Here is a 72,089-nt window from a genome sequence, read left to right as displayed (position 1 = left end):
CAAGGTACCACCAACCTTATCCTGAAAATTTTGCCCAGCAAGCCAAAATCGTGTCACGTTTTCCCAATATCGTGTCATGATTGGACGCCCTGAAAACAGCTCTCGACATTACCAAAATCGTGACACGCTTGCCAAATCGTGTCACGATTTCTCTGCTTCCCAACTTTGCAATTTGAAAACATACACAACAGAATAAAATAATTTTATAATAGTACCTCTAAGGCTTTGATCATTTCCAACGGCCTCAAACCCGTCCTTTTACTTTTGTGGTTTTGGATTGGAGGATGGGTAAAATCAGGCTCTGGCTTTGCGCTAAAGATTTTATTCTTCTAAATATGATTTCCTAAGATTGATGTTAACAGATATCAATAGCCGAAAAAAATTGATATTCAGAAATATCATATATATAAAAAATTTTGGAGATTGAACTTAAATTATTACCTCAAAAATGGGAGCACATCCGTTAAAGTAGTGTTGCTTACCCAACTCATCCTTCATAGCCTTAACTGTAGCAAAAGAGTCATGGAGATTATCAAAAATGATTTTCGGCCAATTAACCTTTTCTAAGGCATCCAAGTTTTCTACCATTCCCCAAGACGCTACACGCGGTCCCTTAGGATCCGGGGAGCCTATCAAAATGAGCTCAATCAGAAGAAAAATAAAATAAAGAAGTTTCTTGAAGTTTGATTGACTTTGCTCGTCATCTATGACCATTTTTTCTAAAATCATCTTAACATCTTATGTTTTTATTTTTATTTTTTGTTTTGGTTTTATTTTTTTTGCTTTAGGCAAATTGAATTTTCTTTTCAAGTCAAAAAGAAGCTAAGGGAATTTCGCTGCAGGAGAGTATGCTAAAGTAGTCCCAATATTTTCAATACTAAGGACATGTGCGACCTCTTTGACACAAGAGTAAAAGGATACATCATTGAACACAAAACCTTTATTTGTTGGTTGATAATTGTTACAGAAAAGGGAAACTAATAAGACAAAACTCCCTCTTCCATCTCCAATTTCTAACAAACCATTGAAAATGAAGTTTCTCATTAGAGCCTTTTTTTCAAAACTTAAGTTTTTTGTCAGGGCCACAAGAGTTTGTAAGCTTGAAAAAAGCTTAAGAGGCTGCCATGTTTTTGTATCATAGAAAACATAAAGTATTTATTACTTTTCTCAAGGTTTGTCTATATTTGGCTAGTCATTACAACTAGATGAAAATAGGGGGTGGGAGATCATATATGTCATGTTTTAAAGGAGCTTAGGTGTTGACAAGATTGGCAGACTGTTTCACGAGTGCAAGAGCAATGCAGTTATATATTGTATACTTCATATACTCCTTGCATTTGGTGTGAACTCGCTAAAAAATAGTTAACTTGTAAACTCTTAATTTAAGACACCATTGAAACATACAAAGCCATCCAATTAAACCTGAACTAAAAATTTAAATTCAAAGAGAATTGCGTTTCTTACCATTTTTATTAACAAGCGTTTGTATTGAGTATCTTGATTGGAATTCATGGATAAATAACATAACATAATATAATATGTACTAGCTATTACCACACATTATATAAACTTTTTTCATAACTCAATACGGACACAGTTATATTGTTAGAATTACTATGCAACTTTTGAGCGTTTCTAAAAAGATATTTAAGGAAATCAACGTATGTAACTGCTGAGTCCATGGAAAATATGAAAACTATTATTCAAACATCTATGATTCCTCATTCAAAAAACCTATAAACAGAAAGTACTATTAAAAAAAGTATTCCATATGAGTAAGTCCTATCTTTGGAATCCTATATTTATTATTTTGAATCACCTATTCTCTTTCCAACAAATCTTGTGCCCCAAACAGGTTCTTCATCACTGCACTCCATCTTTCCCAATTGCGTGCTTCAAGAATTGGAAGATGAGTGTTGAAACTATTGTTACCATTCATGGTTAATCCTTCAATGTTTCTACCTTGATAATTGCGTGATTGAAGATCTCTTTCACCCTTAGAACGAAACTAAGGCTCCTGATGCCAATTTGTTAGCGCAACTTCGAGAAAACCCTAACATTATCATAACAAGTCATCTCCAAAACCCTAATAACCTAATGCTAAAATCTAACAAAAAATGTAACTAACTTCATAACAAACAAAACTAACTTGATTACTATGTGATCTCACTCTATTGCCCTAAAAAATTTATCTCACTATTTTTATTTATTAATAATAATTATTATTATTAATTATTCGTTGACCTTTTTTTTTCCCTTTTCTTATCATATATATTATTTTTAGAAACTCGGTATCCGATTAGTAATATTTACTAAACTGAGGGATTAATTGCAAAATTTTCTAGCAGAATCTTTAATTAAAGTTAGAGCAAAATCATGGAGCAAACATGAGGAATGATCCATATACATAAGCTACTTTCAATATATATATATATAGGTCGGGTTTGCCCTCCATGAGGATCATGCATATAAAATCAATTGGAGGGAAAAAATTTATTAAAAAATATTTCCTTAATTGGTCATTTTATAATTGTCCTTAAGGGTATTGAAACTCAACACCTTGAGATTACAAGCTTAAACACTTCAACTGTGGAAACAATTCTTCACTTAATCGGAACTATTTTGAAGAAATCTTATTGAATAGTAAACAAGTTTGACTAGCTTTCTTTGAAATGTTTTTGATCAAGTGATGATATCATTTCTCCTATGGTGTGATTATTGCCCTTAAAAGATGTTTCTAGTATTTTAATGCTAGAACTTATTCTCATTGACATTGGTAGAAACACTAACTAGAGGCATAATAATTTACTTAATTTCTATGATTTGGTAAAAAATATCTTAAATTTAAGGACAAAGGTAGTACTTTTGAATTGGTTCAATAAAATTTGATTCAAAAAATCTACTTTTAAAGTCAGTTTTACGGTAAAAAGTTATTTGAAAAGTGTCTTAGAAGGACTACAAATGTGTTTTAACTCCACTTTTTAGTCGGTTACAAGACAATCGATTTTAAAAATTACTTTTTAAGTTGATAAATTTTTTACTGATTTAAAAGGTCACACATGCTAAGTCTTGATAAATAGAATCATCTGCAGAACCAACTTAAAAAGTCTTCTAGAACTGACTGTATAATTAATCACTTATACATCAATTAGACATTATTTTAATCATCATATAAAACTTCACCTTACTAAAAAAATAATAGTCCAATGAAAAAAAAATTGACTAATAATAGTCCTATGAAATGTTCTCTTTCTTTCATTAAAACTTCTTATCTGCAAGCTTACACTATAAATGACTATAGCTTAAAAGAAATATTTTCATCGTAGATAAATGTTATCATCACTTGAGAGTGAGACTTCATTAGGTACCTCTCCTGCCAACACAACAATTGAAATGATTGTCATGTTCTATTTTAATCATTGTTTTAATTAAATTTGTCCTCTCAAAAAAGATAATTAAATTCTATGATCCATAAAAAACAACAGAGAGAATGACGTTGGCAAAAATAATTAATTTGTTCCTTTTTAACCGTCCTTGAGGTGTTGGTGGTGCTTATGGTGTTAGTCTTTTGTAATTGAATAGTGTTTAAATTTCACTATGGTTTTGTAGCTGTGTAATACTTGTATTTTTGAAGGGAATACTTTTTATTGTATATATTTTATGTGATTTTTTTTCATTTTCTTGTGTTGATAGTTAAAAAAAGATTATTTTTCATCCGTTGTTGTTGTATTACTGTTTAAAAAACATGTTTTTAATTTAATATCGTTTCGATAAAATGACACGCGTCTATTCTAACTTAACTAACATTTTAGTTTCGAATCCAACATAATTCTAATATATGTTGACCACCGTACGATCCCTAAAAAATCTAAAAAGCAATTTCAAGCTCATGTGAATAGTCAACAATGACAATGATATCGTGAAATACTCGAAACTAAAAATAAGAAAGAAACCTTTAGAATGGATGAGAGGTGAAGAATGAATGATGCAAAGCTATTTATATCCATAAAACAGTGCTAGAATATATCTACAATGAAAGAAAACATTTAGAAAGTGTAAACCGACCAACAAAAAAATACACGCACAACAAACCGTCCAAACCTTAGGTTGTAATGCCACCATCTATAGTCCGAGATGCTTCAGATTATATAATTTAAAATCTTCAAAAATAGTTTGGATTATATAATCTCAACCATCCCATAATGTGTTAAAAATAGAGGTTTAAAGAGTTTTATATGGTTCATAACACAGAAAAAAATTAAACGACATAATTCAACAGTGTAAAACAACATAATAAAATGAGTGATGATGTAAAACAACATAATAAGATGAGTGATGATACAAAAGAACATAATATCATATGATCCATGATGAAAGGGAAAATGAAGGTGTTTCAAGATGTTTTTTTGAACTTGATCCTTCTGACATGCCAGCTGACATATTTCTATTAGGAGGGCAGTAGGATTAAATTCACCACCACCTCTTGGTGTTTAGATCTACTAGATAATTTTTGATAACTTTGTGTTGTGTTTTACAGCAAATGAACCAAACACATTTATTTATAAAAGTTTTTGTGTATTGTAAACTACAGAAACTGTTAATGCAATCTGGACCATCGAAATATCATGTACTTGTCAGGTTTCGATTATAAAATCTTGAGTGTCCTTCACCCTACAAAATACGAGTTTTAACATATGTAATTTAATATCAACAACATACATTAAATATAACAATTTCAAATACTTTAAAATATAAACGACATAATACACTATCATAAAACAACATAATGAAGCGCAAACATAAAAGGTCATACATCGACCAAGCTTATTTCTTCATCTGGTATATCCACAACAGTCCTAATTTCTTGAGTTAGATCAAACCTTTCCAAATATTGTAAAAATCTTTGACCAATGAAGCATCCAACTCGATTGGTCTGTTGGTACTGTTGTACTAACCAAATATCTAGGACATGGTTTTGACATCTTCTTCATCCCTTAGCTTCATTTGGATGAAGACGTTCCAGTTGAGTAGGTCGTGGACCGCAGAAAATTATGTACTTGGCTGGTTTGGATTATATAATTTAAATTCTACATCACCCAAGAAAATACGAGTTTTAACATAGTATAGAGCCAGTTCAGATTATATAATTCGAACAATTATGTGTATATTCAGAATTATATGATCTAAACCACCACATAAACTAGACGGTGGCTTGGTTAGCAAGAATGACTCATTTTTCACATTTTTTGGGTTCGACAGCAAGAATTGATCGGTTAACAAGACTTGAAAATGTTTTTTGTAACGTCCCGGATTTAGATCCAAAGACATTACGTATAATTCTTTCTTTTTATAAAAATAAGACTATTTTTCTTTTGTTTAACAATAATGGTCGTTAATAATAAAATTCATATAAGGAACTTAGACAAAATTCTCAAAAGACTTAGTTAGAAACCTAACATCTCATGTAAGGTTAACTATGTAAACTAATAAACTTCAAAAAGTATTTAAATTACAATTCAGAAAAAGAAAAAAAAAACCAAATTTGTTTCCCCGCGAACACACTTCAAGCACAACATCAAGCACACATCATATCTTCTTTGGTACCTAAAATGTTGGTTATTAGGGTTAGTCTTCAACACCCATGAAATAAAATCAACAATAAATTATAACATCAAATAAGAATATACAACCATCATCAAGGAATTGTGCTAAAACATTTCTTTTTAGTTCAAAATATATATCACTCTAAAATATACTATAATAACAAACACAAGACCAAGACTCAATGTTGATGCAAATGCATGAAATGCAAACAGACCATGATCCGGATATCATCCCAATTGGCATAATAGTTTTAATCGCCCCATTTGGCATATAATAAAGAATCGCCCCTTTTAGCATATAATAATAATCGCCCCATTTGGCACTTAAAAATCCATTGAATCGCCTCATTTGGCATATAATAATATTCGCCTCATTTGGCACTTATAAATCCATTGAAATAATAATAATCGCCCCATTTGACACTTATAAATCCATTGAAATAATAATAATCGTCCCATTTGACACTTATAAATTCATTGAAATAATAATAATCGCCCCATCGCCCCATTTGGCACTTAAAGATCCATCAAATGCAATGATATGCATGCTATGCACTTTTCTATAAATTACAACTTTTCCGACTCTTGAACCACATAATTATGAATTTCACTCATCACTAAACTTCAAAATCAGTAAACTTTAACACAACCTCAAATATAACGAAAGTCACTCTAACTCAACAACATTTCTCATTGCACAAATAAGAAATCATATTCATCAAATCACATGTTCTAACAAAATTGCAACTCACCAATTCTTATAATTAGCAACTACAACAAAAATAATAAAATACAATAAATCTTTTCACTCATCCATTAAATCAAGGAGCATATCAAATTCAACATCATAATCTATCATTTTCATTTAAACATGGTCAAGACTAGAGCCTTACTTGTAAGCTTCCATTCCTAATCGTATAAACAAAGGAATTTACGATAGAATAGGAAAAGTGCTACCTCTAGGTGTTCCACGAAAATGAAGCTAAATGAAGAGGTTGGTTTGAGTGTCGTAAGGAATGAAGTAACTCTTTATGAAAAATAGTTTTCAATTAGGGCCTTGATTGAAATGACAAAATGGAAGAATAAGATACGATCTTGCCTTTCACAAAAGGATGGTATGAATGGATGAACAAAAGGTTATGACAAAGATGGTGGTATGAGTATGATGCTTATAATGGTTGAAGAAAAGAGAGGACGTGCTTGTATCCAAAATGAGAAGGTTGATTTTTCTATTCAAGTTATAGTATGGAATCAAGGCAATCAATTGATTTTAAGGGACTTAAAATCATATTAAGAGTGAGGTATTAGAGTGAAAAGAAATAAAAGTGAGGTATGCACAACCGCTAATGGCTTCTTGTGATTTATTGAGAATAAAGTTAACATGACCTCCATTGGAAATTCAAAGGATATAACGTGGGGCAAATAATGCATACATATGATTTGGCAACTCAAATCCCTAGTTAATAGTATTATAACTGAAATAAGAGGAACATGGGTTGTTATCTACGGTTTCTCTCCAGCAACACCACTAATGCCAACTAATTAGGAGGTAATGTGGAACATGTTTGACTGAGCAATTGGACACCAAAAACGTGTAGCTTAACTAATATGACCATGTCAAAATAAAATAAAATAAACTAATTAATATAATACCAAAAAGGAACTTTAAAATAAATTACTACTACTATAATTTAAATACATAACTAAATGATTATAATTAGAATAAAATAAAGAATGATTATTTATTTTGTCACGCTGATTAATAAACATAAATGGTTGGAATAAAGTTCTAGATGGTTTAACCAAAGTAGAAAATGTTACGATTTTTCTTAAATTTTTCAGACATAAAATAAATTGTTGAGCAACCAAATAACAAATCAAAATATCTATTTAAAAATATATACATAAAATATCGGGTGTTACATTTTTTGACCATGCATTGATGGCTGTAACATTTTATTGATAAATCATATCTCTTTTCTTCTACAATGTGCTTCCACTGTTGACCTTTAAATAAAAAAGGTTACTGTAATATTTTAACCATTGTAGGAATGGTTAAAAGGCAAGGTGTCAATTTGTAAATTTTCACCATATGTCTAGAGGTAAGGTTGATCTGTCCAGGTGTAAGGTTGACCATCAAAATCTCATTATCCTTAGAGAGGAAACAAACCTTACTCGATCGAGCCTTCTTCCCCATCCATCTTTTTGTACCACAAATTTAGCATTATGTGTTCATTAATTTAGCATTAGGTGTTTAACAATTCTGTGAAATAAGCTTCAATGTTAATGTAAACGTAATACGAAAGATATGATTTATCAATAAAATGAGAATTTGATTCATTTTTGTCTCTTTAAACAAATTTTACTTTTGCACATTTTCAGTTATGTCATTTTAATATTATATTTCAATATTGTTCTAAAAATTTGGGCAATACAAGATTTCAGATTGTATAATATAAATATACCGATTATGCCCGTTTGTTACAGATTAAATAAAAGTGATTTTGACATAAAATAATTTAGAGATTTTATGAAAAATCAGAATCTATTTTGCGTTTGTTTACCGTAATAAAAATCACTTTTTTTAAACAAATAATCTTGTTTGTTTGGATACAACTATATAAAAAGGATTTTTTGTTACAAAATTAGTTCAATCTTTTAAATCATATTTTCTCTCTCCTCTACAAAAATCTATTTTTTGAGAAGGTGTTCTTAACAGCTTCTCATTTGAAGTTGTTTTTAGATTATTTTTAGATTCAGATTTTTTTAAAAAGTTGTAAGAAACAGATGCAAAACTCTTAAAAGTGATTTTTTTCTTAAAAAGAAACTATAACAAATGGGCTCATAATCGGAACAAATTATATTTTGAAGAAAAAAAAATAGAACACGTAAGAAACTTATAAAGTAAAAAAAAATAATAGTCATTTTATTCTTGTCGTGAATTGTATACCAAATTAATTGACATGAATTAACATAGGAAACTTCTCAAAAAAGGATAAGAGATTCCATTTTGTATCTAGCCTTTTCTCTTTGGTCCGAAAAGGAGAAACCATGCGCCTTCCTGTTACAATGATATGTATCCTAGCATAGCTTCAAAATTTTACTATTGAATTAGTAAAAAATGATAATTTTATAAAAATCTTGAATCCATTAAGATATCCTTCAAAGCTTTTCTCTCTTGCATAAAGTAGAGAGGGCTTTCCATGTGTTCATAGACACGCCACATACACAACTATATAATAAATAAAAATAAATATAAACTAGAACATTAAAGTTTAATCCAATGTGTTTTAACAATCATAGGCTTACTACTTTTACCGGTTATCATATGCCATTCACGGAGCTACCGTAAAAAATACATTATTTGAAGATGTTGATGGCACAAATACATTCGGTGTTTTTAACACAACTCAAGCAGAAAAACTCATTCAATAGTCATTGTTAACCGCTTTTGGTCACAAATCTTTGCGGTTGCTTTTCCAATAAATGTTAGTTACATTTCTCTATGTAAGTAACTGGTTTACGGATGAGTGCTCTTGGAGTAGTCGGTCTATGACTTCGTTTCTTCATAAATTCGTGCGGTGGATGATCCTAAATTTGAGACTTCCTACATCAAAAATATTCTCCTAAATAAGGGTATTTCTGCGTGGATGGCAACTCAAGATCAACCTCATGAAAGCTTTATACTCCATGAGGAGGTTCTACCATGTGGAAACACTCTTTAATGGAGCTTTAGCTGGTCGTGACCAAAAAAACTACCGTTTTTGCTTGGTGGCTGGGAATGCCCGACTTCTCAATTTATCTAGTAAACTATACATTAAAATTAGTTAGTACTTTTTAATTAACTAAGAATTTATCTCGTTACTTTCAATGATTTTTTTCAATAAGTAATGTGAGATATTGTATGTGTTGGTAAAAAAGAAGAGGGATTATATTTGTCTAAGAAAAATGTGCGATAAAAAAAAAAGGAAGAAGACGTGGAGTTATTAAAAACAATAAAGAAATAAGGGAGTTGAAAGACATAGAAGTATGTTATATTATCTATATGTTCAACATTAAATTATAGTCATCCGGTACAATCCAAGCGGAACAAAAAAAAATCTCGACGAGAAATTATTTTCTATCAAAACAAAACTTGTTACGAGCAGATTAAATGTCACGAGAATGAGTCTCGAGTATTTTGATTATGTCTCCATGATATTCAAATGGATCCATCTTCCATCTTGAAAAAACATGATCCAAGAGGGCAGGGGCGAATTTACTGCCTAGCTAGCCTAGGCATGCGCCCGGACTCTACCCATACTCGGGGGCGGATCTCTCTAGGAACTCATGGAGCCATGGCATCCATCACGTTTGCTATATATATAATACTGGGCAAAATTAAGTCAGAAGTTTCCCTCAATTTCGGTGGAAAGGTGTCTGTTCTTTCAGCATAATGTCTCTAGTTTGAATCTCATTGCTCCCCATTTTTTTATAGCCTCTGATTTTTAATATTATTCATATTTTATTCAAAAAAGTGTTCATGTGGAGACTTGAACCGGCTTCCCCCACATTATAAACAAAATGACCTTACCACTTCATCTACTAATAACTTCTTGATACATACTGAAACGGTTCAATATAGCTCGGCCACCGCAAGAGGGGGCAAAGAAAAAACCACAAAATCATAGCAAATCAAATCACGTGCTATCAGACTCATTATCACATGACTTTTTACTTCACAAAGTAGTAAAATGTATAAGGTGCTTACACATATGATAGAAAGAAGTTGTAACCATTTCCAGCCATTAGTCAACTTGACGAAAAAATCAAATCCAGCGTTTTTTTTTCTCCCTTCTTTTAGTCCAAACTTCTAGTCAAATCCTAGTTGTTGAATTAAATCTTTGTATTGATTCAATTTAACGACTGAGGTTTGACTACGGAGGGATAAATGTTCTATTTATCACGGGAGTTGTTGTAAGGTGACTGAATTGCCGCCAATTTTTGTTGCAAGTTAAGATTCTTATAAAACTTTTTAATAAATTCTTCAGCCGCAACATCAACATGACTATGATCATCATCACCTTCTTCTTCCTTTAGAGGAAATGGAGAATCAGTGACTCTAAATTTTTTTCCAACGGGACTTTTTCCAAACCCAGGAAATGTCACTAAAGGAGAAGGAGAAGAGAAAGAAGAAGCATCAACTTTATTGAGAATTTCTAAAACCTTTTGAATGGTGGAAACATCATCGTGGTGGCAGCCGCGGTGATGGTTTTTATTTTTGTTAAGGAATTTAATGACGGCGGGGCTGTTGCTGCAGCTGAACTCGTAGTCGTTGGGAGAGATGAAGGAGGCGAACAGGTGGTGGCGGAGGGTGAGAGGGTTGGCTATGGCTTTGATAGCGGCGAGCTTGCTACGTTTTAGCAAGAGATTTAATTGTGCTACCTTTTTGCTTTTGGCTATGTTTTTTTTTAACATTAACAAAATTAGACGTAGTGTGTTCCATACTTTCTTTGTTACTATCATTGGTTGGGTTGTTTCAATTTCCATTGTTGTAACGGTTTGATGAGTTTGCGTGTGTTTTTTTTGTTTTGTTGAGAGGGAGAGAGAATGAGAATGTGTGTGATTGGATTGTGATATGGTTTGTGTTTGTGATAGGAGAGTTGGGGTTAGGTGGTATATAAAGGGGTTCCAATTACAAATTATAACTATTCATTAAGAAATAGATTATTATAAATTTATAATAATTAAGCGTCTCTAAAAAGATAACAACACTACCTGTCAAAAAAAAACAAAATATAACAACACTAACTTAAAGTTTCAACTTTTCCAATGTATGAGCATTGACTGCTATAGCTATACAAATTCAGTTGTATTGCGGTTGCCAAATTATAACTGTTGAAAATTGTACAAAACAATGGCACACTGCTTTTTACCTCGTTAGAAAAATGGTACACTGCTCTTTCTTCATGAGCAAAAATACGCAAGTTTACTTTTTTTTTTTATGATTAACTTTGTGTTTTGTTGTGAATTCAAACAAAATTCACACCTGTAAACTTAGATGCGTGGAGCAAAGGAAGTAGTAGTCAATGAGCAACGTGGCATCAAACCTAGATCCAAGTGTGACGCAAAATCGCAAGTATATTCAAAGAAACAAAGATAAAAAAGAAAACGACACACCAATATTATTTACCCAGTTCGATTCAAAATTACCTAGTGTGGAAGAGAGAACAACTCTCTGATCCACAATGATAAGAGTGATACAAAGAGGTTACAAGAAATTATCTTAAAAGCTCACAAAAAACAAACCCTAATTTCTACCCATTTTTCAAGTCACACACACTCATAATAAATTCGAAGAGAAAACACTAAAGGATGCTTTTTGATCCTTCCTCTAATAAAATCTTACTTACCAAGGTGTTTTCAAATGTTTTCCAACCCTAGAAATAAAATCTCACCAAAACACTCAACACTAAAGTTCCTTCCTTTGGTTTCCCAAAGTTTCTCTCTCTTGAATATCTCTCAAAAACATGAGAAATGAAGCTTTATACAGTGTTGAGATCCCAAGAGAATTGTGCCACACATTAGACACCCATCGTGCCATGATTGCAGTTAGTACGCAGTACAATACTACATTCTATCTATTAGTTTTGAAGAAACTTTTTTGTTTTGAGGATGTTTGAAGGTGAAATTTTATTTTTTTTAAGGAATGCTTGGAGGTGATTTGTTTTCTGATTGAAAGGGATTTTCAGTGCATACTAGATACTATAAATTACGCTGAAGTAAATCCAAACAATTGATTCTTTTCTATTAAATTATTATTCCGGGCTCCCTATATATGATTGGACATTCATTCTAAGTACAAACAAAAACTTGTGTGCATTTTGGTAGGAGCTTTACATTAAAAGAATACAACAAGAAAAGTAGCAATTTAACAAAAGGAAAAGCAAAAAGAAAACACTAACTAGTGGATAAAATTAATCTAATAAAAAAAGTTGTTGAGAATTGAGATATGGTTGCTCTATAATTGAAGACAATCACTATAAGTGACTCTTTTCTTCCTCTCAAGTCTCAATGTTTTCATTGATTTATTAGTTACAAACCCGTGCTTCGCACGGGTTCAATAATGTATTCGATAAAAAAAAATCTTCGAAAGAAGAGATGTTAAAACGACAGAACATTGTGATTCATCATAAAATATGTATGAGCTGATTAAGAGAGCATATAATTAGTTTATGAGATTAGGAATTGACATAATATTTATGATGAAAACAATTGGAACCAATAAAGGAAACAATAATGTGTGAATTATGATTACATATTATCCAAAATTATAAAAAAGAGCGTTTTTGTTATAGAGTTACCAAAAAAGGATTGATACCCATATTTAAAACAGATGAAATCAAGCAAAGAAGTAGCACCAGTGAGTGAAGATAATCTAGTATAGGATTAGAATTAAGGTGATCGGTTGAAAGTGCGGATCATGAACACCAAATCTTTATTTGGGAATGACTTGAACATGCATATTTTTAGGTGGCTTCTCTAGGTCAAAAATTAGCTTATCACCTACCTCTAACATATGTTCTCGGCAAAAGTTGAACCATTGGCCGCCTAAGTATTTTTCGTAACTTGCTCTCTTTGCCGACACTTATACCTTTTTTGAGTTTGTTTGTCGATGAGTGTGATTGTTTTCCGTGTTCCTTTTAGAAATGTCCTTGATATCTCATTTGAAAAGTGCTAGGTACAAAACAAATTGTAGTGTTAATTATATATATATATATATATATATATATATATATATATATATATATATATATATATATATATATATATTTATATTTTTTTTTTTTGACGGAATATATATATATATACACACATTTTTAAAACATTTACCAAAACATTATAAAGATTTGCTGTAGGAAAAGAGCATGTTCTATTTTGTTCAAGAGATTGGAAAAACAACATTATAATTACATGATACTAATTGGAACCAATGAAGGAACCAACAATGTGCAGATTAACATTACATAATAGTTAGGTTTATAAAAGAGACTGCAAGTGTCATAGACTAACCAAAAAGGGATTTTTGCCAATATTTACATTAGAAAAAATGAAAAGAACAAATCGCATCCCAAAGTCAATATAGTTTACGATTACAGTCCAAAGCGGTACGTCAAAATAGTAGAAGTTCAAATAGTTCAGCAGCAAAGATCTACTTTCAAACAACTCGAACATGCAAGTTCTTTGAAAAGAAGCTTGCTCTTTCGGTGGTAATGAGTATATTACATGAACTCGATCACCCTAAATTCAAGAAAGAAACCAAAAAATATAAATAAATTAAAATGTACACTATAAGTAACATTGATAAATCATAAAGGAAATTACAACAAATCTTAACTAACTCATCTAACCTTTGCATCACAAATAATGAGTTTCATATGTTGATTCACATTACTATCAGTCACAATCCAAGAATCCAGCACTCCAAATCCTATTTTCAAATGTCCAAATCATTTTTGAGATCCTTAATGTAGTCATAATCGCTTAACATTGAAAGTCCTATATAGAAATACAATAATACATCATTTCATTTTATTTCCTTTGTTCATTCTAATATCGAAAGAACCTAACATATTTCTATGTGATCAGTTTTGTATCATCAAATCAACCTGATCTTAAATGCACAAATTTCGGTATCATTAACTTTCTGGACCTCGCTGATATGACCAAAACAAATTTATACCAATCAACTTTTGTACGGCTCAATGATATAGGAAAGAATAAACCAAATATAAAAACGATTACAACTTTAGGATTACTCACAAAAACTAAAATAACCCACATGCATAAAAAAAAAAAAAAAAAAAAAAAAAAAAAAAAAAACAAATCAACTACAGTACCAGAACCTAAAATAACAAATGCGTCAAAACCTTACCATAAGAAAGGAAGATTTTTCACTAACAATTGAAAGAAAAAAAAACCCTTAAAATGCAGAATCATGAAAAAATGAAGAAAATCACATACGATGAAGCAAAAACTAAAACAATGTCGAAAAATGAACCCCTCAAGCCATAAAAATCATTCAACTCAAGTCATGCATGGTCTCAGAACCATGAAAAAGGAAGAAAATGACCTCTTATGAAGAAGAATGTGAAACAGTGTTCCCAGCTGAACTTAGATACCGTTTGACAAAGGTTTTTTACGGTCTAAAAGTTATTTCAAAACAAAGTTAAAATAAAGGTCTTTAAGAATGAAGCTAAAGTTGTTTGTTTTCTTTGTTTTTTTAGTTTTAAAGCTACTTTTAAGTTAAATATTGTTTGACAAAATATTGTACAAACTTTGAATTTTTTTTTTATGGTGTCCGGGGTTCGAACCCCGGACTTGACATATATTTATGAATTGTTCCTATCATCTGAGCTAAACTCACGAGGACAAAACTTTGAATTTATTATGAATTAAAATAATAAATAAAAAAAATTTAAAATATTTTCTGAAGGCTAAAAATGTTATAAAATAAAAGTTTTTTTTTTATTTTTACAAAGACTACATTTTCGCAATAACGTTTATTTTGTGTAACATGAATATAAATCTGTATCATCATAAAAATGACTTGTTAATTTTTATTTTTTTTGTGGTTGTCGGAGTTTGAACCCCAGACCTTGCATATATTATGCATTGTCCCTATCAACTGAGTCAAGCTCACGAGGACGCTTGTTAAATATTTGAATAGGAGAAACAATTTAACGAGTCTGAAATAATTAATAACATAAATAATATCAAAATAGTTTGTTTTTTCTATTTCAATTATACTCTATAACTAATTTCGTTATAAGAATACCATATTTTTGGTGTCTTTCAAAAAGATAAAAATTTATATTATATGATATTATATTTGTTACATTGTTGGTGTTATGGAAACATATATGTTTCTTTTTTTTAATAAGAAAAAGATATGCATAGTTTGTTAATTACAATATAAAGGTGCAATATATATATATATATATATATATATATATATATATATATATATATATATATATATATATATATATATAAGTATAATTTTTTAGGCATTTAGACCTTTTTTGAAGAAAATACATCTACAATTTTACTTTTTATTAAAATAAAAATTTTATAAAAATAATCATACACATTATGCAACACCAAAAAAAATTATAAAAATTAGCGTAACAAAAAAACAGACACATAAAGTATTACTCTAAACACTAATGTGTGTGTATTTGTGAGGTTGAAAAAAGAAAATAAAAATATTTGGTATCATTAAATGACAGTGTGAATAAAAATATTTGTGAGGTTGTGAACTTGTGATGATTAAACTATATTGAAATTAAATATATAAGTGATAAAAAGATAATAAAATTAAATGGAATCTCCTTAAAAAAAATTAAATGAAACGGTTCCAAAAAAAATTTGAAAGGAAGAAACAAACATATTGTAATATAGATGCTTGTGAAAATAAAATAAAAGGTTCTCAACGTGAATTGAAGATAGATGCTTGTGAAATAAATTGTCGAGAAGTAGTTTTTTGAAGTAGCATTCAACAACTTTTGACCAAAGCTCATTCCATTCACTTTTATGCATTAAGAAAAAGTACATTTTTAATAAGTACTTAATTGATATTGTATTTTGCCTAACTTCTCCTTAAAAATGTAGAGAAGTTGAAAAAAACTCGGGTCAAACGGTATCTTAATCTCCCACAACGGTAGTGTAGAAGCAACTGAATTTGGAAAAAAAAATTGGAAAAGAGTTAAAAAAAAAAAAAAAAATTGGAAAATAGTTAAAAGTTTTTAAAAATATAAAAATTGGAAAATAGTTACAAAAAATTAAATGGAACGGTTCAAAAAAATAAAATAAAATAAAGTTAAATGGAAGAAGAAAAAAAACATATTGAAATATAATATTAAAAAATAAAAGAAAAGGTTCCAAGCTGAAAAGAGGTGCTTGTAAAATAAATTATCGAGAAGTAGTTTTTTAAAGTAACATTCAACAACTTTTGACCAAAGCTCATTCCATTCAATTTTATGCATTCAAAAAAAGTATTTAATTGATACTGTGTTTGACCTAACTTATACTTAAAAATGTAGAGAAGTTGGAAAAAGCCGGGTCAAACGATACATTAATCTCCCACAACAGCAATGTGAAGCAACTGAATTTGAAAGAAAAAATTGAAAAATAGTTAAAAGTTATTAAAAATATAAAAATTATAAAATAATTAAAAAAACTTGGTGAGGGGCAAAATGGTAAAATGCACCCATAAAAAGGTGAGGTGGCAACAACCGCATCCCACCAGATAGTAAATTACAAAAATGCCCCTCTTAGGGGTAAAATGGTAAAATCATAGGGAATTAAATTTTATATATAGTAAAGTAAGTAGATAATAAACTAGTGGTTGATATGCACGTAAGGTAACCAACGTGTAACATAGGTGGCATTTACTATGCACACTACACAAATTTGTGCACCATGCACAAATTTATGTATTGAGGCCAGCTGTCTCTTAGAAACCTGCTGAATTAAAAAAACAAAAAAACCTGAAACATATTTTAATTGCAAATAATAGTTAGCTGCTAACTCACCTCTCGTTTGTGATGAAAGAGAAATACAACTCCTTTCAATTCATTTGTTTCACTCAACAATGCAAGATTCAAGTTCTATGAAATTTTCTTATCTTGATCTATTTTCAGCTATACACTCAAAGCTAGGTTTGAAACAAAACTCTATGAAATTCACCCAAAATTTTCTGCTGGAGTTTCAAGCTTTATATTCAGTAATACTCAAAGGCCAAAGCTCTACGAGATTTTCTACTTCAATAATACTCAATAGCCACAGATTCGTCATGAATATGTCGTACTCTTAACAACTTCAATGAGCCGTTCTGCCGGTTGTGTCATCGTATAAATATTGCGCAGATCTAATTCTCAAAACTCAAAACCAATTGAAGTTGCTAAACGTATCATCAAGAAGCTTCAAAAGATCAATTAAATTTGCTTCAATCATAATCAATCGATTAATTCTGTGTGTGAACTTAACAAACTATATTCTTTTTTTATTTTTATTTTATATATGTTTTGGATTTGGACAAAGGTTTGAAGTTTTTTTATGATTTATGGGTTTCAATTTTTTGAATAAAATGTTTGTGTTTCTGGGCAACAAGTTCATGAAGATGAAGAAGTAAACTAAGGGTCTGTTTGGTTAACCCAAAAAAGAGCTTTTAGCTTATAAGCTCGTTTGACAAAAAAAGCTCTGTTTGATAACACTTTAAAACCATGAGCTTATAGCTTATTTCACGAGCTTATAAGCTATTTTTCATAAGCTATTCCAAGTAGCGTTTGAGCTTATAGCTTATAGCTTCTCACTTTTTCTTCCAATTTTACCCTTATTATTTCATTTAAATTGTATTTTTATCCATTATAATTTTTATAATAAGCTACGTAATAAAGACTACTATCCCTTTATTCCAATTTTTGTATATATATCAGCTGGCCTTTTTTTTTTTTTTTTTTGAAAAAATATATACCTTCGTTTTTTTTTTTCCGAAACAAAATACTATTATTCTATTAGTGTTACTTTTTTTTTTTTTGAGGTAAGTGTTATTTTCTTTATTCTCTTGTTATTAGTATTACTCTATTAGTGCTACCTTTTTTTTTGTTTTTGAGGTAAATGTTATTTTTTTTATAAAGTGGAAACACTTAAATGATAATAAATATAAGATAAAATTTTAGTGAATAAAATTTAATTTAATTTATAATACATAGGATATATTAAATTAATAAATTTAAAGTATTTTTTTAAAGAAAAATTAGTTTACAAAATTACAAATACTTAAATTAATGATATAATTTTTATTATGAATTAAGAATACCCTTTATGTCATTTTAAATTTATCAGCAAGTTGAACCGCTATTTTTACCAAACACTTCAGTTAGCTTATCAGCTAAAAGCTATCAGCTAGTTTATCAGCTATAAGCTATCAGCTAAAAACTATCAGCTAACTTATCAGCTATCCGCTATTTTTACCAAACAGAGCCTAAGTTAATGAAAATGTTTCTAGGCAAAACATCGGCACACATTCTAACATTATAACCCAGCAAAAATATTATAAATTAATGTTATTGTGGGGTAAAGTCTCGATTTCCGTGTTTAAAGGAAAAGGAATCTAGCAGGTTGCCAGTCAAACATCCTGACCGTTCAATTAGATTTAATATATATCAATGGCTGATATTGATTCATGACAATCTTTGTCAATCATGCACAAATTTGTGGAGTGTGCATAGTAAATGCCACCTGGAACATACATACATGTACAATTACTTAACGAACTCATCATTTGAACCATAGGTTTTGCTTTTAGCCATTAGAGATATTTTAACCTTTTTAATTCTTGGAGTTGATTTTGATTTTACATAAGCTAATCATTTTTCTGGCATGCAAATTATATGGACATAACTATTACTCCCTCCGTCTCTGAATAAGTGATCTATTTGTAAAAAATATTTGCAAATTATATGGACATAACTATTAGTCCCCATGTTAAAGTTTGTAGTGGAACAAAGAAAGTAATCATTACTTAAAAGTGAAAAAGTTTCAAAATAATGACAAGGGCAACTCAGTAAAAGTGTCACTCTCTTTCTTTCATCTTTACACTTTTCTTAATCTATGTGAAATGGTCACATAGGTCACTTATTCAGGAACGGAGGGAGTATTACTTAGCTCTCTCAAAAAAAAAAACCATTATTACTTGGTTCTTCACAAAAAAAAAAAAAAAATTACTACGATAAGACACGTAGTCACATCAATATTATTATTCATTATTCCATTTGACATTGATGTCCAAATCTCTCTCATTGAAATCTATAATATCCGTTCCATTTTAATCGTCAGATTTTAACATTTTAAACAAATCATGACAATCAGTAAATATTAATACTGTCTCATTGAAATCTATTACATCCGTTCCATTTTAATTATCACATTTTAACATTTTAAACAAACCAAGACAATCAGTACATGTTAACATTTTAATTGTCCCTTAATTAAAATTTGATTTATTTTGGTAACTTAACTTCTTTCTCTTGCACATTTTGGTCCTTTCCGTTAGTTTTAATTCAAAATCATTAGGTTTTCTTCATTTTCTTCAGGAATTTTTTTGGGATTCTTGTTGTTGAAGGGTGATGGAGATGATATGAAGATGAAAAATATGAGAAGATAATACAAAACAGTTAAGGGAAATAATAATATTATTGCATACTATTTTCTTCATTTCACATGGATATGAAGATGCAATAAGATAAATCATAGAGAACATCGTAATCAAAAGGAAATAATATACAAAAGTTTGCATAAAAAAATAATACGAAAATGGTATGTGGTGACAGAAAGAAAAATAATAAAATAATAATTTTTACCATATGCCATCACTTCATAACTTTTACCACTAAGTCACAACCATTTTAGTTGAAATATTCTTACTTTTAAAATAGATATGTAAGGCCTTTTTTTTTTTTTAAGCCACTAACACATTGGCGGTTCCTTAGCAGTTACTTTTTTATTATTGGCAATTCTTTTATTTTATTTTTCAAGTTACTACATAGCAGTTCCTTTTCTTATTTTTTTTCCATTTGTCATCGCATAACAACTTCTTTTCATTATTTTTTTTTTCTTTCTGTCACCACATGCCAGTTTCGTATTATTTTCTTGGTGCAAACTTTTGTATATTATTTCCTTTTGATTATGATGTTCTCTATGATTTATCTTATTGCATCTTCATATCCATGTGAAATGAAGAAAATAATATGCAATAATATTATTATTTCCCATAACTGTTTTGTATTATCTTCTCCTATTTTTCATCTTCATATCATCTCCATCACCCTTCAACAACAAGAATCTCAAAAAAAAATTCCTGAAGAAAATGAAGAAAACCTAATAATTTTGAATTAAAACTAACGGAAAGGACCAAAATGTGTAAGAGAAAGAAGTTAAGTTACCAAAATAAATCAAATTTCAATTAAGGGACAAAAGCGATACTACCTAAATAGTTAAGGGACTAAAAATGCAATGTAGCCAAAACAAAAAAGACAAGTTGCTTTGTGTTGAAATTCAAAGGTTTTGATTCACATTTTCTGGCACCAAGAAGTCTAATCGTGGCGTGATTTGTAGATCAAGTTCAGTATTGTAATGTGGTATGTGCTCCAAATCGTGACGCAATCCAGCAAATTGTGGCGCGATTTGCTTGAGTCTGAAGTACTATAGAAGCCTTCGTTCTTCTATTTTGTCAAAACAAAAGGAGGGAACTTTTAGGGTAAATGGCTAAGGTTTTAGTATCTTTGGGAGAAATTCTTGAATTGTGAAACTCTTCACAAGCACCTTGGATAGTAAGATCTCATTAGGGAAAGGATCAAAAATCTTTCTTACTGTTTTTCCTTAGGAATTATTATGGATTTGAGTGTCTTGAATAATAGATAGAATTAGGGTTTGTTCTTTTTGAATTTGGGATCTAATTTCTTGAAACTTCTTTGTACCACACATTTTACAGTGGATTGGAGAGTTGTTCTCTCTCACATAAATGTAAAATAAACTTGTTTAAACTAGGTAAACAAATTTCTTGGTGTTGGTTTTTACTACTCTTATCTTTGTTTCTTTGGTTATACTTGTGGGGTGCTTCACACATAGATCTAAGTTTGTTGTTGTTGTTGATGTTGTTGCTTTGAGCTACTTTGATTTTGATTTATTCTTTCTTTACTTTACACATCTATGTTTATTAGTGTGATTTTAAGCAACATATTCACAACACTTTGGGTTATCGAATAGAAAAACTTGGGATAGTTGCTTCAAATAGTAAAGAATGGGATAAAAGAGACTTTATAAACTTTAATGTTCTAGTTTATATTTATTTATTTATTATACTAGTTGTATATGTGGATTATATACGTACCTGTGCGTGTCTATGAACAATTTTTTTTTTTTTTAGGGAGTGTCTATGAACATATGGAAAGTCCTCTCTACTTTATGCAAAAGAGAAAAGCTTTGAAGAGTTTTTTTTTAGAAGAAGCAAGATTAATTCTTTTTTTTTTAGAAGAAGCAAGATTAATTTAAATCAATTGATACATACGTTAATAATAATAACTAATGAAAATTAAACTTTTTTTTTATTTTACTATCAACACAAGAAAATGGAAAAACATACATAAGATATATACAAAGAGACAAATATTCAATAGCTCCAAAACCATAATGTGATTTAAACACTATTTAATTACAAACAAACCAACACCATAAGCACCACCAACACCTCTCCATCTTGAAAAACCATGATCCAAGAGGGGGCAAAGAAAAAACCACAACATCATTGTCAGGGCCGGCCCTAAGGCATAGGCCCCGAGTGCGACGGCCTAGGGCCCTTGTCGGTAGGGGGCCCAAATTTTTTTTAAGATGGAGTGTATATAAAAATATTTGGATTTTGGGAGGTATATATAGCAAAATTCACTGAAAAGGCCCAAACTTTGATATGATATAGAAATGGGCTGAAATCTGTTAATGTTTTTTTGACCTTTTAGTGCGATTTGCTATATATATCACATGCAGCACAAAATTTCTATATACACCCTCCTATAAAAAAAAATTGATTGTTCTTAATAATATGCTCGAAAATTTATTATCGAAGAAATTTGTGATATTTTTTTGGGCCCTTTGTTCCTAATAATGTACTTCACTAATATTAAAAATATCGACAATATTTATTATCCAAGAAATTGAGATAATTTTCATAACAAAGCAAATTCTATTTTAGTTGAAAATTGGGTGCTAAAATTTCAGTCTACTTCGCATCAGGGCCGGCACTAAGGTATAGGCCGCGAGTGCGACGGCCTAGGGCCCTTTCCGGTAGGGGGCCCAAAAGAATTTAAGATGGGGGGTGTATATAAAAATATTTGGATTTTGGGGGTATATATAGCAAAATTCACTGAAAAGGCCCAAACTTTGATATGATATAGAAATGGGCTGAAATCTGTTAATGTTTTTTTGACCTTTTAGTGCGATTTGCTATATATATCACATGCAGCACAAAATTTCTATATACACCCTCCTATAAAAAAAATTGATTGTTCTTAATAATATGCTCGAAAATTTATTATCGAAGAAATTTGTGATATTTTTTTGGGCCCTTTGTTCCTAATAATGTACTTCACTAATATTAAAAATATCGACAATATTTATTATCCAAGAAATTGAGATAATTTTCATAACAAAGCAAATTCTATTTTAGTTGAAAATTGGGTGCTAAAATTTCAGTCTACTTCACATCAGGGCCGGCACTAAGGCATAGGCCGCGAGTGCGACGGCCTAGGGCCCTTTCCGGTAGGGGGCCCAAAAGAATTTAAGATGGGGGGTGTATATAAAAATATTTGGATTTTGGGGGGTATATATAGCAAAATTCACTGAAAAGGCCCAAACTTTGATATGATATAGAAATGGGCTGAAATCTGTTAATGTTTTTTTTACCTTTTAGTGCGATTTGCTATATATATCACATGCAGCACAAAATTTCTATATACACCCTCCTATAAAAAAAATTGGTTGTTCTTAATAATATGCCCGAAAATTTATTATCGAAGAAATTTGTGATATTTTTTGGGCCCTTTGTTCCTAATAATGTACTTCACTAATATTAAAAATATCGACAATATTTATTATCCAAGAAATTGAGATAATTTTCATAACGAAGCAAATTCTATTTTAGTTGAAAATGGGGTGCTAAAATTTCAGTCTACTTCGCATCAGGGCCGGCCCTAAGGCATAGGGTGCGAGTGCGACGGCGTAGGGCCCTTTCCGGTAGGGTCCCAAAAGAATTTAAGATGGGGGGTGTATATAAAAATATTTGGATTTTGGGGGATATATATAGCAAAATTCATTGAAAAGGCCCAAACTTTGATATGATATAGAAATTGGCTGAAATCTGTTAATATTTTTTTGACCTTTTAGTGCGATTTGCTATATATATCCCATGCAGCACAAAATTTCTATATACACCCTCCTATAAAAAAATTTGGTTATTTTTAATAATATGCTCGAAAAGAAAGAAAAAGAAGTTGTAAAATGTAGAAGGTGCTTATACATATTGAAAAGAAAAGAAAAAGAAGTTGTAACCCATGACTGATTAAATAGATGGAATAAAAACCAATCCAATATTTTTTTTTCCTTCTATTAGTCCTTCAAATCAACCGTTGATATTTGACTGGACTATTAATGTTCTATCTATGTTGGGAGTTGTTGTAAGGTGACTTAATCGACGCTAATTTTTGTTGTAAGTTGAGATTCTTATAAAACCTTTTAATAAATTCTTCAGCTGCAACGTCAACATGACTATGATCATCACCTTCATCTACCTTTAGAGGAAACGGAGAATCGGTGACTCTAATTTTTTTTCCAATGGGACTTTTTCCAAATCCAGGAAATGTCACTAAAGGAGAAGGAGAAGAAAAAAAAGAAGCATCAACTTCATTAAGGATTTCTAGAACCTTTTGAATGGTGGAAACATCGTTGTGGTGGCGGCCATGATGGTGGTTTTTATTTTTGTTATGGAATTTAATGACGGCGGGGCTGTTGCTGCAGCTGAACTCGTAGTCGTTGGGAGAGACGAAGGAGGCGGACGAGTGGTGGCGGAGAGCTAGAGTGTTGGCTATGGCTTTGATGGCGGCGAGTTTGCTACGTTTTAGCAAGAGATTTAATTCTGCTACCATTTTGCTTTTAGCTATGTTTTTTGTTAACATGAACAAAATTATACGCAGTGTGTTCCATACTTTCTTTGTTACTATAATTAGTTGGTTTGTTTCAATTTCCATTCTTGTTTGTTGTAACGGTTTGATGAGTTTTATTATTTTGTTGAGAGAGAATGAGAATGTGTAAATGTGTATGTGAATGGAATTGTGATAGGAGAGTTGGAGTTGGTATATAAAGAGTTCCAATTATAATCATCCATTAAGTAATTAGATTAGTATAAATTTATAATTAAGCTTTTCTAAAAAGATACACAAACACTAATTTAAAAGTTCAACTTTTCCAATGAATGAGCATTGATTATTAATAGCCATACAAATTCAATTATATCGCAGTTGCCAAATTATATTTATAACAGTTGAAAATTGGTCAAAACAATAGCACACTATTTTTTTTACCTTGTCAAGAAAATAGTTATTAGAACAAATGTTGTAAAATTTGGTTATTAGAAAATTTTTTGGTTATTTTTAATAATATGCTCAAAAAGAAAGAAAAAGAAGTTGTAAAATGTAGAACATACACTATTTATTAATCAATTTTGTATTTAATACTTATTAGAACATAAACTTTTTTTTTTTGAAGGGATTAGAACATAAACTTAACGTCTATATTTTAAAGTAATTTTGGTGTCTCACCATTGAGTGCATGTGTGTGTTTTTAATTTCTGGCTCCGCTACTAAAATTGTTATTATAGATTCAAATGATTACGTTGAAATATTGGTCACTTAGTGTATTGAAATTCTTCCAAATTCTACTACTGTTGTAGCTTGGTTTAAGGCTAGCGATTTAGTTTGCTAGGATTATGTGGGGTGATGTTTGAAGATGAGTTTCTAAGTGATATGCTAGGTACTTTTGTCAAAAAAAAAAAAGAGTGATATGCTAGATACTCTTTGTTCCCCTAAAAAAATATGTTTTTTTTTATTAAATTAGTATTTTGGGCTCCTTATGAGCAGTGGCGGTTCTAAGGCCCGGCGAGCCTGGACATTTTCCCGGGCTTTGGCCCAATTTTTTTGTAAATTTCCCTAAATTTTTTATAAAAATCCCTATAAATTGGACAATTTCTTTACATTTGCTTGCAATTTCTTATGTAAACCTCTATAAATATGTTGCAAATTTTTTAACCTAGACTTTATAATAATTCTGGCTCCGCCACTACTTATGCACAGGGGCGGCCCCAGGTGCGTGTCAGGGGCTGCACCTGCACACCCAGGTTTTCAAATTTAAGCCCAATAATATACTTTATTCATGTTTTGCATACTATTGTTGCACCCCCAAGATCCTCTCACATCAAACCATGAGGCACTTGAATTTTTTTAGTACACAGCCTAACACCTTCTTCTCTCATTCTACCTTGTTGCGTTTTACTTACGACTAAATTTTGTTTTTTTTTTAATTATGCATTTGGTAATTATTTGTGTATTTAATATTGGGTAATTCATTTTGTTGCTTTATTTTCAAGAAAATCCAAAAAAATCACATGTACCTAGTCTCGAACTAATGACTTAGGTTCTGTTTGGTAAAAATAGCGGATAGCTGATAGCTTATAGCTGATGACTGATAGCTAATAGCTTATAACTATTAGCTGATGACTTATAGCTGATAAGCTAATTGAAGTGTTTGGTAAAATTAGCGGTTCAATTAACTGATAAGTGCAAAATGACATAAAAAGAGATTCTTAATTTATAACAAGATTAGCATCCATTAATATTTAAGTATTTAAAATTTGCTAATTTAAATTATTAATTTAATATATCTTTATTTTATGTTTTAGTATTTATTTTCATTTCAGTATAGTTTGTACAAAAATAAATATAATGATAAAATATAACAAAAAAATAAATTATATAGACGTAAAAAATAACAATAAAACTATTTGTAAAAAACAAAAAATTAAAACTAGACGTGAGTCTTTCTGCAAAGAAAAAATAAAACTAGATGCGAGCAAGTTTAATATAATGGGCACAGTTTATGTGCAAAGAATTTAATCGAACAAAAAAAAAATTACGTCCTTAGAAAAAATTAACGTAATTATATACAATTAAACGTCCTTAGAAAAATGTAAAATGAAATGTAACAGTAAAAACGAATATTTAAAAAAAAAAAAAAAAGATCTTTCATTTGTGAGCATTTAAAACATAGATATTTTATTTAAAAATATAGGGGTAGAATTGGATTTTAGAGAAAATAGCAAGGGTAGAGATGGAAGAAAAAATGATAAGTTATAAGCTCAAACGCTACTTGAAATAGCTTCTGAAAAATAGTTTATAAGCTCGTGAAATAAGCTATAAGCTCGTGATAAGAGACCATTACCAAACAGAGTTTTTTTTTGTCAAACGAACTTATATGCTATAAGCTATAAGCTCATTTTATGGACTTACCCAACAGACCCTTAGATTTATCCTCAATTTTCTCAGTCACTTCACTTCAACATTCAGTTGCTTTTGAAAATTTATGATATATAATACATATTGCACAATATCTTTAATTTTCACTTCACTCATTTTTTGTTTTTTAATTTTATTTTCATTTCCTTTTACTTATAGAGACTATGACTATACACCACCAAAAAATAGAGACTATGACTATCGTAATCGTCGAAATTACTACAGGAAAATTTGGTATGCCATATATATATGCATGATCAAATTATGTCGATATAATTTATGTTAAATTTTACATGGATGATCTTTATAATACAAAATTTCGATCAAACCATAGATATTATAAAATTTGTATTTGTTAAATTCTTATTGAACAGTGCAACATTATTAAAAAATGACAACCTAGGGTAACCATATTGTGAAAATTTATAATTGTATAATTTAAACATTCATGTATATATTATAATAATTATTAATTGAAGTTAAAATTTTCGTACCCTGAACCAGAGACCTGGATCCGCCACTGCTTATCAGTATTCGTTTTTGTCTGGAAAAAAAAAAAAAAGTAGACATTCATTTTAATTTAACGCATTTGGTTGATGAAATACAAATAAGCATTTTATTAGCAGCTTTATGTTAAAAGAATACATGAAGAAAAGTAGCAATTTAACAAAAGAAAAAGGAGAAAGCGAAACCCTAGCTAGTGGATAAAATTACTCTAACAAAAAGTTGGTGAAAAATTGAGATATGATAGTGCTCTATAAGTTGATACTTGATGCACATAACCAACGTGTAATCTACTTTGAACCATAAGTTTTGCTTTTAGCTATTTATGATATTTTTAACCTTTTTAATTCTTAGAGTTATTTTTGAGATATACTTTTGCATTAGCTAATCATTTTTCAACACATGGCTTGCAAATTATATGAACATTAATCATTATTGACATAAGACACATAGTCACATCAATATCATTTTTTTTTAACATCAATCACATTCAATTTGATATTGATATGTAAACTTGTCACAATGCAACTTTTTTTTATTGAAAAAGTAATATATCTGGGGCTCGAACCCGACCCCTGCATATAATATACAATATACCGACCAACTTATCTAAGCCCACGAGAATTGTCTCACTATAACTTATATACACTGGTTTTGTTTTAATTTTCTTTATTATTTTTTTAATAATTCCACTTCATTTTTTTAAGGAGAATGTTAAACAGTGCCCTCAGGACATTGGTTAACAATCAAAACAAGTAACTTTTTATTTAAAAAAAATAATAATCCTTTTTTTGTCATGTTAATTATAATAATCCTACCTCTTGCTTAACAACATATCTAATATATCACATTGCTTCAAAGAAAAATTTATCGAAGGAAAATGAGAAAGGTTAAATAGTACTAAATAATTGATAATGCCAAATTGTAATTGAACAACTCTACCACACAACTCTTTAAACTATGTCCAGACATATTTCTTTTTAATAGTAGATGTTAGAAGTACTATGTAAAGGGTGTGAATATCGAATTTTCAATCTCTTTATCACTATAATTTTTTAATTCCTCAACACAAGTAAGTAGTTGAAGATAGTTACATTACCTGGATATAACTAAAATATGTTATTATATAATCCTGTTTAACAAGAAAATAACTATTCAATTTTATAAACACACATTGGATTAAACAAGTACTCCTATATTTAAGGGAATAATTGTGAAGACATAAGACTTCTCATATATAGTAAACTTTACAATAGTCATTGATAAGGGACCGTTATTTAGTTATAAATTATTTGTAGGTAGTAATGGATTGGTTTGTCCATTTCTTATATAAAAAAGAAATATTAAAAGTAGTGGAAGTGGCATTAGTGGAATCATTTTTTAAAAGACAAAAAAGACATGTTGCTTTGGTTTATCTTATAGGAAAATTTGGAATTGTTGCTTCAATTAGTAAAGAATGGGATAAAAGGGACTTTATAAACTTTAATGTTCATTATATAGTTATATATATGGCTTATATACGTATCCGTGCTTGTCAATGAACACATAGAAAGCCCTCTCTACTTTATGCAAAAGAGAAAAGTTTTGAAGGGTATTTTAATGGATTTAAAATTTGTATAGAATTATTAATTTTACTAATTCAATAGTAATCTCTTGAAGCTAGATCTTAGGTTGTGTATTATATTTGATTCTTGGAGATTATTGTAATAGAAAGGAGCATGGTTTCTTCTTTTTGGACCAGAGAGAAAGGACGTTGGGATCTAGGCTAGATACAAAGTGGAATATAATATTCTTTCACGAGAATTGCTCTTCTCCCATTAAAATTGTTCGTTCCTGTAAAAAAATCGGACGTGAATTAAGGGGGGTGTATTGGATTGAGATTTTAAAGGATTTTAAAAGACTTTTTTGTTTTATAAAAGTCTTGTGGTATTCAATCAAGATTTTTAAGGAATCTAAAACATTCTTGTGCTATTCAATTAGGATTTTCAAGATTTTTTAATGAGTCCAATGAAATCCAGTGGTATTCAATTGAGATTTTGCATAACTTAAAAATTGTCTCCTGGTATTCAAAACTCTACGGATTTTAATGGATTGTTGTGAGTAATGGATTTTGTGAGATTGTTTAGTGTAAAATGTATCTACTAACAATCTCACACCTAACCTTGAGACTTTTCTATCTCTCACACATAGCCTTGAGATTTTGTAATACTCTTCCAAATTCATTTTATTTTTTTTTAAGTTTCTTCTAAATTCTTTTCTGTTCTACTGTAACAATGGCAGGTTATATATTTTGTTTGGCAAACTTATTGTCAAAATCATCATGCCTCTAACTTGCACTTTTCTTAACATAACTTTTACGTTCATTAAAAAAAAGAATGTACCGTATAATCTTGTTGTTAATTTACCATCTACCTATATATCAAATTATTATAAAAATCATAACTTTACGTTCATTGATATTATAATAATTTTTCTACTTGCATTTTTCTACCTGTAACATGCATTTTTCAATCAAATTATTATAATCAATAAACTAACATAATTTATTTTTAGGTTTATTTATTTTGATATCATATGTCCAGAATTTTTAAGATCAATCAACCTGCTAGTAGTATATTATCTAATAGTCTTTTTTTTTTGAAGAAATATTACACTCATTGATTCAATGTTTTTTTTCGGTTGATTTATAACTGTACTTTTGTTTTTGAGATTTTTTGGTCTGTACTGTATCTTTAAATTTATTGACCCTTTTAAAATCCTTTAAAATCTATATCATGAATCCATTAAAATCTTGCAAAGAATCTTGATTGTAAAAAGTCTTTCAAAAAAAGTCTTTTAAAATCCCACAAAATCAATACAATCCAACAAAGTCTTTTAAAATCTTCAAGATTTTTTCTATCAAAAAAGTCTTTTAAAATCTCAATCCAATACACCCCCCTAAGTCACACATGTATATTTTTAATGTGAATTAATTTATGAAATGAGCAAAATCATATGGGAGAAGAACAATTCTCTTCCTTCGTTGAGATGAGAAGAAGCAAGATTAAAGATTAATAATTTGTTCATATGAAATGAAAAAGAAAAATTGGTATACAAGAAACTTAGTGAAAGAAAGCATGGGATATGGGCCTCAAAAAGTCAAAATCAACTTTGTAAAGTGGAGAGACTTGTGGCAAGTAAAACAGTGGGGGAGGAAGTAGCAAACCTCAAAGATAGAGAGTTGTCCAATTTTCATAGATTTTGTCCTTTTGAAATCCAACCAAGTATGGATATATTTTTTATTTTTTTTTCATTTTCTTATAATATAATATGAATTTTTTTAGGAGAGCTATTTTTTCACCCTATGGATTTTAAAATTCACTATTTTTTTCTTCTAAAATTATCGATCCAAACTCAAAAATTAAAATAAATACTAACATGTTTGGAGTTTCTTTTTCCACCACACATATACTTTGTAAGCAAACTTTCGAAAGGATGCGTAGTTTTTTCATATTCATTAATTGACGTAACAACATATGATAGCACCATATGGTAAAAAACATATGTAAAAAATATTTCTTTGAGATTATGCATAAAATAATGGAAAATGTTAACAAATGTGCTCAAGGCACATGATAAGAAGACTAAAGAAGAGTTTGTCAAAAAAAGAAAAAAAAAGACTAAAGAAGAAATGTTGTATTGGAAATGGTGCACTCAATGTATTGAAACTTTAAAATATAACTTTTTCTACATAAAATTCATCAATAATTTTTATTTATGTATTCTTAACAATTGCCCTAAAGACACTTGTTAACAAAATCCTAAAATAATTTATACATTAATTTTAACAAAGGTTCACAAGTGCAATTTTATAAGAAAAGAAAAATTATTTATGGACTCTAAAAGTAAATTGACTTTTTAAGAAATCCAAGATTTAGAAAAAATAATTTATATCAAAAACTAATTTTTCTAAAAATTGGTCTCTCTAAAATAAACAATGCACCAAAAATTATGACTAATGAACAATATCAACAGTAAAATATTGATTACTGTGCCTGATTAGTTACTTTGACAACGTGTGTACATGGTTCTTTTATAGGTATATCATCCTTTTGTTTTTTCAGCACCGTCCATGTGGGACTACCCAAACCAAACGGTTTTATATGTCCTGTACTCCTGTTCTTCCTCCTCCTCATGTTTCTAGCTGTTTTATATGATTCAGCCACATCGCCGCCGTTAACCGAATCAAAGAAGAGGATTTTAGAGAAACGCCATACTTTTGTAAGTTAGAAAATCAGAAATGAAATTGAATCAAGTAACAGAACCTGTTACAGTGCCTTTGAATTGGGAGCATATATATATGTATAAGTTTTATTTGAGTATTTAACAATAGCATAGAGTATTAATATGTTCTGATTAATTCATAACATGATATTAATATGTTTTCAAATACCTGATTCCCAAGCATCAACAAATTTTTAGCAAACTAATTAACTACAAAGCTTTCTATGTCTGAAAGCTATTTAAGTTCAGGAAATCATGGATGTTAAATACTAGCATATATACTAACATAATTTCTTGTGACATATATACTTCTGATATTGCATATTTGCATATGCTAGCTTCTACCTGAAACTGAATTAAATTTAACATAACCGACTAGCAACAGGAAAAAATGTCACATTACAATGATAGGGACAATGATGACATACAAATCACCAATGAAAAGGTTTGGTGGAAAAAAGAAAAATGTATTTGAACCTGCATTGATAATCATTTGAGGTTACATAGAAAGAAAGAGAAATCACGTTTTAACTAATTTGTCAATAGGAAATGTAGAAACAAATTAATCTAGTAATTAGATTTCTAATCAAGTTAAATATTCTTTCCAAATTTCTATAATCTGTTGACAAGCTTAATATTGGGATGAAATCAACTACTACCTCCGTCTCTAATTGCAAGACTCTTTTGATTATTTTCTTTGTCCCTTTTTCTAAGATTCCTTTTAAATTTCAAATTACATTAATTATTTATTCACCAATATACCCTTATTTATATTACATATTTTCTTTGATATGTAATAAATACTCTTGGAAACATTAACAAACCCTCTCTCCTAAAGGATAAATTTGTAAAACAATAGCAATTGTCAACTCCTAACTCAACTTGCAAGTGTTGAATTTGTTAGGTTAGACACCGTGATCGGGGTTCAATCCCAGGATCCATCACTTATGTGTTTGAATTGTAAGTGTGATTATTGTAATTCCGTTAATCAACAAGAAGAGAGGAAAAAAAGAATGTTTTTTAGATATCAACAGGACATTCACATACAGTTGACATTTTTATGATTAACTAATTCATGTATATAAATCAATCTATCCTTCTAAAAAAAATGTAATTTTGGATACAAAGAGGGTCGATGCACAAAAAGAGAAAACTACAAAGCATTTCACTGAGGGGTAGAAACTTCAATACAACTGGCTAAAAGTAAATGACTAATTTAAAGTGTTGAAAACCACTCTTTAGTCAACATGATGTGAATTTAAAATATATATCTATTTCAAACCTTCAAAATAATGTGAATTTCAACATGTACCATTTTCAAGGATCAACAAAGTTGTTGAAAAACAGGAGTTTTCAATCTAGCAGGCTAAAAATGAAAAGACCATATTCTTCTATTCAACCTTGACAATAATCACATCATTGTTGTTCCTTCCCTCTGTAGTTTCCCCATCCTTCATTTTAGGCAAAACAACCTTGAGCACACTACATTTCATCTTAGCTGTAATCTAATAAATCTTGTAATGTTTCCCGGTTAAATCAAGTCTGCTAGAGGATTTACGACCACCTCGCTCACCTTTAATGCTAAGAGTGTTCTGATACACATCTTCCTTAATGCGTCCAGGCATATACATACGTATAAGCATATAATCCTGTCTCTCTCCAACGTTAGCGGCTTTGAATGATTCGATTCGAATCACCTTTTTAAAAACAATTTCAAAAAATAAAGTTAAATACCAATAGAGTTTTCTTTTGAAGAAGTTAAACTAGCCCATCCAAATTGGCACAGATGAGGAGGAGCACACTCCAAAGTCCCAAACCAACACCATCAGACCAATCCAAGTGGGTTATAACAGAAAAATAAAGATTAGAATGGGTGATAAGATCTACCTGATACAAGACCATTGCGGTGAGTGTCCGCGTTTTGGGGCATGCCATTGATATCAAAAGAGGCGACAGGGCTTAGGAGATGGGGATTGGCTTTGAAATAGCGGTAGGAGGAACTAGCGACGGGACGAATGACAGAAAAGACCCATGGGATGAAGATAAGACTTTGAGATGAGACCGGGGGAGGAGACTGTTATAGAAGAGATGGCAATGGGGTGAAGGAAATACTTTGATATGAGACTGGCGGAAGAGATGGCTATGGAGCGAAAGAGAGAAAAAAGGATGGGGAGAAGGAGAGATTTGTTCCGATCTTTAATATTTGTGCACTAATCCATCTCCAACACTTTCTAGAAGTAAAAAAGCCATAAACAATCAAGAGATCTCAATTCATTCTAACGGAGGTGATCCCACTTATTTTCCATGTGTAACTGCATCAAACAAGTCACATACTACACCCTCCAACAAGTTGTTGTAAAACATGTAGAAATCTTCGCCTTCCTATTTACACTTCAACACTAGCTACTCCTATAACTAAGACACATTCATCGACATGAACGCAAATTCACCATCACCGTCCCGAAACATGACATCTTTAACTAAGGTTTTAAGGTTGGGCAATAAATCCATAAGAAATTAATTTCCCTTCTAGTGGAGATCTTGGTAATGGGTGACACCCTCACTAAATGAAGGAAAATTGACTGAATAAAGGACAAGACGACAAAATAGTGAGACAAATCAAAGACCAAAAGAAATCACAAGATTGAACAATAAGTAACACTACCACATAATGCTAATAGATTTTCGCAAGTAAATGGTGTCGCGGTTCACAATTTACTAGCAAGAATCTATTTTCATTCTATGTCTGCACCTATTAGGACCTACTACCATGCTCTGATACCAACTTTGTCACGATTCAAAATTCTAGATCGTGATAGGCTTGCCGAACTAGGATGTTTTAGTTTGTGCGCCGGTCATGATTTAGAACTTTGAGTCGTGACAAGTATTTTATAGGTAAATCTTTCTCATAGGTTCTTAAAAGCATCATCGATGTGAGGCTTTGGTTGTTAAAACTTTGAACCATTCAATCAATGATAAAGGAATCTAATGTCGCAAATAAATCCAACTAGAATGAGACCCGCGCGTTATGCAAGTGGAAGAATATTTTAAGCTTATTTTGAATCATTAATATTTGAAAAAACAAGTGGAACAAAATATGTAGAAACTACCTCCGTCTCGTAATATTAGTCGTATAATAGTGGAGTAGTTAAGTTAGATGAAATTCAATAAATAAGGGTATAATAGTCAAAAAAAATAATAAATACTGCATTGATATTATAGAGTGACAATTATTTTAAGAAAAAGAAAAAATGCTATAGGGGTATTAAGTAGTAGCATTAACGTTTTGCACAACTTGCATTTTCAAAAATCAACAAACCGAAAAACCAAAAAACTACTACTAATGACTTTCAAAATCAATCATTAGCTATGATGGACAACACAATGAGACTTATGGGGTCCAAACAGATACTTAGTGCACATGTATACAAGGGTCTTTTTATAAGTAAATTTTTCTCTTGGTTGTTTCAAAACCATCGATGCGGGACTGTTGAAACCAAACTCCAAAGTGTTCTCTCCTTTGCTACAGGGTGTTACTTCTTCCTCCTGCCTCATGTTTCTAACTCGTTTATATGTTTTGGTGCTGAGAATTTGTACATGGTATTTTTTAGAACTTGTTCAATTTTGGATTAACGGAGAATCTGACGTAACTCAACTTCCTCTTAATAATCATTCAATCACTCACTAGAAATCTACCCAATCTTCCAAAACAGCCATCGGAAAAGAAACCTAATGGCTCAAAAAAATCAAAGTTTTTTAGCGGCAATTCCGTTAAAAAGTCTAATGTTAAGGAAGAGAAGAATGATTAAGATCTATTCATATTGATTTGGATTCATTTTAATATATGGTTATCTGGATGGGCTTCATAGCATAGATTGTGACAAGAGAAAGAGAAACGCGGGAGTGCTGGCTGCTTTGCTACTAACTACACTTAAATTGGTGCCTACAAAGAGAAAAAACAAAACAACACCGTAAATTCTCTCCTCTTCTCAACACTGAAACCGAGTGAATGAAACCGGAACTGTAAACACCACTTTCAGTTGAGTTTCAGCCCTTTCTTCTTGTTTTTTTTTTTTTGGTTTAATTGCACTTTTGGACTCCTATCTTTTCAAAAGTTGCGGTTATGGATCCCTAACTAATTTAAATACAAAAGAGCCCCCTATGTTTTGATTATTTGACAGTTTTGGACCTCTAAGGCAAAAAAAAAAAAAAAAAATTGAAACGTGGCACTTCACTTAGGGTGCCACGTCAGCGTTGACCGAGTCAACAATAGGGGGCTGTTTTGTATTTAAATTAGTTAGGGGTCCATAACGGCAACTTTTGGAAAAATAGGGGTCCAAAAGTGCAATTAAGCCTTTTTTTTTTTTAAGAAAAATAAAGACAGCCCTTTAGTTGTTTTATACATCTTGGTGCTGAGAAATTTTACATGTTTCAATCACTTCAATATGTTTCAAATAAATTCATTTCCTTAAACAAACGAAATTCTTTCCGCCGCAATTCGGTTAAAATAGATTGTCATAGAGAAAGAGAAACTGAGAAAAATAAAATTGAGAATAGAAAGTCTAATGTTAAGGAAGAGGAGAATAATGAAGGTGCTTTATTAGATGAACATGAAACATTGTCCTTACCATGCAAGTGACTGACATGTATTCTTCAGTGATATGTTTTCTATAATCAGAGTTGTATATCTTGTATGAAAGATGAGGCTTTTAATGGGAGACCCTTCCCATCATAGAACACAATTTCAAATGCAGGCAACTATAGCTCCTATATAATCGGAAACCGCAGAAACAAACAATGCACAATTCATAATAACAATGTAGTATTCTGTTCATGTATTATTTGGACAGATTGATCAGCTCTTGCTCTATCCTTGTTGATGATACCAAACAATGAAAAGTCAGTTGAGTTTTCAGCCCTTTCTTTTAATTCCACAAAAAAAAAAAAAAAAAAAAAAAAAAAAAAAAACACTCTAATGCGTTCTATTACAGTGGTGAATCCCCACACTCTGATCACAAATGCGGCAATAAAAGGGTGAACCTTAATGTCCAAGCTGTGCATCAGAAATGGGAAGTTGGTTATTGTTGCATTTGTGATTGACAATTGTTAAGAACATATATAGCAAACTGAAGAAAAAGTTGGTAGATCAAATACTCTTCTATAGTCCTAAAACCACACAATCAAACTTATTTACATGTATCTTCCCATATTGCACCCAGATGGTTAGAAATCTATTTATATAGTTTGCATTTTCATGTTCAATGGACAAACCGGAAATACAAGATATTTAACAGGCTTACGGAACAGTTTTTGATCAATCATCGCGAAGAAAAAAGACCAAAATAAACCCAGTTTATAATACTATTTTCATCTCTAAAAAAAATTAATACTATTTTCTTGAATTCCGATGAAGCGCTTAAAATCAAATGGTGCAAAATTTTAAATATAAATGAAGACATGGCCATAAGAGAACAACTAATGGAATCAAATCAATGTTTCTTGAATTCCATACTATGTGCATGTGTCTGAAACACTAAACATACTCAAAATTGTTTTCTTGTATAGCAATTAAAAACAAGAAAATCAATATGACAAAAGAGAAAAATAAGAATACTAAACAAGGAAGAGGTTAAGGTAAAGATGACATATCTGATCAGTGGAATAGCACAATGTGGATTGAAGGTCTCTGTGTCTTCGAGACTAGAAGAAAAGCATTAACTCTTAAAAAAAAAAATGGAAATTGAGAGTACAAACTAATTTAAGTATTATATATATAATCAAGTTACCTCGCAAATCAAATAAGTCGAACTATATGTAGCTCAATTCAGTTAATGAATTTTAGTGGTTAGAGTTCACACAATTTAATTGTAGAGAAGTGGAGTGTCCGAGGTTCGAACCCCGGCCCCTGCATATAATATGCAATATCCCTATCAATTGAGCTAAGTTCACGGGGATATGAACTTAATTTTCAATTATGACTTATTTAATTAATTTGCATAATGCATGCATTTATATAGAAAGTAAGTACAAGTACAACAAAAATAAGGACTTGAATTTTTTCGGTGCATTAATGTTTGAAAGATCAAGTACATGAAAAATTAATAACATTAACTTTTAATGTACTTGCACGTGACAAAGATTACGGCACCAAAAATCATTACTAATGAACCGTTTAATCGCTTACGCAATTAGCCTGAAGTGAATTATTTGGTCCTAGGGCTCACAATGAACCGAATCAATTCGATAATAGTTTGAAATTCGATTTTGAATTTGATTCGTCAAATAAATGAGTCGAACTTGAGTTATGGATAGTTCGACTCGTTTGATTCAAGAGACAACTCGATATATATATATATATATATATATATATATATATATATATATATATATATATATATATATATATATATATATATTTGCTAAATCAATTACAATAATTTTAAATGAAATGTTATTTCTACCTTTTTTGTCAAAGTTTTTTTATCATACCACTTTAACAATATAAACTACAAACGTCCAATTGAGTAAAAATAATGTTAATGCTCACAACAATAATTTTGATAGAGAAGTGTATGACATAATCCATATGCACTTGATAGATTTAAGCTTGTTTGTCCGGAAAAAATTAAGCGCAGTTTCATGTCCCACATTGGTAGTTTTATATGTTTTCAATACATCTTGGTGCTTAGAAATTTTATATGTCTTCTATACATCTTGGTGCTTAGAAATTTTATATGTTTCAATCACTTCAATATGTTTCAAATAAATTCAATTCCTCAAACAAATCAAATTCTTTCAGCAGCAATTCGGTTAAAATAGATTGTGACAGAGAAACTGAGAAAAAATGAGAATAGAAAGCTAATGTTTAGGAAGAGGAGAATGATGATGCTTTATTACACGCACATGAAACTGAAACACTATCAAATTTAACATTAGGCGTTTACCATTATCATATATATCTAATCCACAACCACAAAAACAAACAATGCGTAAGTTATATGGTTCAACAGCATATTACATTACAGTGACATGTTCTCATTACTATAACATGCAAGTGGATGATTAGAACAAACTAGGAGACTCACATGTAATCTTCAGTGATATGATTTCTATAATCAGATTTGTATATCTTGTGTTATTCTTCAGTGATAACACAACATTATTTTCATGCGTAACTATAGCTTAATTACATGTATTATTCAGTAATATAAAACATGTTCAACCCACCACTAATATTGGTGCTTAGAATGTATTTAATTACCAGAATCATTTTTCTAATTTGAAACAATGAAAAGTCATTTGTCAATAGAGTTGTAATCTCATTGGAATTGCAATTCTTGAATACTGTCTTTGATCTTTCTTTCAAATCTTTTGTTTATCACAATTTATTTGCTGCATTTGTTTTCCTAAAATCTCTTATGTTAATCTTCTTTTTATCATACATGTTTCTATTCATTCTTTAGTTCCTAGATTTGTGGTTGGTTTGGTGAATCGAAAATTAATCAACAAGATTATTGAGTGATTATCAATGGAGAATGCACGAATATGAACTTGGACTCTTTTTTCATTTCCATTACTTTGCTAATAAATAGATTTAACAGAGTTTTTGAATCAATCTATAGCAATTTGGATTTTCTTAATTTTATGTATATACGGAGTAGATAATAGATACTTTATTGGTTTAATTTGTTTGTGCTTTGTAATTTGAGCAACCAATACTAGAAGGAACTGACAACCTACTTGTGTCTCTGGCTGGATAAAACCTCCAGCAGGTTTTGTGGCTCTTAACTTCGATGGAGCTGTGGCGATCGACAGAGGAGTTGCTGGCTGCCGTGTTGGCATACGCGAAAGTGAAGGTAATTTCAAGGCTGTCTTTTCCCTCTACATTAAGCTCATTTGGGTTGTCAATCTTTGCTTTTTCTAAATCGAAAGTTGTACCAATCCAGTTCTAGAAACCTCTAAATAAGTTGAACCAATCCGTCCCAAATGCAACAACATTCGTTACCAATAATTGCTTAAAGTTTATGACAGCTCTCCCGACTACACTTCCTCATAACTTATTATTTGATGTGTTGAAACCACTCTTGGGATAATTTGAAGCTCCATCTTGGTAAAATTTAAAATATTAAAATCTCCATTATCAGGTTGGAATAAAATGAGAGATTTCGTCATTTGTATTTAACATCTGGGAAAAATAAAATTTAAAAAAAAAAACCATTTGGAACATATGTTTTACAAATGTAAATCAAAATGATGTGCAATTATTACTTTCTCAATCTTCATTCACGTGCTAGTATTTTTATTTATTTTTTTATCATTTCTTTCATTTTAATTGATGAAATATTGGCGTAAAAGTACAATTTACAATTAAAAAAATTATAAAATTGGGGGACAAAAAGGAGTCGATGTTGAGGAATTTGGAACAAGTTTTGAATGAATTATAAAATTTAAATAAATCAATAAAGATTGGGAGGATAAAAAAGAGAGAGATGTGAGTCATTCTGAAACAAGTTTTAATGAATTCCACTCATTCAAATAACCTCAATCCCAACTCCAAGTGAAGTGGATACCTTTAAACTATATAAGCACTATCATAGCATTTTTTTCGGTCGAGGTGGAACTATTTTTAGTGCATCTTTTCTTGCTTTTTAAGTTTAAGTTGAGATGGAACATAAAAGAAGAACTCATCAACAACTCATAATCTTACTACAAGCAAGCATTTATCCATTGTAATCTGCTCCTCTAAAGTGAGTAATTCACTTTACATTATAAAGTAAGTAATCTCCGTCATTATTTAACGAATCATATATAGATATCGTAAGTACATCATAACAAATCATGAGTTTGTTAAAATGCTTATAAAAATCATTAGCGAAATGATATATGTGGTTACATGTATGTAGTTATTTTCGGCACATTATAGTGACATGTTATCATTATATAAATATAATATATTAACCCAAAAAAAATCATTATAAATATAATATGCAATTCGATGATAAGAACAAACTCGTCCACTAGTTGACATTAATTCTAGAGTGTTGGCTTCTTTGCTTAGCTTAGATTGAACAATGCATGTTTAAGGAATTAAGTTTACTTTCACAGTTAATGCAACATGCTACCACATGTAAGTTTAAAAGTCAGCTCACAGTAAAACAAAGCATCCAATCAAGCACGGCACACCTTCCTACATCTTCTCATTCTATTTAAAGATGAATCCAATAATAATTTTAAGATAAATTACACAAAACTAAGTAAGGATGAGTTAGGTCGAAATTTCAAAAATAAGAAGCACCAAGACCCTTGATCAAATTAATATTTCAATCTTCCACAAGCTGAACTATGCATCTTCTCAAAACTCCAAAGGAGCACCAGTCCTTTCAACTCGTTCAGGATATATACAGGGTCTATAACGATGAAGGCACCATCTGGTGGAACAATATTTGCAGAGAGGCAAACCAAGTGGCAGAAACATTAACTAAACTTAGTCTTTTTTTTAATGATAATTGTATTGTTTTTAACTTAGTTTCAACCTTTTTTGCAAGTGTCTTTAACATTAACCTTTTATGAGTTAACCCGCGCTAAGAATAAACTAGCGCAAGTTAAGTCACGTAGTGTGACTTAACATAGGTTCAAAATACACTTGCGCATGTCAAGTCACGTAGCATGATTTAACATAAGTACATAATACACTAACGTATGTTAACATGTGTAAGGCATTTTGGACTTTTACTTTGGTAATGAGCGAAACCAATTTGAGTAAAGAGCAAAATTCTTTTTTTTTTTTTTTTTTTTTTTATCAAATAGTTATGGGCTGAAACTCATACTTTTTAAATAGGAAAAAGTGAAATGTCCAAAGTTCAAACCTCAATCCCTACATATGTAATATACAATATCCCTATCAATTTAAAACTCTAATTATTTAAGTACATTAATTTATAAAAAAAAAACTTTTATAGATATTATACAATATTTTTTTCTTTTTATTTTTGTTACATATAGCTTAACGATAAAAATTTAAACTTTAATTATTTAAATGCTTTGATTTATAAAAAAAACTCGCATGCAAAAATTGATTAATAACAACAATTTTACGACTGCAAAGCTCTCTCATAAACAAATGCACCAAAAAATTTAGAGAATTGATGTTCCCACTTTTGGTTTGGCTGTGCCACACGAGTAAATTACTCAAATACCCCTCGGCAGTTAACTGCCGAAGTTTTAGAAATACGGATGCAGTTAACTGTCGAAGAAAACTTCGGCAGTAAACTACCGAGGAAAACTGAAAACTTCGGCAGTTAACTGCCGAGGAAACCTCAAACCTGTTTTTTTTTTTTTTTTTTTTGACAAAATCCATAAATTGTCATTAATAACAAACTTTTTTTTTTTTGACAAAAACTATAAATTGTCTTTAATAATATTTATTGATTTTAAATGTTTCAATCATTATTTTGGTACGTTTTAAACAATTGCAGTATTATACTTATGTGTATATATCTTAATAAGAATAACATTTAAATCAGTGTAAAAATTAAGCATTTGAATATTATTTTGCACATTACTTAAATACAAATAACAATAAAAAAATCGTTAAAATAATTGTGCACAACAATTTTTTTTAAGGTATAATATGTTGTTATATTTTCTACATTAAAATAATTGTGTACAAAGATTTTTTTTTTTTGCAAAACAATATTCAAATACTTAATTTTTACACTTATTGAAATGTTTTTTGAAGACTTAAATGTTAAGCCTAAAACAAAGAAAAAGGAAATAAAAGAAGAAAATTCCATGAAAGTTCTTTGGAAATAAAATATTCACTATTATTGAAGATCAAAGCAGTAATAACAAAACAAAAAAATTAAAGGAGTAATACAATTAAAATAAATAAGGAAGGCAAATCAATAAAATTAAAAACGAATTATTAAGAAAAATCAATCAAAAATGATAAAGACCGCGGAATATTCTCAAAAAAAAAAATAAAAAAAAAAATAACAGATTTGAGGTTTCCTCGGCAGTTAACTGTCGAAGTTTTCAGTTTTTCTCGGTAGTTTACTACCGAAGTTTTCCTCGGTAGTTAACTGCAGCCGGTTTCAGTAATTTACTCATGTGGCATAGCCAAACCAAATGTGGGAACAGCAATTCTCAAAAATTTAACTTAATGAACCGTGAATAACACAAGGGTATATAGGTAAATTTTGGTCGTGTTGTTTGAACACAGTCGATGTGGGACAGTAAAATCCAAAGACAAGACAAGTCTGTGTCTCCTCCAATTTCTCGTTCTTCATTTCAACGACCAATTCAGATTCAATTGATTGATTGAAAATGGCTTCGAAGATAGTAACATGTTTTGTGTGCTGGAATCTGAGCATAGGTAATAATGGATTGAAGGTTTCTGTGAGTTCGAGACAAATGTAACAGAATAGCAGAAGACTAACTTTTATATATATAGCTAAGTATGAAAGTTAGCTTGGGATGGGGAAAGATTTTCCCACCTTGGGAAAGTTGATTTCTAATCCTTGGATCAAATGAAGAGCATAGTTTTATCATAGTCTCTCACCACTAGATTTTTTCACACTATCTCCCACATCCTTTTCTCTCCTCCATCCCCACTCACCCACCACGAACAAACCACCACCAAGTCCATGTGTCCAAATTCCCAACTCTTTCAATCTCTCATCAACTTCATTTTTTATGAGATCAAGTTATGGAGCTTCAAAATACGGGAATCGAAACTATTCCATGATAGTTGTATTCAAACTATGGAGCTCAAAGGTAACAAAAAAAAAAACTGTGGAGCTTAAAGAAAGAAAGAAAGAAAATGAATGATGCACTTTCAGATGATATGGAAATTTAAATTTAATTCATTGAGATAATTTCAAAATTTAAACAATTCCATGGTTGTTGTATCCAAGCTGTGGAGCTTAAATTTTTTCTTTAGAAAAGTATGGTGGGACGGTGCTTGCAGTTAGCTGTGAATTTAAAATATTCAATGTTTGTAGTTAAATATACGTGTAGCCGATGATGTATGAAGGGCTCCTTTGATATGAAAAATACACAACTAGGTGTTGGAACGATGGGGGATCAACATGGAGTACCAATTTTTCAGATCTGGTGATTGAAGAAGATGATGAAAAAAATCTGGTATAGAGAGACTATGATAAAAGTGTGTTCTTTATTTAATCCAATGGCTAAAATCAACTTGCCCATGGTGGGAAAATCTTTCCCCTTCCCACCCTAAATGCCACCCACATGTAGATGTTTTCTTTGTCAACTTAGCTAACTATGAAAGAACTTGCTTTTCATGGGAGACCATTCCAATCATAGAACCAAAAATTATAACTAATGATAAATCAGTTAAGTGGACATCACAATGTGAATATTGGGGTCGGAATTGTTATACTTCGACAACATGTATACAACTAGTTCTTGGTTTTTTAACAACATTCATTCGATGTAAGACAATCATAACCAAACTATTTTATATGTCTTGGTGCTTAAAATTTGTATATGCTATTCTTTAAAACTTTGAACTTTCAATTTTCGACTAATATGGGCATCATTGCATAGAATAATTGTTATTTAGAACAAGATGATGGAAGAGAAATTGAATCAAGGATGTAGATTTAGACTCCAATCAAATTATGAATCAAGAAGTCACTGAATATGTTGCTGATGATGTAGCTCCTAATATTGATTCAATACTCACTTGATCCACCATTTCATCAATCTCAAAAGCTTTGTTTGTTTAAGATATGCAAAACAAGTACACCTGTGAAAGAATTATGGTGTGACAAAAATGTTTATAGCTAGTTAGTATTGACTATAGTAAATTCTCATTATAGTAAATTGACTAAAACGCAAAAATAAAGAGGTCCAATCCATCACTAAAACGCAAAAATTAAATTAAAATACAAACTATCTCAAACATAGGAAGGGTCTAATTTAATGTAAATTTAAATATTTAATCCAATAATTTAAAGTTAAGGTATTCATTTGTTTTAGAAAATTATTTGTGTTATATTTCTGTAAAACAAAAAAATTAAATATTTTTTGAAGGAAATTTTTTCAAGTATTATATAGATTATTGAGCTAACTTGTGAAAATTATATATAACTCAAATTCAACTTAATAAGTTAACAAACTTAATTTTCAATTCATGATTTATTAACCAACCAAATTCAACGAAGATTACATAGTCTCTAAAACAAAGAATTTTAGACAAATGACTTTTAGCATAATGCGAGTAATTAGAATGAAAGGATTATTTTATTTTTTAGACAGTAAGATTGTAAGTTCCTCGGTATCTCTAAGACCATGTACAATGGGAAAAAAATTTCAATACCTTTTAACACCTACTTTTTCAATTCTCAACACTCCACATCATTTTCTCTCTCATAATTCAACACTCATTCAATTTTTACCTCTTCAATAATTTTTTCATTCAACACCCTACCCCACCACCTTTTATTTCTTATTCTTATTTAATTTTATATTTTTGTTTTTATAATTAACTAAAATTATCGATTATAATTAAATTAAAATAATAAAATCAACTATTTATTTTTTAGTTTTTTTTTTGGAAAAACAAAATTTTGTAAAATAATTTATTTTTATTTTCTTAACTTAAAATGCGACACACAAATAACTTAAAATGCAAGACAACAAAGTACAAACTCTCTCCTCTTCAACACCTCTCTCCTCTTCCCTCATATTCAATAGCCTCCTCCAATGGTCTCAACATGTTGAATATGACATTCAACAAACCATTGTAAATGGTCTAATGCAAATTTTGCTAAACTGCAGAGGACATAAATTGACTTCACCAAAATATTAGATACTTCGGTTGTTTTGGTAAATTAATATCTAAAACCTGAAGCGGACTAAAAAAAAAGTTAAATAATGAGCCAAAAATAATTACTAATGAAGACAACACAATTTCTGAATTGTTGTTGTTATATTTGACCACATGTATGCAAGGATGTTTTATAGGTAAATTGTCCTATTGGTTTTTTAAACACCATCGATGTGGGACTATTGAAACCAAACTATAACTATTTTACTACATGTCTTGTTCTTCCTCTTGCTTATTCTTTAAAACATTGACGTTGGAAAAGGAATCCAATGTTTCAAATAAATCCAATTACTCGAATAAATCAAAGTCATTTAGCGGTAGGTAATTCACATAAAATAGATTGTGATAGAGAAATTGAGGAAAAAGGAGAATGATGAAGATGCTTTTTTAAATGCACATGAAACACTATCACATTTAACATAATCATTGTAAATACATTATATATTTACCATTGATATTGCTTTGAATTATACTTACTCTGTAGTTTATGGTAGTATTGTTTATGGCATTGGATTCAGTTTAATCAAGCCATTGCACCATTCATCATTTTTCGGTTGTGAGATGGTATGTGTCTACCTGGATGTAGTTATTTTCACCTTATTCAAGTGACTCTCATATTATCTGTACAAAGAAATGAAATTCATTGTGTATTTCAAAGTATAACAGCCAAATACTCACTAAAACATGTTCTATCTACCACTAATAAGGGTGAGTTTATTTTTAGCAGCAATTCAGTTGAAATAGATTGTGATAGAGAAACATTACACATGTAATTTTGGAGAATGATAACAATGTATTTTTGGGATGCACATGAAACAGTCACATGATATATGGTAAACCTGTATGTAGTTATTTTCAGAACATTACAGTGACACTGACATGCATGTGGATGATAAGAACAAATTCTAGGACAAGGACCCTTGCTGGTGATACAAAACATACTGCTAATATCACTACAATTTGGATTATTAGTTGCAAATGTTCTTCTATCTGATTACTGATAATCAACATAAAAAAAAATTAAAAAAAATTTGAACTAGTTATTTTGGCACGCTAATTTTTGAAAAAATTAGCATGGAAAAAATTAATTAACAACATCATTTTTCTCTACGCAAATTGAGTTCAAAAACTAATGGACCAAAAAGCATACAAATGAACCGTTCAATCCAACGAACAGCCCAATATGAATTATTGGATCCTACACTTTTTGATCAAATGTATACAAGAGTCTTTTATAAGTAAATCTTGCTCTTATTTGTTTAAAACCCTTCGATGTGGGGTTATTTTACAGTGTGTTACTTCTTTCAACTGCTCATGTTTCTAGCTGTTATATATGTCTTGGTTCAAATTTAACCATTTTAAATACTTTATTGCATTGTTGTTTATAGCATTTGATTGACTTTAATCTAGCCATTTGCACTATTTATCCTTTCTCAGTTGCGAGATGTTCTATGGCTATTTTCAGCACATTACTATAACAAATTTCAGGAGAAGAGTCACATGTGTTCAATGTCCTGGCCTATCGTTATTGATAATACAAAACAATTAAAAGTAAGCTCATCAAAATAGAACAAAGCATATTGCTTGCAGCAATCAAACATGGCACTAGGAACCTGCTCGATCTTCCAATTCTATCGAATAATTTTGAAATTAAATGCAATTCTACGATTCTGAAGTTCTAAGTTCTTGTAACGGTCCACTTTTGAGGCCAAATACAAAATTACACAAAGTGCTCCCTATTATACGCAGTTATGCACGGAGGTTCATATTTTATAATTAAAACTCACAGTGATATAAGGGGCCGATCGATATTCGGTGCAAAATTTTATAATACTTGCAGTGATAAGAAACCAGTTGTTTTTTCTTATAACGATATATATACTTCTCATATATACTAAACTTAGCAATAGTTGCAGTGATATGGGATCGTTATTTGTTGTACTCAGTTCCTAGTGAAACAAGAAACTGAGAGCAAATGATGATCCCGTCATGACTACTGACCAAATTTAGACTCCAATCAATCAAAATATGGATCATGAAAAAACTAAATATGTGGCTGATGACATAGCTTTGAATTTATTTGAAAGCTGAAAATTATGCAGTCTCTAAAAGTTGTTTATATTGGATTTGAACCTATATCTAGTTAGAAAGAACAGTTTTGAAGCTAAAACCTAATCCCATTGAAACACATATAAATGGTGAAGTCAAAAAAGTGATGAGTGCATATATAATAAGCCTTATTAATGAAATATTCTTCATAACAACTCTGCATTTTCACATTGCAATTGATTTCACTACAATACATGAATAGTTTCTTTCCATTCACTACTACATGAATAGTTTGTTTAAACAAGTACACTAGTAAAAGAATTATGGTAGAACTCTTGGCTTCAAAAATGCTTATAGCTAGGTAATTATTGACTATGATCACAAAAATCTCATTAAAGGGTTGAGTGATTGGTACATTGTACAAAATTGATATCATGACTCCTAGGTTGTATGAACCAATATCCATCTAGTGATAATTTTAGAATTCATTACAGTGTGATAAGCTTAGCTTAGATTGAACCTTCCCAAACATTGTAAAGGCAAATGAACAATTGACAATGATGAAAAACTTAACAAAAAGAGTTTAGTTGTTGTATTGCATGTTTGAGGAACTAAATTTACTTTCACTACCAAATACAAAATCTGCATTGCGCAGTCTCTAAGATTGTTTGTCTTGGATGAGTGCAAAATAGGGCTTATTATAATTTATAATGTAAATCTCTACAATACAAAAGTATTCATGGATAGTTTCTTTCCATTCACTACTACAAGTACACTAGTGAACAAATTATGGTAGGACTAAAACTTTCATTAGCATAGAAATGAAAGTTTAGACTTTGGCATAGTAAATTGACTACCCTACAATTGAATTAAAATAAAATAGAAACTATCCCAAACGTACAAAGGATGTTTAATGGATTTCTAAAATATTTAACTTAATAAATAGGTTAAAGTATCTAACTTTTTTTCTAAATAGTTTAAGTATTATATATATATATATATATATATATATATATATATATATATATATATATATATATATAATCAAGCTAGTTATGATTTTTTTTTTTTTAGGAAAGCTAATTATGATTATTAACTCTATTTTCAATATTCATTTTTTGGACCAAAATTCAATAAAAGAAAATAATTTAGAAACTATTTATTTTAGTGCATTGATTTTCAAAAACAGTAAAGCATATGAAAATTAGATTATTCACATGCTATCAAATTATTATTGATGACCACTTTTATAAAATTTTGTGGACAACAAAATGTGCCTTATATTTTCCAAACACTTACAGAAAAAGGGTGTTTTATAGGTAAATATTTCTTTTTGTTTAAGCACCATCGATGTGGGACTGTTGAACCAAACTCTAAGGGTGCTATCTGCTTTGCTACTAACTAGTTGTTTTATATCTCTTTGTACTGAGAATTTCGTATTAAGATGATGGGCTTAGTTGCATAGTTATAGACTGTGACAAAAGAAAGAGGAACTGGAAAAAAAAAATTGAGTATAGAAAGTCTAATGTTATGAAAAAGAATTGTCACATTTAACAAAATCATTTCAAATACATGATGAATTTACCATTATCTTATATCTAATCCGCAACCACAAAACAAACAATGCACAAGGTATATATATGGTTCAAGTTCTTACCTAAATGAAGCTATTTTCAGCACATATAGTGACATGTTCTCATTGCTATAAGATGAAAGTGGATGATAAGAACAAACTAGGAGGAAACTCATTGATTGGAAGTAGACAGATTGATCAGCTCCTCATTGATGATATCTCATTGGAGTTTCTTTCAAAGCTCTTATCACAATTTATTTGAAGCATTTGTGTTCCTAAAATTCCATAGTGAATTGAAAATTAATCACCCAAGATTTTTGAGTGCTTATCAATGGAGAATGCTAGAATATGGAATTAGACTTTTTGCCTTTCCATTTTACTCTGATTATATATAGATTTAGCAATATGGATTTTCTTGATTTTATGTATACATGGAGTAGATAATAGGAGTCTGATTCAAACCGAATGAGCCTAACATAGAAGGAACCAACGACCTGCAACAGGTTTTGTGGTTCTTAACTGTGATGGAGCTCTGATAATCGACAAAGGAATTGATGGATGCGGTAGTGTCATATGTGATACCGAAGGTAATTTCAAGGCTGTCTTTTCCTTCTACATTAGGCTCATTCGGGTTGAAATCGTACCCCTTAATTGCTATCAAACATTAAAGATGGCTTTCCAAAGGAGCATCAGTCCTTTCCAAAACTGCTATTATTATGTTTTCTTTTAAGTTAGTTCTAACTACAAACCAAAGAACCATACTCTTAATTTGTATTTATAATTCCTAGTCATCTTTCTAACAAGTAATTCCCAAGCTTGAACAAATTTTTTGTAAGCCATGTTTGCTATAAAACCTTATTATATTTTTCTTAAATTTTTAAATTTTTTTTTATATCTATTGATGTATTTTTATTCTCTTATTTCAGCCTTATGAAATGATCTTATGATTAAAAAGATTATTTCTTAAAAAAATTGGGGACTTGAATTATTTCAATACATTGATTTTCAATAACAATCCACATGAGAAAAAATTAGGTTACAAATCAAAACTTAATTTATAATATTTCTCATTTGGACTCTCATGAAAATGAATGCATCAAAAATTAAGTGGATGTCACAACACAATTGTGATTTATTGAGTCTAGGTAAAGTTCCTTTATAGGTAAAGCTTCCTCTAGGTTGCTATAGAACCTTCTATGTGGGATTATTGTGAGTGCTAGCTGCTTTGCTACTAACTACACTTGTATATATACAGAGAAAAAAGACAACACTGTAAACTTTGAGAAGAAGAAGATCTACCTTTCTAATTCTTGGAGATAGTTTTATATGCTAATCTTTAAAACTTTGAACTGTACATGTTTAATTTTGGATTAATATGAGCTTGGCTCTTAGAATAATTGTTATTTAGAAAAAGATGATGGAAAGGAAATTGAACATCAAGTCATAGTAATGAGTCTGTAAAAGAGAATGCATGAGTACTTACCAAATTATCAAACTGTAGATTTAGAGTCCAATCAAAAATATTAAGTTCACTCATGACAAAAGAAATTAAAAAAGTATTCAGAAACTTGTGACAAGCTCTGATGCACGGACGCGGCCGAGATCTGCCGTGTCGCCGTCTCCGATGCGGTTCCGACACGGACGCGCGTACGACACGCGTACGATTCGCGTCAGACGCGGATCTAGCCGTATCCAACAAAAAAAAAACTTACGGCGGACGCGGACGCGACACCGCTCAGTTGAGTAGGACACGGCCCATGACAAAAATTAAAAAAAAAAAAAAAAAAAAAAGGAAGAGTACTAGGTTTCAAGGCTGAGATATGAATTTGGAAACTATAAAACCCAACTCACACATCTCTAATCCTGTTATCGCTGCTCACTGTGCATCCACCGCACCTTTTCCGGCGCCGCCGTCTGCTTCCTTCCCGTCGTCTCTCCATGTCGTCGTCGTCGTCGTCTACTCCAGGTTTCTATCAATTTGCTTTCTTCTTTGTTTTCTATCAATTTGCTTTCGTCGTCGTCGTCACTTTTCTCACACGACTCGTTTCACTTTTCTCTTTGTTTGCTGTGCTAGCTGGTAATGTTTTCGTTATCTTATCTGTTTGCTAACCACAAGTTTTCACTTTTCTGAAGTATACTACAATAATAATAACACCTCACAACTTTTATCACATGGTGATTGTATATAATATATTTTATATTATAATAGGTTCCCTTTACACAAGACCTATAGCACCACAAGTTCACACCACGTTTTTTATATATGTTAATCTTTTTTTTTTTTGATAACATATATGTTAAACTTTATGTATAATTTCATCATTTTGTTTTAGATTATTTTTCTTAATTGAAAGTACTAAGTTTATTTTGGTTAATTTTTGTCTTTGTTTGGTTGATTGAAAGTTTAAATAAACATGAATTATGCCTCTCGTTTTAGACTTTTTATAAATTATTCTCACAAAATACTTTATTTTATTAATATATAAAATATATATCGCCGTGTCCGTGTCCTACGTTTTTTTAGATTAGCCGTGTCCGTGTCGTATCCTGCGTCCGTGTCCGTGCATCATAGGTGACAAGTAAAACGGCAGGGAGTAAGTTCACTCACATGTGTTCTTCAATGTCCTGGCAGCATATCCTTGCTGATGGTTCCAAAACAATGAAAAGTCAGCTCATCACAATAGAACAAAGCTTACTACTTGAAGCATCCAATGAAACATTTGAGACCCAATTACACATAATGCTCCATTGTTCAGACCAATTACATAGTTTTGTCGCTATACAAATTGTAGCAATCGATCAAAAAAACACGTTCGATACTTGGAATCTGATGAGAATGAAACAACGCAAGATTAAGAAATTCGACGAGGGCGACTTGATTTGGCCTTGGGAAACTATTTCAAAAATAAAAAAAACACTTCAAAAATATATTGAAGGTAAACAATTAAGCAGAAGTATAAATGAAAAATACTGAAAATAAGGTAAAAAAGAGTTGTATTAATGTTCTTGAACTGATAGCTATAAGATCAATTATTTAGCCGATTCAACAATAGCAAAACGAAGAATAAATGTCAAACTTGTAATTTCATTGACCAATTTTAAATCCCAAACTTGTAATTTCAGATATCTATAGACCAAATTTTTTTTATTAATGAACCGTTTAATCAGTTACTTGCACAACACTATGTGAATATTTGGGTCCAAATTGTTATACTTGACAACATGTATGCAAGGATCTTTAACATTTTACGATTTCTTATAAACTAAATCATTTATGACTATATACCACTTATAACATTGTCATATCCCAATTTTTTCACCTAAGACAGCACTGACACGTGTCATTTAACCCCGATCGGTCTCAGCCTTTTCAAAAAAAATTCGATAGAGAGGTATTTTAAAATACCTCATATTTGATTCCGAGTCGAACCCTCTTCTCTCAATTTTCAATTTTCATTTAATTTCCATCTTTTATCAACTTTAAATCCATCTTAAATTTTTATCTTTTTTATCTCATTTTGATTCACTTTTAGTCCTTCTATCTTTTATTTTATTTTATCTTTATTATTATTATTTTTATTATTGTCAAATTTGGTCCGATAATATCCAAAGTGAACACAGCCTGTCAGCTTCCTCTCCAAGCCACAACAGCATGTCATGTTTCCTCTCCAAGCAACAAAATTTTGCTCATTTCAAGCTCTATAAATACAACACTCAAGCAGCACACAAAAGGGAGGGGGGGCCAACAAACAAAAAACATTCCACGGCCAGAACACAAGACAACAATTTTCATTCTTTTTCGATCCCAAACCAGCAACCAAAACACATAACAATTTTTCTCCCATTTTTTCTTACAATCCAAACCTTTCCAATCAACCAACCAAACACAAATTTCGAACCAGAACATTACTCACACAAAAATCTCAAACCAATAAAAACATTACAACACAACCGATCCAAACCCACGACACACACATCACAAGAACACAAACTGTTCTCACAACAATAACAACAAACCGTCACAAACAAATCTGTTCATGTAGAAAAGAAAGTATTATTTTCTTTCCTCTTAGATCTAGGACGTTTTAGCTTTTGTTTGGAAATTTTGTGTGCAAAATCGGAAAGAGGGAGAGAAAAGAAGGAGAGAGGACGAAAAAAAAATAAAAAAAGAGAGACACTTTCATCTCCGGCGCGGCGGCGCAGCCGCAATGGCTCACCGGTCCCCCCACCGGCCACCGCGCCGGAACCACCTCCGACCACCATCTCTCCACCGGAGAAGATGAAGAAAGGGAAGAGAGAAGGGAGAGATTCTCTCTCTAAAATAAGAGAAGAGAGAGAAAGAGAAATAAAAATGAATAAAAAACTGGAGCTGTGTATTTATAAAAGGGATTGAACCGGTTCAACTTCTGAACCGGTCCAATCCAGGCCCATTCGTTATTTTCTGAGGCCCAATCTCAATTCTTCATTTCATTCTTACACCCCCACTTTACTGCTTGCACACACACCAGCATCTCTTTTTTTTTTTATTTCTTTTTCATCCACTTTAATTCTCTCTCTATCTATTAATCCAAAGTGCTCTGGTCCTCAGTTAACTGTTAATATTATAATTATTCTCCAGAACAATCTGGTCCTTAATAATTAAATTAATCTAGGTCCAAAATTAACTGTTAATATTATATTCTTGTTTAATTTAATTATTTAATTATTCTCCAGAACAATCTGGTCGTTGTTATTTAAATTAATCCAGAGTGCTCTGGTCCAAAATTAACTGTTAATATTATATTCTTGTTTAATTTAATTATTCTCCAGAACAATCTGGTCCTTGTTAACTAAATTAATCCAGAGTGCTCTGGTCCTGTATTAATTGTTAATATTATATTTTTGTTTAATTTAATCATTCTCCAGAATATTCTGGTCCTACATATATTAAATACTATTTATATTGTTGAACTAACAATCTTTTCTTCACACCCACACACTTTTTTTTTTTTTATTGCTCTATTATTTTAATTTTCAGTTATTATTCAAAAACAACAAAAACATTCAAATATAAAAAATTCATAAAAAGATCTTTTCACAATAAACCTTGATCTTAAATCAAGTGACCGTCTTTTTATTTTATTTTTCTTAATCAAATTTCAAATCAATTCTAATTCAACTTCAAGTCAATTTCCTTCAATCTAAAAAACACAAATCAATTCTCATTTGCCACTTGGCTTTTTATTTCAAACCTTTTTTTCAAAAACTAATAAAAAATACAAAATCAATCAAACGTCAATTTCTACCCCGAACTACGAGGTTTTGATCCCTCACGGGTACGTAGGCAGAGGACCTTGCCCTTCCAAATCAACTAAAAAACAATTTTCTTTTTTTCTTTTCAACTCATCATTCAATTCTATTTTCATCTCTTTAAAAGCAAGCAAGTTTAAGCACAAAAAGTTAAATAAAATCAAGAGGTTCTCGTAGAGTACTAAAAATATTTATGATGCTAATACCTTCCCTAAATATAACCAACCCCCGAACCCTAAATCTCTTCAAAAAGGGTTGTTTGGAACGTTTTCCCCTTAAAAAAAAATTTGTTCAGTCGTGAGATAAAAAGTGATTCAAACGCTAATCAAATGGCCTTGACCTCCGAAAAATGGCGCGACAAACATATATTTAGTATTTTTTTTTTGTTGGTAAAATCCATCGATTTTGATTGCGATTTTACAATTTCCTATATCGATTCTACAAAAGTCCTTGAGTAAAATCCTTCGATTTTGATTGCGATTTTAGATGTCTCGATTTTGCTATTCCCTTTCGACCTGAAGTAAAGTCTCGATTTTGACAACCTTGTTCGTAGGATCTATAATGACAAAGGCACGCACGATCATGTGGAACTATATTGGCAAAGAGGTAGTATTAGAAAACTTCCAAATCATTGCTTATTCAAATTCGCATATTGTGTGCATTTATAGAGAAAGAAAAGTTTAATAATTTAAGGCTCGTGCTCATTGAAAGTCATGATTTGTCTCAATCATCTCATTGTTGTGTTTTTCAAAACCTCCACTTGATCAAATCAATCCACACAGAAACACAACTACTAACTTATTATTACTCTGTTTGAAAAGTTCATTTATGTGAACACTAATTAATCACTTTATAGTCCTAAAATTACACATTTGTTGAATATTAGAGGTAAAGTTTAAGAACATATAGCATAATGAGGAAAAGGTTGGTAGATCAAACGCTTTTCTGTAATCCTATAATCACACGATCAAACTTATTTACTTGTATCTTTCAAAAGTGCACACATATGGTTAGAATATTATTGAGTTCCACATCAAACTCTCCTATGGTTCCTATGTTTGTTTAAGCACCATCGATGTGGGACTGTTGAAATAAAACTCCAGAGTGCTATATGCTTTGCTACTAACTAGTTGTTTTATATGTCTTTGTACTGAGAATTTTGTATTAAGATGATGGACTTAGTTGCATAGTTATAGACTGTGACAAAAGAAAGAGGAACTGGAAAAAAAATTGAGTATAGAAAGTCTAATGTTATGAAAAACAATTGTCACATTTAACAAAAATCATTTCAAATACGATGATGAATTTACCATTATCTTATATCTAATCCGCAACCACAAAACAAACAATGGACAAGCTATATATATATATATATATATATATATATATATATGGTTCAAGTTCTCATTACTATAAGATGGAAGTGCATCATGATAAGAAAAAACTAGGAGGAGACTCATTGATGATGCCAAACAATGAAAAAATCTCATTGGAGTTGCTGTTATTGAGTAATGAAATCTACCTTATTCTGCAAGAAAACATGTTGAATAGATTTCTCACTCATAGAACACAAGTTGCATTGTGAAACCAGAATATGCAAATAAGCGAAGATTTAGAAGGAGGAATATGTGTTGGTTTATAATAATGATAGCCATCTCTAAATTGAAAACTTCCAACTCAAGTTATCATCACCTTGTAAAATAGACTCAATAATGTACCACTTCTGATTATAGATTAAATTGACCACTTTATTTTGAAGTTATCAAGTTATATTGAATAGTGACTTTTCAGTTCATCTACTCTAATCATTGTAAAGGCAAATGAACCATTGACTATGAAAACATATAAAAAAAGGTTTAGTTGTTGAAATGAAAATCATGTTTAAGGAACTAAGTTTACTTTCAAATTTTATGCATAACTAAATGTAAGTTTAAAAGTCATCCAATCAAGCATGACACCAGGACCCTACGAAATCTTCTCATTTTATCCAGAATTGAATCCAATAATTTAAAGACCAGATACACAAAACTCCAAAAAGTTAAAATTGACAAAACTCATCATCGCCTTTGGAGCTCTTCAAATCTAACCGAAAAGAAGAATTAGCAGTTGCAAAAACCTACCTAGTCAGGTATATTGTGATGTACATTAGCACAATTTTAATGCAATAACGCTACCACAAACTCTTTAAACTATGTCTAGCACAATTTTCGGATATACTATTAAGTTAAGTACGTAAATTGGTTGGTTTGTGTATTTGTCCTTGGGATGACAAGTATCTATAATGGCAAGAAAGGTTCAAAGGATTCAAGTTAATATCAATTGCAAATCCTTCTGTTAAACGGAAAGAAAAAATAATTATGAATTCTTAGTTTTTTCAGTAAATTGATTGTCGGGAAAATCCAACAAGAAAAATATTATTAATAACAATAATTTATATCTTATTGAAAATTCTCAAAAATCAATTCACCAAAAGTTATTACTACACACTGTGAATTATTGGTTCAGAACAAATTAATTGGCTTTGAGGTATAGAAGGGTCTTTTTATAGGTAAATCTTCCTCTTTATTTATCAACCCCTTCGATGTGGGACTTTTGACAGGAGTCTAATTTATATGTCTTGGTACACATGCTATTCTTTACAACTTTTAACTTGTTCAACTTTGGGCTTCATTGCTTAGAATAAATGTTATTTAGTACAAAATGTCTGAGATGAAATTGAATATTAAAGTCTTAGTAAATGAGTACTGACAAAATTACCAAAGAGGATCAAAACATTTAAGATAGGAATAATTTGTGGCTGATGATGTTGCTCCTAATAGTGATACAATACTTACTTTCTCTCTAACATCATTCCAATCCGGTCCTTCTTCTCTCACACTCTATTCATACCCATCCATGAATTCACTCCAGAGCGGTGAGTGGCTTCGTTCTTCCCTCCTAACCCCCAACTTCCACCAAACAAACAAACAATCATGACCGAACACGGCAAACTCAAATCCTACTCCGGCCACCCTCCTCCGCCGTCGGTTTCCCTCACCCCGACCCTCCTCCTGGATCCGACCCCTCCGCCCCTATTACAGTTATGGCTACTAAGCTTTTTCCGGTATTGTTCCTTCTTTTATTTATAGCTTATCTCTTCCATTTGGTTTTGTTCTGTAGCTTGAAAATGAAAATGTTTTGCAGCTTGAAAATGAAAAAATTGAATTTTTTTTTATTTTATATGTTAATATATTTTGATGAGCTCTATGACTGACTGGTCATACTAATTTAGAAATTTAATGAATTTTGGGTTATAAGTTCAATTTATCGATCTTCCCTTTTTGTTTGGAGATTTTGTTATTTTTTGTTGGTTTATACTTATCTAATCTTGGTTGTAGATTTATCTCTGTTCTTGACTGGCTCCTCTTTGTTGTTGATATCTAAGCTCTAATCCAGGTAACCAATGACGGTTTGATTTAATCATATGTGTTTTATTCTTTGATTTCCTTCACATTTTATGAGTCTTACTAACCTAATTTGATTACCCTTCAGCAAAATTTGGACTTTGCACCTTCATGCACACCTTTTTTCTTTTTCTTTTTTATGTTTACAAAACTCAATTTCCTCGGTTGTGTAACGATTAAGTTATATGTACTGTGAAGGGCATTGTTAGTATGCAAGAGCCATGTCAATTAATTCATTTCAAGTTATGGATTGTTTTCCTTGATTTTTTTTTTCTTCAAACATCCAATGTGTATTTTAATGGATTATATGTAAATGTCATCTTTCGTCTGTGTATACTACTGTTAAGCTACTTCTTCTAGGTGTTCTGCCATATCACTATGAAGCTACTTCTTCTCTGTTTGAGTCATTCTTCTCACCACATCGGTGCTCTGCCATTTTCTTACATGATTTAGGTTATTTCTGCTTTTGGTTGTTTTTTTCTTTACATCACTTCATATATTCTTCTTTTATCTTTAATTTTGCTTTTGGTTGTTGTGCTCAATATACTATTTCAAATGTGGCTGCTAAAGTGATTCTTGAAACTTGAAAACAATGTTATGTAAATTTGTTTAACTCTATGTGATTTAAATCTTATATTTGAAGCAAGAATGTCAAATAGCTATCGGTGATCAATGATATTAAATCATTTTATCTTATTGTAATGGTTGAATAACTGTTGAGAATGTAACAGTTTTGTTCAATGAATTGTTTACTAAGCTGAGATTATTGATCACAATATACGTTTATTCATACTCTGTTAAAAATGAGTTCTTTTTTGAATTCTTAGGTAGCTCTCGCTGTTGAGTTCCAACTCCTTCACTTATATAAACTTAAAAAAGTGCTAACGAGTTCTTTTTTAAATTAGGACTTATTTACTTGACCTTCTGACTTAGAAAGTTCTATAGTACTTTCAATTATGCAGGATTTAGGGAGTACTCAGTTATTGAAGATCAATATTAATACGTTGTGTCATTGTTGTATTTTTTTACATTCTAATTCTGTCAGTTTCGTATCTGCTACTGTTCTATATAATAAGGTACCTTTGATGTAGTTGTGTGGTACCTTTTGTACTCTGTTTGTGTCTAAGTACAATTTATCATTCCTTTTAGGTTGGCTATAATGTTTTGTAGGAAAAAATTTGGTTTTTATTTAGTGATTGACACTTGAGTATTTTGGAGAAAGATTTGAAAAAGAGAGGTTAGTTTACTGACTGATAAGTATTAGAACTTTGGAGAGAGATTTGGAAAAGATGTCAGTTCATCATCTTTAGTATTGGAATAATATGTCAATGAATTATATTTTCCATGCCTTTTATGTTGTCACTTTCCAATTTTGTTTTACCATTTTGTGCAGAAGGTGTCAAATGTAGAAAATTTGGATTTGGATTGGTTTTACATAGTGTTTTCTGAGTTAATTATTCTATTTCAGCTACATAACTTTCTTCTAACTTTTTCTTTGTTATAAAAGTTATAATATTGTTTTCTGTCAAGCTTCCTTGATTTATCATAGATTATATAACAATGATTTAAACTAACTTCAGTTGGATCATGTAAGGTTCAATCCATATCAAGTTAAATGTTAAAGTATCCTCCTTTGTTTCTCTATGCTCAATTGACTCAAATATCCCCTCTTGGTAATTCTTTTAAATTACATTAAAGAAAATATTATTTTCTTTTTGATTTGTTTCTTTGTCGTCTCATTTAGATCATTAGAGTTGCAAACCAATGTTATACTATATGCATCTCACTTTTTAGTCATGTCAATTTAAGTGGTTAGGAAATTTATGGAATAAGCTAATTACACAGTTAGTGTACGGCAGCTTTGCTGTTGCTTTCATACTGTTGAGTGTTATACTTCAACCTTGATTTAGTTTCCCTTATAATGGCAGCTTTGGCATGCTGTAAATTTATAATTTTTTTCTAATTCTCATGTACGGAAGTACTTACATATTTGTAATAGAAAATTATTGCTTTCTTTTATGCCCATCACATAGAGGATATAGAATAATACCACCCTACGACCAAAAGGAAACTCATAAAAGGATGATCTTTAGTTTAAAGCTAAAGAGATGGAAAAAAATGTATTCAACCCAATTAGGGGGCGAAGAAGTGTTAAAGAGTCTAAAATGTCAAGACTGTGGGAACCAAGCAAAGAAGGATTGTGCATACTCAAGGTGCAGAAGTTGCTGCAAAAACAAAGATTTTAACTGCCATACACATATCAGAACTTCAGAAGCACTTGGATTCCTGCTGATAGAAAATTAGTGGAAAAAAAGATCTGAAATGCATCCTAAAATGCCATGGATCGTGATTGAAGATTCAAAGTAATCAAGGAGCATTATTTCGTAATATTAGTTATGCCGACATGTCTTAAGTGAAACCATTTTGGCTATCTAATTGTTTGTTGTCCCTTTCTTAGTTAAAATTTTCCATTTATGGAGTTGTCATATTTTGTGTGAATTATGTAAGGGCTGGGTTAACTATTTTGGATACAAATTTGTATTTGCACCTTTTGCTGGATTGGCATTAATTAAGTATTTTTTGTTTTTAAGCTTGAATCTTGGATTTGATATTACTTTAGAGTAAACCATGTGAATCTGTGATGCCATTTTTATCTTTTTATGAATAGCGGTGACATCCAGTGTGAGTTTTCTATATCAATTCATGTTTGCTATTTCTCACTATCAACTCATTTTTTATCGTATAAATTGTGGTCCATCATGAATACATAATTGTATAATGTCAGCGAACGTAAAAATAAAATAAAAAAATGTAGAGTCTTTAAAAAAAGGAAGCAATTTTTCACATAAGTACACATTAAAAGTAAATAATATGAAAATCAATTTCATCTTAATTTTATATATATGACGGTAATTTGCTATGGTTATTCTCATAAACTTTCAGCATGATGAACGATCAATTAAGTTAACCATAATCTTGAATCAAGACATGATTGGCATTTGCCATGGAAAAACATGTCAAGACAAATTTTATTTCGATATTGTATTTCTAATAATTTTATTGGTGTTTATTGATAGACTCATGCATCTCATTGGTCAAAGGTCAATTATCGGTATCAATTACGGTCGATATCGCACGGGTCAAGAGTCTAGTACAAATGAAAAGAAAAGTTGCAAAGAAACCCTAGCAAAACCCTAAGCAAACCCCAACACTTTTTACTAAAATGCCCTTCTTTGAAGCCAAAATGCTGGTTTTTTCAAAATTCAAAATCTGTCTTCTGCTTTTATCAGTAGAGATGCACACTAATCAGAAATAAGCACAACAAAATAAACCAATAGCACAAAAAGCTTCACGTGACCATCCCTCTCTCATAATACAGCTTTTTTCTCTCTGTTTCTCCTTCTCTTATCTTCTCATAACCATCTTCTTCTTCTTTCTCTCTCTCTCTCTCAAAACTGGAAAATACTTCGGTGACATAGAGTTAGGTGACATTGGCCAATCACAATGCCACAATGCTTGTGTTTCTCTTTCTTTCACAAGCATTGTGACATTGTGATTGGTCAATGTCATCAATGTCACCCAACTCTATGTCACCCAAGTGCTACCCGTGGTAGAGAGAGGGAATCGCGGTGGAGTTAACGGATGGAGATAGGGTCTCCCTTGGCCATCCAATAAAGTCTCAGCCTCATTAACATATGGTAATCAATCTTTACAGGTTTTTCAATTTCCATATTTCTTTCAGCTTCAATCTTTTTTTTCTTCCTTTTCATTGTTATTAAATGAATTTGACTTACCAAAAATATTTGATCACACATACCATATATTTGGTTAACTTAAATTTTTCAGAATGATATAAGACGTGTAGAAATTAAGGGTGTCTACCTATCATTGCTGTCACATACACTTTGTAAGGATGCACGGTTTATTCGTATTCATTAGCTAGTTGAAGTAACATCATATGATAACAATATATGTCAAAAATATTTTTGAGATTACGTATAAAATAATTGTGCATTAATTTTTATAAAGAGACATATTAACTAGTGCAATTTTATCAAAAAAGAAAAATTATCTATTGTCTAAAGTAAATTGATTTTTTAGAAAACCAGTACTCAAAAAAATAATTTATATAAAAAATTAATTTTTCTAGATACCGGATTTCTTAACAAATCAATGCACTAAAAATTATAACTAATGAACATCGTGAACAACAAAATCTTGGTTATTGTATCCCAATAGTTACTTAAATCAAAAGTATATAAGGTTCTTTTATAGGTAAATCATCCTATTGTTATTTCAGCACCTTCGATGTGGGATTTACCCAAACCAAACTATTTTATATGTTCTGTTCCTCCTCCTCCTCCTCATGTTTCCAGCTGTTTTAGATGATTCAGCCAAATCGTCGCCGTTAACAGAATCAAAGAAAGAGGATATTTGAAAAACGTCACACTCTTGCAAGTTAGAAATCAGAAATGAAATCTGATCAAGTAAAAGTGCCTTTCAATTAGGAGTATGTATACGTATAAGTTCTATTTGAGTAGTTGACAATAGCATAGAGTATTAATATGTTCTAATTACTTCATAAAATGATATTAATATGTTTTCAAATAAGTGATTCCCAAGCATCAACAAATTTTTCGCAAACTAATTAACATCAAAACTTTGTATGTGTGAAAGCTATTTAAGTTCAATAAATCATGGATGTTAAATAGTACATGTATATTAACATAATTTCTTGTTGTTGAGAAACATGACATCCATGAAAGTAGAGAGAAGAAAGCTTAGAAAATTATTGTATTGATAATTGTTGAAGGGATACAAAATTGAAAAGATAGTTACAAAAGAATCAACTTGTGACTTATATAGTGAATACACTAATACCCTTAACTAACTCTAAAATGAGTATAACTACCTATATTTCAACACTTGTGACATATATACTTCAGATATTTGCATATATACCACCAGAAACTGAATTAAATTTAACAAACTGACTAGCAACAAGAAAAAATGTCACATCACAGTGATAGGGACAATGACAATGATAACGTTGTAACTAAATTGTCAATAGGAAATGTAGAAACAAATTAATTTAGTAAGTTATATTTCTAATCAAGTTAAACTTTCTTTCCAAATTTCTGTTGCTTGTTAATCCGTTGACAAACATAGTATTGAGATGAAATCAACTACATGGAATCCTTTGTAGTCCACTCCTAACTCAACTTGCAAATGTTGAGTTTGCTAGGCTGGACGTCGAGATTAGGGTTTGAACCCAGATTCCTTCACTTATACATGTGTGTGAGTTGTAAGTGTGAATCGTGATTTTTGTAATTCTGTCCATCAATCGACAAAAAGATAGGGAAAAAAAAATGTCTACATATAGTTGACATTTTTATGATTATCTAATTCAGTTTTGGATGCACAAAAAGAGAAAACTATAAAGGAATTAACCTAGGAGTAGAAACTTCAATACAACTAGCTAAAAGTAAATGACTAATTTAAAGTGTTGAAACATGAAGCTCCACCTTAGTAAAATTTAAAATATTTCAAACCTTCAAAGCAGGTAGGAATAAAATATGTGAGGTTTCTCCATTTATATTTAAAATTTGGGAAAGCTAAAAAAACAAAAGAAACCCATTTTGAACATATGTTTTACAAATGTGAATCAATAAAAATGTGAATTTAAGGATCAACAAAGTTGTTGAGAAATAGGAGTTTCAAGTCTACCAGGCTAAATTTTCCAGTCAGGTCGTGGCAAATTATATTACTACCTTAGGTGATAGCAGAGATTTAGGTTAAAACTAGAAACAAATTCATATTGACAGTATTGGAATTTATATTATAATTACAATATAGCAAAAAAAAAAAAAAGAAGCAATAAATAACTAAAATGCGAAAGGAAATGAGACACTAGCTCCAACACCGACACATGTGTTTACGTTCAATTAATACATTTTCTCAAATTATCATCAGTGACAATGTATTCGTGTCAGTGTTAGTGTTGCGTCTGTGTTAGCGCTTCATAGGCAATATTTCGAGAACTTTAAATTTGTTAAATTTTGGATTAAGATGGGTTTCGTTACATAGGATGTGACAAGAGAAACTGAGAAAAGAACCTGTAGCAATATGGATTTTCTTGATTTTATATATATATGGAGTAGATAGTAGATACTTAATAAGATTGTTTATGCTTTGTATTTTGAGAACCCAGTGATTTGTGGATAGGAGATATGCACTTTCAAAAAATATCTTCACTACTTGAACAATTTACTGATTAGTTATCTTTTTATCTGAACCATTACAGTGCAGCCATAGAAGAAACATATGTTAGGCAGCTTGTTTAGTGTGCAGATAATATTTGTCCGCGTACTCCAAGGAAGTAACAACTGCTTGCGTCTCTGGCAGATAAAGTCTCCAGCAGATTTTGTGGCTCTTATCTATGATGGGCATGGCGATCGACAGAGAAGTTGCTAGCTGCGGTGGTATCATACGCAGTAGTGAAGTTAATTTCAAGGCTGTCTTTTCCTTCTATATTAGGATGTTTGATAGGGGGGACTTTCAAAGGTCTAAATCTGGCGTGGAAAAGTGGGACATAGACTCATTAGGGTTGAATCAGAATCCATAATTGCTATCAAACTGGTTAAATATGGTTGTCCAAAGGAGCACAAGTCCTTTCAACTCGCAGGATATTTATAGGATCTATAATGACTAAGGTACAATCATGTCGAACAATATGTGAAAGAGGAAAACCATGTGGCACGATCTATAACTTAGTCTTTAAATGATAATTGAAAAATGAACTTTGCCTTGTCCGAAATACAAGATTATAGAGGACAAAGATGAAAAAAAATACTACTAGTTATTGGATACATTGATTTTAGAGGGACACACTAAATGGAAAAAAAAATTTCCTTTCAGAACACCCACAAAAATCAATGCACCGTAAATTACTTTACTCGATTGACTCCAAATTGTTAGTTTTATAACTGGTGTTCCTCTTGCTTGTTTAAGAACCTTCGATGTGGGACTATTCAAACCATACTATATTATATGTCAGAACCATTCAAATACTCCTGAAAATCTACCAAGTCTTCCAAAAAGCCATTGGAAAATGAATCCAATGTTCATCTGAAGTAGATAGATAGATCTCCTGAGAAGATATCAAATAATGAAAAATCAGCTGTGAATAGACTTGTAATCTGAATCTGAATCTACATGATATTTACTATTGAATGAAAAATCAAAATTGCTAAATGATTCAATTGAATAGTGCCATGACATGATTTCAACTAAGTTATTATTATTCATCGTTGTTGTTGAACAAGCAGCAGGAGGTGCAAATTTGTTTTGTGTGATCTTAATTCAATTATCTTTCTACTTAACTTTGATCTTAAGTTTTCTATTTCAATTTTAAGTTTAATCAATTTGTTTTGATTGATCATGTAGTTTGTCACAGGTGAAAATTGGAACCACAAAGAATTGAAAAAAATTGAGAGAGAGGAAATATTGGGTTTTGTCTGGATTTTACCTTCTTTTTTTGTTGACTGGTGAATGAGTGATTGAAATTAATGTTCTCGAAATGGCAATGATAGATGTATTAGCAACTATCCTTCAATTTCATATTCTGTTTTTTTTTTTTTTTTTTTAATGTTTAAATTTTTGACAGATTTTTTATATTCACTTTCTTTTCTCTGGTTTTGTTTGGTGACAGATTGGAGTTTGTTAGAAAATGAAGCATCACAAATTACAGTTGGAGGTGTTTGATGAATCTTATTGCCAGGACTCAAATTATAGGTATAACCTTATAAGTACCTTTTATCTACATAAACACATGTTCTGATTTCATTTTGGTTTGAATTAATATGGTAAATAAAATTGAAATTGTTGATAATGGTTATGATTCTGATTATTTGGTTATATGATTATTACCTTCCACAAGTTGATAATTGAAATTGTTGAAATTGTGTTTTTCTCTATTATGTTGTAGGTTCACAAAGTTGTTAAGATAATCAGAATAAACAGAAGCAGAGGCAGAACACAACCATGTAGAGGTATACATATTTACTTTTCACTATTTTGTGTTGAATTTGTAGTTTTTTTGGTTTTAATTCAGGGTTTGATTCTTTGGGTTTGTGTTGTTGTTTATTGATTCCGGAGGTTGTTATTCACATTTTGCTTTCAAACGGTGGATTTGTTCCTTTGATTCATGAGTGATGAGTTTCTCCCACAATTTTGATTTAAGCTTGATATGTGGGTTTGTTGTGTTTTACACTCTAATTATTTGCTATAATTTGGTAGTTACCTTTTCAAGTCAGTTAATGGTGCTCTTCCTTTGATTGTAAGTAGAAACCTCGATTTCGCGACTTTTATGAACTGTGGTTTAGTTTGATCGCCGTGACTTTTGCATATTTCACTTATCATAGTCTGGAAATTGGTATTTGTATTTTGTTTGATTAGGTTAATTCATCGCTATTAATTTCTCATTTAAATATTGTTTTGATGATTTTTGGTTTATTCTGTTACAAATGCACCCTGAGCACTCATAATAATTGTATGCAAGTGTTAGCAACAAAGACTGTGTATATTTTTTTAGCGTCATTGTCTTGATCTTGAACATTAAAGGCTATGATTAATTATATTTTTAGTTGCAGTGTTTCTATTTTTAAGTGAAAAATTATGTTAAGATATTCATGGATTTGAACTATATTTTCAGGAGCATATGAATGACCGTTGGAGTATGGGAAGCAACATTCATCCGTCTACCCAGTCAAGGAAAATTTCCATAGGAGCTATGGCAGAACCGAAAGCCAGCTCAAGAAGCGGACCTCTAAGAAAGGGGTTCATTTTTGTTGTCCTTAGAATCAAAAAGAAATACTAGGTGTTTGTATGCTTCTCTACTTTTTCAGGTGAGGTTCATTTGTAGTTTGTTTTCTTTCTTTGCAGTTTTTTTTTTTATTGTAGATGATCATATCATAGATTTGTATATTTTTTTATGGTGTTTTTCATTTTACAAATAATTGTTTTATGCTTGGTTGATATCACTTTACAGTGATATAGATGATTTTATATGTAGTTGTAAAATTGCATCCTCAATTTTCCTGATTTATTTTCTTATTTTTTTGCAGGCGGTGAAATTATTGGAGTGGGTTGTATTCTCAGGGTTCTGTTCATATCCAGGTGAGATTCTACTGTCTTTTGGTTTCCTTTTTTGTTTGTTTGTTCTTGTAGATGATCTTATATGTCCCTCTATATTGATTTTAATGGTGTTTTTTCATTTTACAAGTAATTGTTTTACACTTCGATGATGCCAATTTGAAATGACAAGTTTAAGTTGTCATACCACAAAGCCCTTGATTATTTGTTTGAGTAATTGCTTTGAGATCATAACTATTAGGCTGTGTAGTTGTTAGTGTCATATTTGATATTCATACTCTGGTTTCAATTTCCTAATGATTATGATGTTGCAGTTTGAAGGTTGCATTAGGATATTGCAAGTCAATGGACATAAATATGCAGCAAAGGTGATATTTATGAGTTTATATGTGATTGTAAAATGTCTGGCTTTGGCTATCTCATCCTTCATTTTCCTGATTTCTTTACATCATTTTTGCAGGTTGCGAGATTATATGAGGGCTACTTACACATCCAGGTCAGCTACTATTATTTTTTGGTTTATTTCATTGCATTTTGTTTCTTTGTAGATGATCTTAGGTGTGCCTCTTTAATGATTTTAATGGTGTTTTTTTACAATACTATATAACTTCATTTTACCAGCTCATTCCGTTTACAATATGCTGGTTCTTTTATTTAGAGTCAAGCACAAGATTCATTGTTTTGTTCCCTAAAAATAGTCTTCTTCTTTTATTGTTGTGTGCAGAATATCCAATTTTTGTATATTTTCACATTATGCACTCATTTCATTTAACATTTTAGTGCACCCAAATGTGAAGTTTAGACAAGAACTTTACATGATCGTTTTGTGTTGTTCTACAACATCTTGGAAGAGCCATATTCAAAATCACAAGATTTGTACGATGCTATGACTCATTTATCATTGTTTATCTACTATATTTTGCTATAGCATGTTCGTGTCTTTGTTCTAATTATGTTGTTGTTCATGCTCTTTGCTTCTAGAGTGAGTCTCTTCTTTCATAACTTTGATTAATCAGTTGGCAATAAGTTTGAGAACCAAAGAGAGGGTTAAGAAGGCCAAATATGGTGTTGTCTCTGCTGTTCTTACATCAAATGATGCCACTGAGACTAAGATAAGCTGAATCATGTTTACGGATCTGTCATGCTTTTGAATTACGATCACAGCCGCAGGTGCTGTTATACTGCGAACATTTTTATTGCGGAAAAATCTAGGACTTACTTTACAGGTTCTAAAGAAAAAAGGTGTTGTGATTCTCCCAGACATTTATGCAAATTCAGGAGGTGTTACAGTTAGCTACTTTGAGTGGGTTCAGGTAACTTATATTTATATAATTAAACTCTGTTTTCATATGGATGCTTTTGCATGTGTAAGAAACTTATGATTGAATTTTATGTGGCACTCTTATTGTTATCTTAGGGAGTAGCTTCTTTGCTCAATGGCATGTTTGGTTCTGTAACCGGAAGTGCAGCATCGGTGTACGTTTATCTCATCTCTTTCTCATAAGATTCTCTTTGTCCTATTCATTTTCTGCATTATGCACTGCACTTATCAGTTGGTTTTATGATTTTTTTTTTCCTGCATTTGGTATGATGGGCTAACAGGCTCTGCATCATTTCATAATTTTAGCATATTTTCTAATCTATGTAACTTTATGTTCTTTTTTACATAAATTCAGATTTGACGTTTCTAAAGGTTAATATCCTATTTTTAATGTTGTTCTTTTAGTGATATCTGATGCCTCACCCTTTCCTTTTCAACTAGGAAAATTTGGAGCATTTTTACCTCTATACCTTTCAACCTGAAAAAATTGAATCTTTCCATTCAAATAACTAGATGTTGGGAACTGTTGGGTATGACATTACTCGAGCACTCCTAACGACTGCTAACAATTTTACAACTATGCTTTTTGATTTATTTGACAGGTTACAAGAGTAGCAAAAATTACTAAGAGTTATGACCATTTGGAGCTTATGCCAAAGTCGTAATTCTACCGACACCACACCTACTTTCATCGTGAGCCGAGCAAAGGTCTCCCTAAATGAATGTAAAGAACAAAAGCACAGAATGTTTTTGCCTACATGGTTTTTATTGACTAAATTATTTTATTAGGTGGTATAAGTGCGCCTCTGCGGGCTTCACAGTGTTGGGTGTTTATATGATAGCCAATCATGCTGTTCGATACATCATGAAAAGATGACGTCGCAATGAATTGGAAAAAAAGGTACACATCACCGGATACAAAACTGAATACCGTTGAATGTCTTTCAATTTGGAAGACAAATTTACAATGTTATTTATGAACAATGCATATGCATATGATTCTACTTCATTTTACATTACTTCACACCTTTAATAATCTGAGCAATTTTATGCAGGGTTCTCGCTGCAGCTGCTAAGATATGTGGACAAGATAATGGAGGTATATTGCAATGGTGTTGGAATCCGAGAGAATGCTTGAATAGGAGGTGATGGCTGGTGCCTTGTGGAGAGGACTGTTTTGGTTGCTGCTATGAGGTTTTGGGCCTGTCAGTTATTGGTTTTTGGTTTATTGGCTTTCTGTTAGTTTTTCTGCAGCATTACTGCCGCTGTTTTTTCTATCAGTTTCGTGGTTTTGGTTGGCCTATGCGCTTCTGCGTTTTGTTTTGCCGTTGTAGCCAGCTTTGGCTTTTGTAATTCTCTTAAACCTTTAGCACTTCTTGTGCTTTGTTATTATTAATATATGTTGTTTCAGAAAAAAAATATCTATCATTTTGAATTCGCAGACAAAATACACTCCCTAATTATATAAGCCTCGAAATATAATTTTCTTTTCATAAATTTGTGCCTTCTAATGTTCACAATATGTTTGGTGATATGCTGACTAAAACTCATTTATATTGTTGTCTCAAATGTGTGCTGGGCTCATCAACAAATAACATGGAGTGGCCGGCAACACTTTATTATTTATACACATCTAAAATTAAATTTAAGTTTATAGATTTAACAGTGTAGCTATGGTTGTATAGTAGTAAACTCGTGTCTGATATTGTTTATGTAATGGTTCAAGAGTGCATTAGATCTAGCATTTTATTACACACTAGCTTTATTCATTCAATTAATATGGAGTTCAAATTCAGCATACTAGCTCTATTGTTAATAAAGTGCTAAACCAAAGGATTAAAACAAATTTTAGTACTGTTAAAAAAAAAGGAACAATTCTTTTACTAAATCAAGGCATGGTGATGGAACATTGCTTTACCTCTATGCTAACTTGCTTGATTTCCTACGTCTTCACACACATAAAATCCTTACACTAGTTTTAAATGATAGAATACAAGATATTTCCAAATTTCATTCGGCATTGGTCAAGGTCGAGGATAATGTTTCAGATGATGTACAAGTATTACATTGTATGGGTTGTGAGGAAGAAGAAAATGCTAAGGGGGTTTAATTGGTATTAGCGATTTTTTGCTACAAATTCTGGTTTTGATATATGGGAATGTACGTGGAAAAGTTGTGACTGTTAAGTTTTTGATGAAGTTTTCTAAGAATTTAGCCTATGCTTAGGCTGTTTCAGATCATGGTGATGTCCTTGCCTTGCTGACTAGTTGTGAAGTGTTGATAAATCTAGTTAGTGTGTTAAGGTAGTGCAAAGAATTATGGTTAAGCATGAACTTGTATATATGTTTATCTTGCTTGTAAAGGGTGTTTTCATATATAAATCTTCCTCTTGGGACTTCTAGACACTACACTTTTAAACTAATTATAAATGAACATCATTATTAGTACCAATGAACATTAATTTTTAAACTAAGTGGACAAAGCAATGTGAATTACTTGGTCCGGAAAGAGTTACTTTGTCTCCGTGTATGAATGATCTTTTATAGATAAATATTTTTCTTGGTTGTTTCAGCACCTTCGATGTGGGACTGCTGCACCAAACTATTTTGTATACTTCAGACCTGGAAAGCTTCTTTTGAGATATACAAGGATAAGCTAGAAGTGAACAAAACTGTAAGTTTAGCTGTCATGGTTTAACCATTACAGTAGTTAAAGTAAGATTATGGGGAGGGATCAATCGCATGAAAACTGAAAATTCTACTATTAGAAAAACATATAATCTGCATTTAATCTCATTGCAGTTTTAACGGAAATATCAACTGTCACTCTATCTTCTGCAGGTCATTGGAAATGGTATGCCAGTATGGTTCTAGCTTTGAAATAAAACAATTTTATATGTCTTGTTCTTCCTCTGTTCATGTTTCTAGCTTTATTCTTTATAACTTTGAAAGCAACATGACCTTGTGATAGTGACCTTTCAATTGGGAGCACATAGCTATAAGTTCTATTTGATTAGTTAACAATAGTATAGAGTATTAGAGGTGAAACTAAGACAAAACTGCTGTTATTATGTTTTCTTTTAAGTTAGTTCTAACTGCAGACCAAAGAACCATACTCTTAATTTGTATTATAATTCCTAGTCCTCTTTCTAACAAGTGATTCCCAAGCTTGAACAAATTTTTTGTAAGCCATGTTTGCTATAAAACCTTATTATATTTTTCTTAAATTTTTAATTTTTTTTTTATATCTATTGATGTATTTTTATTCTCTTATTTCAGCCTTATGAAATGATCTTATGATTAAAAAGATTATTTCTTTACCGTATGAACAGAAAGAAAAAATAAAAAAATTGGGGACTTGAATTATTTCAATACATTGATTTTCAATAACAATCCATATGAGAAAATATTAGGTTACAAATCAAAACTTAATTTATAATATTTCTCATTTGGACTCTCATGAAAATGAATGCATCAAAAATTAAGTGGATGTCACAACACAATTGTGATTTATTGAGTCTAGGTAAAGCTTCCTCTAGGTTGCAATAGAACCTTCGATGTGGGATTATTGTGAGTGCTAGCTGCTTTGCTACTAACTACACTTGTATATATACAGAGAAAAAAGACAACACTGTAAACTTTGAGAAGAAGAAGATTTACCTTTCTAATTCTTGGAGATAATTTCTTTGTTCACAAATGCAGCAATAAAAAAATGGGAGGTTGGTACTTTCATTGACTACATGAGCCTCGTGCTCATTGAAAGTCATGATTTGTCTCAATCATCTCATTGTTGTGTTTTTCAAAACCTCCACTTGATCAAATCAATCCACACAATTAACAATTAACAATGATGAAAACTTAACAAAAAAAAGTTTAGTT

General features: G+C 30.8%; 2 protein-coding genes, 3 long non-coding RNA genes and 1 pseudogene across 6 annotated transcripts; 2 read left to right on the top strand and 4 right to left on the bottom strand.

The window, feature by feature from the left end:
• Positions 1-10,236: 10,236 nt before the first annotated feature.
• LOC25479638 (uncharacterized) lies at positions 10,237-11,213 on the bottom strand. The gene has a single exon (XM_013587943.3). It carries the CDS (start codon positions 11,130-11,132, stop codon positions 10,539-10,541), a length of 594 nt encoding a protein of 197 aa, XP_013443397.2. The 5' UTR covers positions 11,133-11,213; the 3' UTR covers positions 10,237-10,538.
• Positions 11,214-23,851: 12,638 nt separating this feature from the next.
• On the bottom strand, positions 23,852-24,442 carry LOC25479637 (uncharacterized). The gene has a single exon (XM_013587942.3). The coding sequence runs from the start codon at positions 24,440-24,442 to the stop codon at positions 23,852-23,854; it is 591 nt and encodes a 196-aa protein (XP_013443396.2).
• An 8,222-nt stretch (positions 24,443-32,664) lies between these two features.
• Positions 32,665-34,119, bottom strand: LOC25479636 (heat shock 22 kDa protein, mitochondrial-like; annotated as a pseudogene).
• A 9,766-nt stretch (positions 34,120-43,885) lies between these two features.
• LOC112418428 (uncharacterized) lies at positions 43,886-52,196 on the bottom strand. The gene is made up of 4 exons (XR_005643797.1): positions 50,305-52,196; positions 49,090-49,280; positions 45,861-46,004; positions 43,886-44,300 (listed from the first exon to the last, which is right to left on the bottom strand). It is a non-coding gene; the product is annotated as an uncharacterized lncRNA (long non-coding RNA).
• Positions 52,197-56,958: 4,762 nt separating this feature from the next.
• Positions 56,959-60,334, top strand: LOC112418427 (uncharacterized). Its single transcript, XR_003008644.2, has 2 exons — positions 56,959-57,397; positions 57,672-60,334. It is a non-coding gene; the product is annotated as an uncharacterized lncRNA (long non-coding RNA).
• A 4,502-nt stretch (positions 60,335-64,836) lies between these two features.
• Positions 64,837-69,621, top strand: LOC25479635 (uncharacterized). Of its 2 annotated transcripts, XR_003008638.2 has the most exons (12): positions 64,837-65,071; positions 65,184-65,331; positions 65,449-65,531; positions 65,725-65,788; positions 66,451-66,643; positions 66,863-66,914; positions 67,205-67,258; positions 67,351-68,203; positions 68,308-68,366; positions 68,814-68,919; positions 69,001-69,112; positions 69,267-69,621. It is a non-coding gene; the product is annotated as an uncharacterized lncRNA (long non-coding RNA). The 2 variants fall into 2 exon arrangements; XR_005643798.1 differs by having other exon boundaries at positions 64,843-65,071; positions 67,205-68,203.
• The last annotated feature ends 2,468 nt before the right edge of the window (positions 69,622-72,089 follow it).

The sequence above is a fragment of the Medicago truncatula genome, unplaced genomic scaffold (genome assembly GCF_003473485.1).
Source record: "Medicago truncatula cultivar Jemalong A17 unplaced genomic scaffold, MtrunA17r5.0-ANR MtrunA17Chr0c01, whole genome shotgun sequence".
Classification (NCBI taxonomy): domain Eukaryota; kingdom Viridiplantae; phylum Streptophyta; class Magnoliopsida; order Fabales; family Fabaceae; genus Medicago; species Medicago truncatula.
The sequence above is the reverse complement of the archived record's forward strand: the minus strand, read 5'-3'. Positions and strand labels throughout refer to the sequence as shown.

What these genes read in the sequence shown, in the direction of transcription:
- LOC25479638 (XM_013587943.3), bottom strand. Translation starts at nt 11,132, where the DNA reads ATGGAAATTGAAACAACCCAACCAATGATAGTAACAAAGAAAGTATGG.
- LOC25479637 (XM_013587942.3), bottom strand. Translation starts at nt 24,442, where the DNA reads ATGGAAATTGAAACAAACCAACTAATTATAGTAACAAAGAAAGTATGG.